The sequence below is a fragment of the Uranotaenia lowii genome, chromosome 1, assembly GCF_029784155.1.
Source record: "Uranotaenia lowii strain MFRU-FL chromosome 1, ASM2978415v1, whole genome shotgun sequence".
In the NCBI taxonomy this organism is placed as follows: Eukaryota; Metazoa; Arthropoda; class Insecta; order Diptera; family Culicidae; genus Uranotaenia; species Uranotaenia lowii.
Window position 1 is genome coordinate 18,627,676 of NC_073691.1, and position 63,602 is coordinate 18,691,277.

General features: G+C 37.9%; 2 protein-coding genes across 2 annotated transcripts; both read right to left on the bottom strand.

Annotated features, from left to right (window-relative positions):
* Window positions 1-6,872: 6,872 nt before the first annotated feature.
* Window positions 6,873-51,143, bottom strand: LOC129757344 (uncharacterized). Its single transcript, XM_055754537.1, has 2 exons — window positions 46,922-51,143; window positions 6,873-22,938 (listed from the first exon to the last, which is right to left on the bottom strand). Exons 1-2 carry the CDS (start codon window positions 49,096-49,098, stop codon window positions 22,935-22,937), a joined length of 2,181 nt encoding a protein of 726 aa, XP_055610512.1. The 5' UTR covers window positions 49,099-51,143; the 3' UTR covers window positions 6,873-22,934.
* A 7,050-nt stretch (window positions 51,144-58,193) lies between these two features.
* Window positions 58,194-62,511, bottom strand: LOC129757334 (uncharacterized). Its single transcript, XM_055754526.1, has 6 exons — window positions 62,353-62,511; window positions 61,834-62,102; window positions 59,758-61,764; window positions 59,504-59,682; window positions 59,267-59,434; window positions 58,194-59,206 (listed from the first exon to the last, which is right to left on the bottom strand). Exons 2-6 carry the CDS (start codon window positions 61,982-61,984, stop codon window positions 58,835-58,837), a joined length of 2,877 nt encoding a protein of 958 aa, XP_055610501.1. The 5' UTR covers window positions 61,985-62,102; window positions 62,353-62,511; the 3' UTR covers window positions 58,194-58,834.
* Window positions 62,512-63,602: the final 1,091 nt, after the last annotated feature.

The window sequence follows — 63,602 nt, forward strand, 5'->3', positions numbered from 1 at the left end:
GTGAACTTGCTCTTAATGCTTTTTGAAGTAAGGCAGAAGCCGCCATCTTTGATTTAAAAATTGTGTTAAAAATCTATTTTTCGACGTACTCAAAAGGTCCGGGCACCGGGCATTTCCTTAAGATTCCTCATCATATTCTCCCTCATATACACGGTCCTGGAATTCGCAAGGTCTTTCACAAAACAAAATGTTCATGATCCGTATTATGATTTCAACAAAACTAGTTTTGCACCCACGCAAACATATAAATTATGTTAACTGGACAAGAATAACGGATTTAGTCTCTGGAGCCACATTTCCGATAGAAGTGACTTAAATCAACCGATTGTCGAGAGTTTTAAATTGAAATTTTAAAATAGTTCAAAAACTTCAAAACAGGTCACGGCCGTAGGAACGGGGTGGGGGAAAGTTTTAGGGTTAAACCCTCTCTCCCCTTGAGGGTACATCAAAAGCAATCTAAGTATACTACTTTACACTCAAAATTTTTAATTCTTTCTTAATCATATTTCGATGATGGAGTAAGGTCATTCGAACTGATGTCAAAACCTCGAAAACTAAACCCAGGTTCAGAATTCAGCTACAGTTTTTCAAAATGTTCTCACTAATTGATAGTAATTCATTTCTGAATAATTAATGTTCAGAGATTTTGGTTCCATATAATAAAAATCGAAATTGTGTTTGTGTTCTCATATTTGGGATTATGTATCCAGTTTAGAATAGTTCATTTTCGGTTCAAATAATCATTAAAAATTGAAATGAAAAGCTGTGTTTGAAATCTTGTTTAAATTTGGTTTTACATTCCCTTTCATAATTTTATTCATGATTTTTGAAATTCATACGCATTTTTTACATTTAGTTAATATTTTTCCGAATATGAAAAAAAGAACTAAGAAATCATTCTGAGTTTTTGTTTCACATTCAGATTCGAAGTTCATGAACTTTATTATAATTTTTATTTCTATTTAGATTTGCAGGTCGGATTAGAAATACATAATTGAAATAAAGTATAATCATTGAAACCCAAAACATCCAAATTTTATTATGGACTCATAATTGAGGGCTCTGAAACTGATTTCAGCTCTTGGTTATTTTTTATTAATCCAGAAACCGTTTTTATTTATTTTTTTTTTAATGGGATTTTAACTCCACAGGAGGCATTCGTCCCTTAAAACAGTTTATAAGTATTGAAGTTACGAAAAATTCAAATTTTGAATTCAAGATCAGATTCAGAATTATGTACTGTTAAAAAATCGAATTCAGATTCAGCTCGTTAATGAGTTCCATAATCAAAATACAATTATCATGGTGATTATTATTTCGGTCTAAAAATTGTAAGATTACAGTTTTCTCAAGAATCAACTAGCAATTTTAAAATCCAAGACCCAAAAACTAAGTACTTTAACCGACAAAGTTGACTGATGCTTGCTGCAAAAATCGAGAAAAATTTTTCACTATCGATAGCAATTGGTTAGCTTGACTTCGGGTTGTTCATCAAATCTCGTAAATTTTCAGATAACTATCCTTATGTTTCAAAATATCTCTTTTCTCTGCCAATGTTTTTGCTATTGTAAAAATTTTGCCATACGGAAGTTCTAAATATTAACATTAAGATTCTTTTGGTGTTTCTTTACCGGGATTATTTGGTTTTATAGATGTTTGTCGTTTTTTTACTTTAACACAAAGTTTTCAAACGATGAAACATTTTTTATCAAATTCAATGTATTAACACGTTTTAGAATAATTTTTTTTTATCTGAGCCAAATATCAAGGTACAACGTGGTCGTACAACTATCATTTTCCTTGCTTTCTCGAATATTACCTGAATTTTGGTTTAAAAATTTGCAAATAGAATGTCCGAAGGTTTTAAATAAAATAGCCCAGATTTGCCCGGCCCGTATACGTTCGGAAGAACATCTGGCAATCTTGAGCTAAGTTCACCAGATTTTGATGCAAATTTTAAGATTTCAATCATAGATGAGAGTAAATTCTCTATTTTATTACTCACGGATTCTTTATACAAATCCTTATTTTCGTTTTAAAGATTTAAGGATGTATTTCCAAAAGATTCTGTTTATCACAAAAAACATTTTATTTAAAGAACTTAAAAATGTATAATCAAATATTATGAAAAAAAAAATTATATTCATACATAATTTGGGCAAAAAATGTCATAGGAAAAAAAGGTCACAAAACAAGCCCCCCTTCGCCCTGTTTTAAAACGTTTCCCGCATCCGAAAAAATGAGCAGCACACGAAAAAAAGTTGTGGTATTTAACTCACAAAATGCAACAACTAAAAACATCTTGTGGTTCTCTGAATTTTTGAAAAAAAAAACAACAGGCAATTTTCAGCTAAGGCGGAAAACAATTGATTACTCTCTGGAGCCACCATTAAAAAAAATTGATTGTAATTGATTAAGACATTCTAAGCAGTTTTCTTCTAAGCGAAATGAATCGAAATATTCCTTTATTTTTCATGTTGAAAAAATGGTGGCTCCAGAGAGTAAACGAACATTTTTATTTAAAGCCTTGTGGAGTGTAAGTGAAGGTGTAAAAATTATCATTCCACTCGATGGCTTTGTCTTTCGAAAGGTTTCAAAATACGTCTTCCATCAGGCCGAGCCATGTTGCATTCTTGGCTCTAAAGAAGACTACTGAATCAATTGATTCAGAGACTTTTTCAACCAAGTAGGCTCACATGACATATCAGTGTCTAAAGAATTTGAAGAAAAAAAATTGTAATCTGAGAACAACATTTGGACCTAATTTGAATCAGTAGGTACTAGGCATGCTCATAAAACTGTATGATAATCACGAGCAATTACACATAATATATTTCTCACAACTCATCTCGGTATCCAAATTTAAATTGTAGGGAAAAGGCTGAATCTCGAATTCTGACTTCTTTGGAAATCTTTTCTTGATTTTTTTTCCAAAAATTCTATTAAAAATTTTCTTAAGTGATAGGCAAACAGCTTAGTTCCACATTTATGTAAAACTATTTTTTAGAAATTTGTCCCAAAGCTTCAAAATGGCCAAAATTTGTTGCAAAAGAAACATAAAATTTTCTAATTTTTTTTTCAATTTCTGCCCGAAATTTCGCTAGATATAATGTCTTGAAATAGTATTGAAAGATGCTTAATATGTAAAAAAAATAGTTGAAATAGTGAAGACTTTAAATTGTTTCAAAGCAATCGAAAAATTGTTTCAGAATTACTTCAATTGTCTTGAAATTTTATTAAAAAAAAAAAGAATCCGAACAAAATGATCTCTCAATTAACCAGAATTTGTTTCAATATGTTCTGAAAATAGAAAAAATCGACTTTAAATTTAACGGAACTTGCAATGGATTTATTTTAAAAAATTGGCTCAAAATTATATGACATGGATTTTAGAGAAAGTCTCTAAATCATCTCAGAAAAATCTCTCAAAAGTGTTTTCAAAATAGACTGAATTGTTCACTCTCACGACTAGTCTTTAGATCAGATAAAATAATAAAGGTAGTATTCCTCACTACCCAATATCTTGAAAGACACATGAAACGCGCCTCCATGTGAGGAAAGTTCTAACCAACATGAATAAATGCTATCGATAAGACCTTAGTTGCCTTAGATGGAAAGTTTCTGGCGAAAACTGTCAAGCTCATTATCACCGAAAATTTGTGTTCCGATCTGACAATTATACCATATAACACCAGTACACTTTTTTTATTCCATAATATCTTTCATGATAAGTTAGTTGACTTCGTTATTCAATTTTTTACTTGAAATTTGATTTTAATTATCAGTTCAACCAAACTCTCATTGGAGTACTATGTTTTGACGTTTTCAAAAACTCAGATTTGCCTAAATAAATGTTATTGAAAAAAGCAAAGTCTACACAAAAAAATCCTTTTCCTCATTGGAGAAATGCTGGTTTCCATTTACCAAAAGTGCTCCAGAGTAATAGAGTTGTGTTTTGTGATAATCAATTAATCTAAAATCATACTGCAGAGTAGATTTTAAGATCAATCGTTTAAAATAATTTACTTAGTAAAATTGTTACCTTTTTATGATTTCTTTAAACGAAATATTCAGTATTGTCCATTTCCAGTAAAATTTCCATTAACGATTCAAAACTGAATATCTAAATAACATGTAGCATCTCAAATTGAAGATATTCGTATATTAGTATACATCGTTGATCGGGACCTTTTTTCCATTCGGCAGAAAACAACACAAATTGAGAACCATAGAAACATACTTTGCAACACGGAGAAAAGTTGAAGTAGGCTGAAATTCCTATGATGAAAATAAAGCATAAACCAAATTTTCTGCGTGGTCATAGAAATGCTTAGTTCAAACACGAACTTTTGTAGTTAAGACGCGAACCTACGGTTGCTGAAAAGAATATTCAGAGTTGCCTCAGTTATTCAATGCTTGAAATTTAATTCTAGTAAGAACCTTCCCCCAGGAAGTGGTGCTGATGTATATGTCCTTACTGAATTATATGAAGCGTGCTGAGAGTTACCAATGTAGATTATATGTAATATGTTTGGTAAAATGGTCTCAAAAAAGGTTCGAAATGGTCTTGAAATTACCTTAAATTTGTCTCGGAAATTGCGAAAAGTTTTCTGAAAATAATCTCGAAGTGGCCTCGAATCTGCTTTTTTAAGCTTAACTTTTGACATACAATTATTTAAGATTTCCACTGCAATCGGGTCGAAGACGAAACAGCCAGAGACTGAAAGTCTCTATAATAAAGAAAAAAAAAGTTAGTTTCAACATTGTACCAAATTTTTCTCGATAATGAGACAAATTTATCTAAACTAAGGTTGCCAGAATTTTTTCAGCATATATTCGGGCCGGACAAATCCGGGCTATGTTATCTAAAATTCTGGTAAAATCAGAGGATTTGATTTAAAAATTGTCGACCATAATCCGTGCAATATCCTGGCAAATTTGGTCAAAACCAAGGAATAACTCATCAAAAATCAAGAAAAAGAACCTTGAAAAAAGTTTCTTCAAAATTTATTAGCAGACTTTATATCGCATTTTAAGTTTTCAATAAATGATTCATGATTATTGTTATTTTAAACTTGCTCAAAAAATTCTTTTGGCCGCATAAATGATTAATTTTTACAACACCATTATTTTTTTCAGTTTGATTTCAGAAAGAGAATCAGAATAAACCCGGGCAAAATCCAGGGTTTTCCAATGAAATCCTGGCAACCGGGCCGAATCGGATTTTTCCCAAATTTTATATTAAATATCCGGACAAACCCGAATAAAACCGGGCAATTTTTTGAGCATTTCGTAGCTGATCTACAGTCTTTTTCCGAAGCATGTTTTTTCGTTTTTTTTCTTAGGCTTTGAATAACGCAAAACTGAAGTTTTGTAGGTGGATAATGTCTGAGAAACATATTTTAGTTACATTAAGAGGTTTTGAAAACTATAAATTTTGAATAAAAATCGGTTGAGAAATCAGAGAGATATAGCGGTTTTAAGCGAGAAGTATCAAATTGACACTCAAGGTCTGATTAGGGTTTTTTTCCTGGGCTTTCAGAGTGCGTCCATAAAAAAGCAATGATGAAAAATTAAAGATTTCATGAATTCATTGAGGGTCTCCTAGGAAATTGTATTATCCGGATGCATCCAAATATAGTTACAAGTCGCCAAAGTCCAGTCTTTAAGTTGATTGAGATTTCTGATCTTAATTTTTAGCCGAATGTTTGGTTTTTTTAGTTGTGTTGTAAAGATCATTATTAGTTCAACCATGGCTTTTTGAAATCGAAATTCCCAAACTTTTTGTTACTTTAGCTAGCCTTTTTATCATTTTGCTTTCGACCATATCATAAGATCATATCAAAATTTTATCTTAAAAATAGTTGATTTGAATAATGATTTCTCGCATTAATCGTAATTTGACGTAGAATTACGTCTTACGGCAACATTATAGGGGTGCAAATTAAAAATTCGCGAATGGATCTTGCGTCACGAAAACTTCCCTACCAAAGGACATCTTTTCTGAAGGATATTTCAGATAAGTTGTGTATTGGAATACAAATTTGTGCTTGGAAAGTTTTAAATTCAACGACCGAGAAGTGTTTCATCGATACGCCCCGACTCACGCTCATAGATGTGTTACACGCGTTGTGGTTTGTCAATTTTTGATCAGAGTAGGCATACGCGTATGTTATGCCAATTTTTATCGGGCTGGGCTTCAATTACTTTCTGGCTTTTTTTCTTCATTTGCTGAGAAAAGACAACAACTGAAAATAAACCAAATTATATATTTTAATACAATTTATACAATTCGCCTGATGTGGGACTTGCTGATTCGGAAACACATTTTTAATACTTTTGACTAAACATTTCTCACGATCCACTGGTTTATTGCCAGAAAAAAATACAGCGACAAAAGACAGTATTTTGAAATTGTATGTTAAACTTGCTGTCGTGAATTATAGACAACTCCTTAACCTTTTTGCTCTCAACGAAAATATCAAATGTTGCTTGGATTTGAATGATGCTTCATGATTTTATCCAATTTTGATATATGTAGGTAAATTTGCATAAGCCTCGAACAAAAAAATACCCACAAGATTATTTGAAACGTGTTTACCTGTTGAAGTACTAAAGATGACACCTTCAAAGGATTTCCTGTGTTTTAAAGTGCATCACTTCTTGATAGGCCTCGTACATTAAGACAGTCTTGAATAATGATTGTTTGATCCTCCGGCAATCTCAAATCGAAATGATTTTCCATCATCCACTAAGCGTCTTTCTCATTCCAAATCTCCAAATCCATATGTCCGGTTCCTTGAACGAAAGAAATATTATGATTGTCTCAGTTTTATCCAGTCTTGTCATCCAACTAACTACCAAATTCCGTCTCAATTTTAATATACTTTATTATTTATATATATTTAAGTTCATGTGTAGAATGTTACAATTGTAATAATCATACTTAATTTATTTGTTTTACACGTCATACCTGTTCGCGCTCAATATATTATTAGCAATAATAATAATAATAATTTTTATAATAATAATAATCATTACATTTAATATGATGCTATACCCTTCCGTTTTTTTTTTTGTTGTTGTTTCCTTATTTAAGTTTTTTTTTTGTGTTCTTTCAAAAACCGAACCGAGCTGCGTACTGACACTGACTGTCCACCAAAAAAATGCTGCAGCTTTGCGCCTGGCGTTGTTGTTCATCAATCGATCTCATATCCAACCTCACAAACACACACACGTTCCGAATACTTTACTTTTTTTTCTAGAAAAAGCCCTCATCCCTTCTTCCGTCTCATTTTTAAATATGTGAGTTTTTGTTTATGTGTGTGTGTATATCACACACTACCCCCAAATTACCATATTATTGTTTGTTGTTTACCCAATCCAGCTGTGTAAAATTCTGTGTGTGAATGTTTCCCACTTGGTTACTTTTTCTGTCACCTGAACATTTATATTGTATATATGCATGTGTGTGTAAGTGGGGGTGTTTTTGTTTACTCGAAACACGCTAGTTTTTATTTTCTTATTCATTTCAAATGTGTTGTTTTTGTTCTTACGCTTCATTATTGTATTGGTTGGTTTATTTTTATTTAAAATTCGCTAAAGGATTACATTTTCCCTTTTTTTTTTTGTTTTGTTTTATTGATTAGTTGTTTACCTTCACTATACACGATGTTCCTTTTTGTTTTGCTTATTGTTTTCGAACGCTTCTGCTGTTAGGTTTTGGGTGTTTAAGGTTAGGTTTTAGGTTGCCGTCGTTATACCGGTAAATGCTGCTGATGGCGACACTACAAAAAATACTTTCAGTTTTTTTGTAATTGTTTTCGTAACAAACTTTAGCTCCTCTTGTCTCTTTTTACTATTTTTTAGTTTTTTTACTTCCTTAAGTGACATTTTGTTTTGTTTTTTATTGTTCCTCCCAAAAAAATCGGAGAAAAAACATCCTAAACAGGTTCCCATCTTTTTCCCAGTCTGTTCTTCTATTGTTCTTTAGTTTAAAGTTTTCGTCGCTTTCGAGTTTCTTGTCTGAATTTTCAATGGATAGTATTGTGATTTGTTGCTCACCTATTGTTTCCGGGTTAACGCGTTACGGTTTAGAAAAAAAAACAAACCTCTAAATGCATGGACAGGATTATTGATTGATAAATTTCGCTCTTAAAAACTTGTTTTCGTCTTGTTTGTTGTTATGTTTCTTCATTTCTTATTTTTTCTTGCTTTGCTTTAGAAGGTACTGGGTAATTGGTTTCATTGTTTTACTTTTCTTGTGATTTCTAGTGATTGTTTATTTTGAGAAACTAAGGTTAAGACAGCTTGTGTATGTGTGAAAGCCATTTGGGTTGTTTCTGTTTTGCTAAGCTTTGCGCGTTTTTTTTTTCAATAGACAAAAAAGACCTTCTTCAGAAAGACGTTAGCGTTAGTCAAACTTCATCTTCACCAGTAGCTTTGAAAAGTGAAAAAGGGCTCGAGCAACAATTTTTGATTTTTCTTCCTTTTCCCTTCCGTGCAGTTTTTGTCTGCTGTTTTGCGCTTTGTCGATTTTTTTTTGTTTTCTTTTTCGTTTAATTTATACAAATATGTAGAAGAAATCGATACAACAACGAACATATGTATAGTAACTAAACTAACACTACCTTGGAGAAGTTTGCTACTCTCGTCGGAAACGTCGTCGGGGCCAATCCCTATCACGATTACGAGGGGGCGTCCACGATTTCTATACACAACTCTGAACATATCATGGGGAAGGGGAAATTACTAACTTTCTTGCTTAGTGCGTGTCACGCACGGCTTTTTTCTTATTATTTTTGTTTACGTTTCGGTTTATGACACGCATAACCTTACTTTTTTTGTTGTTGTTTTGTATAATCAATGTTTTGATTTACTGCGATCACTCTCTAACGATTTATACATTAACTAACGTCCGATAACGGAGCTCCGTTAAAGCTCTCGCGATCGATCGATCGATCGCTCATTATCGCTAAGGGGATTGTTTACAAACAATAGATTTACTCATATTTCGATCACTATAGTTCACTCTGCCGTGACGGCGGCGGCGGCACAGGATCGGATCAGGGAAAGGGGAATTGGGGGCAAATTAAGTTGGACATTTTAATCAACAACAAACGAATGGCAGCGATAAGATCCCTTTTGTGTTAGTAAACAAAGCTTACACAACTTATTTATGACTATCGAGACAATCAACACAACATTAAGGCATGACTCACGACGAACTATAGTTAGTTCTAAGGTGGAAAATCTTTGGGAACTTTGCAGAGGAGAAAATTTCAAAATAATTGAAAAATAAATTCAATTGAACCAATAACAATATTCAGAAAACTTATAAATTTAGCTAAAAATCCTGGTATCCTAGACTTATTTTTTCCTTGTCTTTTTTTGGGATTTTAAACCAATTGGTTTATTCATCACCATGATCTCCTTGGGGGCCGTTCACATACCACGTGGACAACTTAGGGGGAGGGGGGAGAGTATGGAAATGTCCACGCTTGTCCACGGAGAGGGGGGTAGGGGTTTGGGTCATGTCCACGTGGTCATACTTACTGTTTGAATCTTAAAATTACAAAGCTTTCCAGTTTAAGTCTTAACAATTAAAAACCACTTGAAAGCAAGTAATGAATATGATAACTAAGAAATTTAATTTTTTTAAATCATTTCACATCAGGTAATGCTATTTCTTTTTTTTTTTTTATCAGTAATTCCAATAACAAATAGGCAAAAAGTAATGTTTTCTAACTGTCAAATGAGTTTTTGAAAAAAAAAAACAATTTCAAGTCTGTCCACGTGGACATCCGAGGAGGGGGGTAGGGGTTTGCCAAATGTCCACGCTTGTCCACGGAGGGGGAGGGGGGTGTCAAAAAATCTCATTTTTCTGTCCACGTGGTATCTGAACGGTCCCTTGACTTATTAGAGCACTGGTATCCGTTATCTATTCTTGGGTCTAATTTATACAAGATTTCGATCAACAGAATAAGATCTAATCCAGTGACAAAACTGGCAATCTCACTCGTGTTCCATTAACTGTCAAACGGTTTAGAGCTGCGTCCACATCACGTCAGTTTTGGAGCAATCTTTATACCGATTCCAAATAAAGTTGAGTTGAAACTAATATAATGGACAACGAAGGCGGTTGTTTTGGTCGGAATTCGGGTCTAAACTGACTGTTTGGATCACGGATACACATGTTCTAAAGAAAATGTATTTTGTTATGTGACGATTATTTTTATTTCTGGGCATAAAGCCTTGTTAGCGGGCCTTATATCTGGAGAAGAAATCTGAAAAGAATTGAAAAAGAACTCAAATCAAAATTGGGAAACAAAATCCTTTTTTACATATCAATTTTTTTTTTTGAATACATATTTCTCAGAAATCACCTTTAAACTGCCAATTCAAATATAATAATATGCGACACCTAGCGCTTATTGTAGTATGCCAACTTTGTGTACACGGTAAATTTAGATTATTCAGAGACTGCCAAGTGGGACAGCACGAAGTTCTCCCGGCTGGATGCGGTCAGATGGCCCGGTGACACTGACTTTTTTTGTGATGAAAAAATAAAACCAACCGGATAAAAAGCACGCATCCATCTTCTAAATTCACCGTACAATCGTCTTTTTATTTTTGAAATCAGAAATTCCATTCAAAACCGCTTTGAATTTTCATAAATTTTTGATTTTTTTTCATTCAGTCGATCCATGAACAAGCCTAAACAACCCTGAACAAAAACAACTCAGAATTCGCGAAAACCCCTACAATTCATTTCTGAGTTTTACCGCTCTAATCAAAATTTGAGTTTTCCTAGTTTTGGCGCATTTTGAATTATTTTCCTTCAAATCTGAGTCAAGGAGAATTAGAGTGTACTGCACGTTTGTTGCAATCAAAGCAACCCGTTTGTTCTACTCGGCCAGAAAGCTGTCAGAGGGTGAAAAAAGTCGCGTCATAAAATAAGACCAGCTCATCGGTTCGGCTGTTCCGGCATTTTCAGCGCTCTAGATTTGAAGAAAAGGTGTTGTTTTCGGTGTTGTTTGTCCATTTTCGTGTCCTGGTAAGTATTTCCCATAAAATTAAACATGTAAATCATGAAAACAAACAAAAAATAAAGATTTCCTTCGTCCTGCTCTGTTTTCAGCGAAAAAGCGATGGGTCGGGCACAGCACTGCACGGAGGTCCAGCGAGCGATCATCCGGAATCTGTACAAGGCTGGCCAACGAGCCAACGCGAGATTGCCGACTACTTAGCAAGGTAGAAAACTTTCGTTTTCAACGCGCTTCACAGCACCGGCAAACGGGAACTGACTGGCCGCCCCCGCAAAACGACGCCGAAGGACGATTCGGTTATCGAGCGTGCCTCGCAAAAGGACCCTTTCAAAGCGTCCAAGCAGATCAGAGACGAGCTAAACTTATCTGTGAGTTCCCGGACGGTTCAGCGACGGTTGGCGGAGAAGGGACTAGGAGGAAAAAGTCTCCGGAAGGTGCCGATGCTGACGCCGAAGCACTTGAAGGCGCGGCTGATGTATGCGAAGGACCACTTCGATTGGGTCGGTCCGGAAAAGGAGAAACTATGGAGAAATGTGCTGTGGTCGGATGAGACCAAAGTGAACCTCATCGGCTCGGACGGAAAGAGTTGGGTCCATCGCCCACTCGGCTGTGCGTATATGCCCCAGTATACAAATAAAACATTCAAACATGGAGGAGGTAGCATCATGGTGTGGGTCCCTTGTACTGGATCGACCGGATTATGGACCAGCATCTCTACGCCCAGATACTTCGGGAAGTAATGCTGCCACACACCGAGTGGGAGATGCCCCTAAAGTGGCAGTTCCAGTAGGACAATGACCACAAACATACCGCTAAAACGGTTAGAAAGTGGTTCCAGGATAATAAGGTAGACGTTATGGATTCTCCAGCACAGTCCCCTGATCTCAATCCCATAGAGAACCTATGGGAAATAGTTAAACGTAAGGTGTACACCGAAAAATCAAAAAACAAGCAGCAGCTGTGGGAGAGAATCCAGGCGGTGTGGTACGCTATCCCGGTGAGAACGTGCCAAAAGCTGGTGGAGTCGATGCCGAACCGGATGCGAGAAGTGATGCGTAATAAGGGTTATACCACCAAGTACTAACCCTGCAAATCGATCACGGTATGAATTTCCTTTTTTTTACCATGAATTCTAAAGCGGTCCTATTTTATGTCGCGTTATTTTAGTCAGTAAGTATGCTTAAAACGCATTTTTAAATAAAGGACAATTGTTTTAACTACGGATGATTTTAATTTATTCGAAGAATGGAATTTACAATTTGTAAATGGTTTGATGCACTTAAATGGAAATTTTTTTCTCAAAGTTTTGTCACTTTCTGTTTTGGATTGAGCTGTGGTCCTATTCTATTGTCCGACACTGTGAATCAGAAGTTTGAATCAAATCTGGATCTGAACTCTGAATCTGAGTTTCGAATCAGCATTCTGAATCTGAATTCCGAACCTGAATTCTGATTCTAAATCCGAAGTCTCAAATCTGAATCGGAATCCTAAATCCCGAATCTGATTTCTAAATCTGATAAAAAAAATATGAATCCTGAGATCTGAATTCGGAATCGGAATTGCGAATCTGAATTCTGAGTCTCAATTGTGAATCTGAATTCTAAATGTGGATCTTAGTTCTAAATTCTCTTAAATTCTAAATGTGGATCTTAGAGTTCTGGATCTTGGATCTGAGTACTGAATCCTCATACTTTTGACCTAATTTTTTGGATTGAACAATCTGAATTCTGAAACTATTTCGCTACGAATCTTTATGGCTTGGAATGAAATTGAATATTACCTAGGTTAAAAATAAGTACTTTCGGCTTTGAACTGTATAGTTTACTAAAACTGGAATGATTCTATGAACTTTGTGGCAAAACACCGGAGGCTTGACTTTAAAAGTTAGTGACTGGAATGATTGAAATCGGTTTTTTTTTTGTAGATTTGTCTGAACTTCTGGCTTGGACATGAAACCTTTTTAGGTTTAACTATTAAGCCAAAGTGATACGGTCTACATTTGTTTTCTCTCTATTTAATCAAGTTTTAAAAAAAGAAAGCATTGTTTACAAAATGGGTTGACTAGTCTCGAAACTAGTTTGCTGTAGACACCCAGATAACTTTCCAGAGAGAAGTTTCCCGGAAAAACACAAATTTTCTCAACGTGGTCCACACAGACACGTAGTTTATGACCCGATTCCGGTTGATCTATTTTCATCCCTGAAAAAAAAACTTCTGGATTCGATCGTGTGCACGAGTGATTGTTGTTTAGAATCTTTTCCAACTAACCAGTCAAATGGGAGCGATTCTGAATACCTTATTGTTTGGTACTAGTTCCAGTACACACATCTGTTTCGATTACGACTTGCTTCCTCGAGAAGTAACCCGCAGGGTTTTTTCTTCTTCATTTTGGAATGGGCAAAGTGCACAACACGTGTTCCAGTGCGATTGTTTACAGTTTTCACAGAGCTCTGGTCTACATTCAATAATAATGGAGGTTTGTAAACTGTTTTTCAGTTCTGAGGGTGCAAACAAGATCGATCTCACTGGAAGTGTCTTTAAGCTTTCTTAAGCAGACATCGTAACATAATTTTTAATTACAGTTTAACTGTTATCAACCTCTTCGCCAGTTTTTGTTTTCCAATCTAGAATCCTGAACAGAGATTTCATACTGCATTCTAATTATTCAAAACTGAAGGTTACAGAGCCAACGACGAATCGCTCAAGATCGTTGAGGTGTACAAATAGCTTCTGTCCTAATTCAGATTTTTGTATGCTACAAACGAGATTGGATCTCGATTGGCCTAGTTCTTAAAAATAGAACCTCTTGATAGATTTCAAAACGACGACAACGATGAAAGTGTCTCTTCTTTTCGCTACCTTAGTAGATCAAAAGTCGGGTTGAAAAAAACTATTTCACGAATAGCTCCCTTGAGATTCATCTCTAGTTTCTATGGGTCAATTCTCGGGATCAAGCAATAATTTCATCACCTCGTCAGGCATTTCAGCATCGTCGTTTCACGGTTGAAATTTTACAACAACCTGGCTTGGCTTGGCTTGACTTGTCTTGACGTTCATTTCTACTCCAATCCAATCCAAATGTTTTTGATTTGAGTAAGAGCATTTTTGAGAAATGGAAGAGTTTTATTGCCCCAGAGGCAACACTCGTCCGCCACCTTTCATCGGATCGTTCCGATTTGGAGGGGTTTCCTAACTGCCTCTAGACCTCTTCCATTAGACGATTTACTAAAAAAATCATCTCTAGAACTGCTTGATTCAAAAATTGTTCCTTCGTTTTGAGGGTTCGCCAATTCCAATATTAATTTTCTTAACATTACTCTGGACCATCTGAAATAAAACGAAAAGCCATTAGAACACTAGCCATAAAATTACGCTCAACTCATTGGATTGAAACGAATTTTGAGTAAATTTTACCAATTCGTTCCATCATAAATTTGTGCCCCCCTCGCCCATTTTCCCTTCTCATGTGGTTTTTGTTCGATGCAATCCTGCAGGAAAATAATATACATACATAACATCGGTTAAAAGATGTTGTTTGTGGTCAAAAATAGACGGCCGAAGCCACATGTTTCCATCACCCCGTTTATAGTTTTTCGAAACAGAAAAAGGGAAAAACGAAAATCGAAATACACTTGAGAGAAATAGTTCGAAGCAAAAAAAAAAAGTCTGGATGAGCTGCATTTCTATTTCTATGGTTCTGACTGATCCCGAACGTTCGTCTCCGTCTTCTGCGTTTCGAACTCCTACCAAAGGACGAAGGTTGCGCGGGTGCGGGTGTTCTTATGACGAAATGATTCCCAAACATCAACACCAACATTTAAAACAAAACAAAATCAAAAGAAGAAAAAAACGACAACATCATTTTGAACACGTGCGCTCATCGGTAATCTTCCGAGGAAACAACCGAACACACATATGGTCGCACTTAAGGAATCCAACTGGCTGGCTGCAACAAATCCCATCATTTGTCTCGTCCGTCTTCGTCCGTCCCGATTTTCCGTCTAACTTTTTTTTTCGATTTCGGTTGTTCTCTCCTGTTTCTTCTGGGAGGTTCAACACCACAGATGGGTTTTTTTTCTTATTTTTCCTTCCTTGCGGTCGTTCTTGTGCGGGAGTTACTACTCCTTTCGTTTGTGATCAAGATGAAGGTGAACGTGTTGATTTAATAAAAAAAAAATTACGAGAGTACCAAACAATTCCTATACATTTTCACAAAGGTTTTTTTTCGAGTGCATGAACGTCAACTGTCAAAATCCGTAACTTGAAATTCCGGTTATGTAAATTAACATATATCAATCGACAGCTAATGCTTGAGGTAAAATCAGATCAACTTAGTTAGTTTGAGAGAGCTTCAATAAATACTCCATTCATATGGCGACCGTGAAAAAAATATTCAAGAATTTGATCCTATTAGATTTGTATTGATAAACCTTTGTAAAAGTTCAAAATTTTGCAAGTTTCATTTCGTGTTCCATTCTGTCGTTACCAAAAATTGAAATGTTACTCTCGACCTGTACAAATCGAACTGGAAATCGATAGAACAACGCCATTCCAGATTATGTGATCGACACGTTCCACCATTCAGATCGAAATATAACCATTAGGAAGGAAGGACGGCGAGCGAAAACTTGTGGTGCGCGCAACCCTATTGGGCCCCCCTATTGACTGTCTGGTCCGTTCGACGGACGAGGGCAAATCGGAGACGGAAATCGCGGGGGCGGAAATCGGGTTTTATGGTCCTCCGGTCTAAACTTGCTTCTTCTAATTTTCTACGCTGCTTGAAGGTGCACGTTCCTCTGTAAGAAACAGCTCGCTCGCGCGATCGCGTCTTCCTCAGTAAAATGTTTGGATGCGTTTTCATTCCCCTTTCCCTAGCTCTAAGACTGACTTCCGTTCGCCTCTCTCCAGACTGTCTGCCTACCGAATGCTAAATTTGTTTGTAAATAAACGTGTTACTCGGCCGGCGGCCCTTGGAGTAGATTTAGCTCCTAGAAGCGTTTTTTTTTTTATTTTTGCTGGAAGTGGCGTGGTGTTTTTGTTTGGATTTAACTTTTCACGTTCGCCTACTAAACACATCAAAATGCTCTGGGTTAGTTGTTGGTTATGTTTTGAACCCACAAAAACACACCTCCTACCCACGATGTTTTTTCCTTAACTTCCTAAGAACAAAAACATAAGACTTGCTTCTGAAGAGCTCACCCGTTTTTGTCACCTCTTCTTAGAAAAATGTATGCGAAGAAATCTATATCTCTGCTCACTTCAAAGGTAGTGGATGATAGAATTGTTTTGGTTTGGCTTCAGGATTTATTGCAACTAATGAAGAGACCTCCTAGAAAAAAATTAAAACCTGTCGAAAAAGTCCAACTTTACAAAGATTTCCTTGTTACTTACTGATTTTTGTTTATATCAATTATTTTCAATTTTAAGGAACTTCACAAAAATAGGGAAGATCTGATGCCACAAACTAACAACAGATGACAGTGACATTTGAACAAATTTTAGTTTGTAAATAACAATATCATATCCATCTTTTACATATTGAGAATTAAATCAATTTAAAATAAATTCTCTTAAATTCGTAAATTGATTTTTTAGGTTATCGATAGGATTTTTTGGGAAGATGTCAAATCCCCTTCCAATGCTTTTGCATACAGTTTGTTTAATTTACGAACGCCAGCATCGATAAAAAAAAATACACATCAATAGAAAGAAATCAATTTACGAACGCGCCGTTAAAAATTAGAAACTTATGTTGAAGGAGCAGTAAGCCATGAGTTTTAGGCGACGCATGCGTTTCTAAACTAAAAGTTTTGGAACCAAACCGTGGAAAATATTTGAATAAGTGGCCGACCGAAGTTCCCGGAGTGGTTTGTGCTTTGTTTCAGAATGCTGAAACCTGCTTGGAGAGTGCAGGAATTTAAACGACAGCTATCTTAAATCATGATCGCTCATTTTGATCTTAATTCTGGATCGTTATGCTGAACCTGGGACTTGATTTCCGATTCTGGTTTTGATCCTGATACCGGATTCTGAATACAGATCTTGATTCTGGACCGTTATCCCGCATCGTAATATTGAGCCTGATTTCCGAATTTGAACTTGATCGGACTCCGATCTTTGTCCGGAATCCAAGGCCCAGAGAGTATGTAATCTTGATTCCGGTTTCTGTTCCCGGATACTGATCCCGAATTCGGTTACCAGATCCAGATTTTGGATTATAATCCCGTGAACTGATGTTGATCCCGGATCCTGTCCCTTATCTATGTACATGGCGTGGCAGCCAAATGGGTCATGTCAAATTTCGAAAACCGTCCTTATACATTTTGTAGATGGGCCCAAAAAAACGGACCTTAGCGAAATTTTTCTGATTTTTCTTGAAATGAGTTTTGAATGCCTTTTCCAACTTGTCCCGTCTATTCCGTGACCATTTCTTGTAATAAGAAACAGGGCAGATTTTATTCACATTTTCAATCATTTAATCCATATCTCAACAAGGATCCCCCCTTTTTTAATAAAATTCTTATTTGAATGAACGCTGATAATAATCGCGAAAATCGTGGGCAACCACGTTACAACAGCAATGCGGGCCCTTCTCGCCCAGGATGGAGAGATGGCGGCGACCAACAACCAAGTGATAACGCCCAGGCTTCGGGCCAACCCACCCCGCATGCGCGGTCGACGAGGAGGGCGCGGCTTTCGTCCGCCAGCGCAAAATGGGGCCACTCCCACAATACCAGCCCAGCATATCTAACGAAACCGGGATCTACTGCCCTCGCTCTTCTATCCGGAGCTGAGGTTGGACCAAATCTCGGTGAATTCCGCATCTACTCAGGTGCCGGAGGCTTAAACGAAGTTACCCGTCAACTACACGCTGGTTTAGTTGCGAAAATTTCAGCATCTGCTAGACGCGTATTTCTGCCCGCTCTTCAATATTACACTAGCACGCTGGTGCCTATTACAGGATGCTGAGACAAGTTGAGTTGAACGGTGTCAACATCGCCCGTCATGAACGTGGCGATTTCGTCGCTGACCTAGGTGAGTTAGGGCTTAAACCATCTGCCATCATCAAGTACGTGTGTACTGAACTTGGCAACGTCAATCTTCCCAACGGAAGGATGTTCCGATAACATGGCTCAACGCGAGTATATAGAAGATCCAGAATCGAACACTTTGGGATGGTTTGGCCGAGTCGGTCCAGAAAGGAACTCTCTATATAGTGATAATCCATGCCTTGCTGTTGCTGTGGCTACTATTCAGAGATCAATTTTACGAGATATCCCGATCGGATATGACCCGGTCCAAGTTCTACGCTGTGACCAGCCAAATTGACTTCTTCTTCGTTAATGGATTCAATGCCGCAGCAGAGTTCGAGTCTCACCACGACGTCATACCTTATCTGCCAGACCTTCTACGTAACGTGCAAGAGGAGATAGATCAAACGAAGATTGTAGTCGGATTGTCTCGGACACAATCGATGGATCTATATTGCAGATTCCTCTAGTCGTTGAACTATAGACTGTCCAAGAAATTATAAGCATACCCAATGTTAACGGCCATTTTGAATCGAATATTTTTTTCGAATTCTACTGGCTGCGTCCTTTTGTTTACACATTTCTGTAGGTGACAACATCAAAACACATTTAGTTTGTGATTACATTTCAAAATGCGTGGTCTTACTCCGAAAAATAGAAAAAGTATCGTACACAAGTGGTGTACTGTGAAAGGAATCTTATTGAGAAAATTGCCAATAGGTGATGATGTGAGCGTCGGAGCGGAACGGAGAGCTATTAAAATATATGGTGAACATGGTACATTAGAAGATGAACCAAGGAGTGGCCGAAAATCTGGTCCTGTATCGACAAAAAGGGATGCCTACAAACAGAAACCATCGGCTTCCGTTCGGGATGTGGCGAGAAAAGTCGGAACCTCGACGTCTAGCGTGATGCGTGCTAAAGAGCGATTTGGGCTCAAGACGTACCGGAAGCAGAAAAAAATCCCTAAAAGGAACCCAAATCAACTATAAAACCCTTTCTGGGCCACAATACTTCACTATACGCAAGGACAAGCATATAACCAACGGAGAAGGCCATTTTCAACGAAAAATTTGGCAAGAAGGTGAGTTTTTGACAGGCAATTTGGGAGTTTCGCCAAATATAAAGCCCGTACGTCACAACAGAAACCATGAACACCCAGAACTATATCAAGGAATGCCTCCAGAAGCTTTTATTGTCGATGATCAAGCAGCATGATGGACCCGTCATATTTTGGCCCGATTTTTCATCATGTCATTACGCCAAAGACACACTAGGGTGGTACAAAAGCCAAAACATTTGTTTTATGCCAAAAAACATGAATCCGCCAGAGCGCGAATAAAGGGTGATACGGTCGAAATTTGGTCAATATCAACTCAATCAAAAACCTAAACACCCCTCATTTTGAAGGTGTGTGTGTGTGTGTGTGTGTGTGTGTAGAATGTTGCTTCTATTTTGATTTTGGAATTCACTCTTCAGTTGTCAAAATGCCGTCCAAGGAAGAAGAGCAGCGTATCAAAATTTTGCTCGCGCATCGCGAAAATCCGAGCTACTCTCACGCAAAGCTGGCAAAATCGCTAAAAGTTGCCAAATCAACCGTTACAAATGTAATTAAGGTGTTTGGGGAACGTTTGTCGACAGCCAGGAAGTCTGGATCGGGGGGAAATCGAAAACCGGGAGCTGCTGAGACGACGAAGAGAGTTGCTGGTAGTTTTAAGCGAAACCCTAACCTCTCTCTCCGAGATGTCGCAAATAAGCTGGGTGTATCGTCTACAATCGTGCATCGAGCCGAAAAACGAGCCGGACTATCGACTAACAAGAAGGTAGTGACTCCAAATCGCGGTGATAAACAAAATACGACGGCCAAAGCGCGATCCCGGAGGCTGTACACGACGATGCTGACGAAGTTTGACTGCGTGGTAATGGACGACGAAACCTACGTCAAAGCCGACTACAAGCAGCTTCCGGGACAGGAGTTTTATACGGCAAAAGGAAGGGGAAAGGTAGCAGATATTTTCAAGCACATGAAACTGTCAAAGTTCGCGAAGAAATATCTGGTTTGGCAAGCCATCTGTGCCTGTGGCTTGAAAAGCAGCATTTTCATAGCTTCCGGGACTGTCAACCAATAAATTTACGTGAAAGAGAGTTTGAATAAACGTCTGCTGCATTTCCTGAAGAAACACGGTTTTTCCGTACTGTTTTGGCCGGATTTGGCATCTTGCCATTACGGTAAAAAGGCCATGGAGTGGTACGCCGTTAACAACGTGCAGATGGTTCTCAAGGACAATTGAGATATACTGGGCTATTGTCAAGAGGAACCTAAAGAAGACCAAAAAAACTGCTTAGGACGAGCAGCAGTTCAAGGCAAACTGGCTTTCTGCGACGAAGAAGGTGGACAAGGTGGCTGTACAAAATCTGATGGCAGGGGTTAAGCGTAAGGCCCGGTAATTCGAATTTGGAAAAGCGGAAGCCTAACTGAATATTTATCCTGAATTTTATACTAATTAAACTTGAAAAAGAAATTTAATTTGATTTTTTAAATAAACGATTTCACCGATTTACACGCGTTTTCCCTTGACCAAATTTTTACCGTATCACCCTTTAAGAATAGCGCTATCATTTCGAAGCTCCCGCGCTCGGCCGACAGGCTGGTAATCCCATTAGATTTTTTTTCGGGATAGAAGAAATACTTTCAATTAGGATGTCCTTAAAAGTGTGACTTTCGTGACGCCATATTCGTTTGAGATTTTCAATTTGTACCCCCATCATAGTGATGCCGAAATTCTAGGAAAAAAAAAACATCTAGATGTTCAATAATAGACTGCTCGAAACGACCAAAAGGTGTGATCGATGATGATAATGAGCTCACACGCGATCTCACGAGCTGCAAAGATTTGCTCGATGCTTCCGAGCACACGCAAACTCCGTCGCTTCTCGGCGATTTTTAATTCCTAAATACTGCCTAGCTCATCCGAGCGGGCACACGCCGGCCGCGGCTTGTTTATTATTTACGACACCCTCCGCCATAAATTGGCCCGTGTTCAATGTTTGCATTCGACTGACTGACGGCACGAATCAACCGCAGCATATAGATGTATGTAGTTGATGGATAGATGGTTTATGCTCCTCGGAAACAAACGAAACCGAAAAAAACGAGCATAAGCGACCGAAAGACAAATCTCTACGGATGGGCAGAGCATGCAAAGTGGAATGACACACGGTCGTCACGAGACGAACGTCAAGCGTGGCGTCGCCCTCTCCATACTCTACACACCCCAGCGAAAGGGTCAGTGAGATGGAGGTGGAAGGTGCCATATGAGCTGGGCTGGGCGGTATTCTTTTGAAATGGAAATGCGTGATTTGTAAACATGCATATGAGTAGGTAAAGAAGAGATGCCACTGCTGGCTGCCACATCGCCCAGTCGGATGAGCTCTTGAGCAACAACTCACAAACTCGTGCGTTGTCCATCAACGGCGCGACTCAAAACAGAAATCCTCATATAGCTATTAGAGCTCTACTGCAGCAATACAATTTGTACAATGTTGCTAGCTACCTCGCATCACATTACAATCCGCGCGAGAGACAGACACATACAGTTGGTCGTCGTTGAATTTCGCACTGACGCAACCGGTTTTTTTCTGCTTTCTGTTCAGTAAATTACGAAAACGTAAACAAACGGTTTAAGGGTTCGTCGCATCCCCATCGTCGGGGGTGGCAGGTGGCATTGCCCTTTTGACAGTTTCTAGTAGCTTCTTGCTCAACCCAAATATCGGTGCTCTACTTATGTATGTTCCTAACCACCTACCTACTCTAATGTGCTCCCACAAATGAACCCCCGATTATCATCATGCTCATGATTGTTGTTGCTGTTTTGCTGCTGCAAACTTGTTAGTTGTTAGTTTGTGGAACATAATTTCATCAACCCAATTTCCTCTTTCCATAACCTCAACAACCGGCATGCTATTCGGTCTGTCTTTCCCAAACGTCCCACGTATAAGCCTCAACGACGAAAACGAAAATCCCAACAACATTCGGTTGGGGGCCGTTTTCCGCGGCGAGACAGCACAAAATCGTTTAACCTATAACTCAATTATCGGTTCAACTACCTTTCCACGAAGAAAACTCACTCGCGCTTTCTTAATGCCTTATTTTCCATTTCCGCTAGCAGCTAGCTAGCTTGCTCGTCGAGCCGGGCCGTTGTTGTTTTTCCCATAAACATCGGCGGAGGCATGTGAAAGTCGCGCTGATCTCACCCCAAATCGAGAGAATCGAAGCTATTTAGCTGCCTAGCTGACTGACTGTGTTGAGTGATGAGGAAATGGTGGCGCCGCCGCGAGCCAAAAAGGAAATCGTCTAAGTAGCGAGCGAGACGATTTTTCCTCCCGAAAGTGAGTGCCGAAATGTAACACCTCTATCTAACATTTCCTCTCCAAAACCGGGCGCCGCCGTCGCCATACACAAAAAGTACACAAACCTACTCATAAATGATACAGAATACATAGCTAGATAGTCGTAGGTAGTAGATTTCTAGTAGAATCATCCACCCGGATGCTGCTGCTGCTGCCACTAGTGTGTTGCTGCTTCCGTCCATCAACTGATGGATCCTTCCTTTTTAGTAATATTGCTCTGCTAGTTGCGCTTAAGATTTGATTCTTTGCTATCCTGGTGGCCTGCGGGTTTTGACTCACGGCCACCACCTGCTGCTCCTCCGACAAATCGATTTGTGCGACCCGCTAGCTGGTTGTTGTGAGACAAAGTCTTCACTCTGGTTGTCCGATTTTTTCCTTCATAAACCATCATCGTCATCACAGTCCAGCACCTTTTGGGTTTTTCCGGACGATCATTGGTTGGGATTTATCTGGAAATAAAAAGAATAAGAAATATTGAAATTAGTCATTGATTTTAATAATTACATTTTTGAAAGTGAAACTTGCAATACAACTTCTAGAACTTCAACAACTATGTATTGATGCGACTCAAGATCGTTTCCCCGTAAATTAGACTCACAACGGCATCATTTTTTTTTTAACCTACAGAACGCAAACAATTTTGTTGCTCACGTGAGACTTTGAGCACTATCCTAACGAGCTTTGTTGTTCAAGGAGTAAAAATTATAGAGAGAACAGAAATAATGGATTGATCTAATCAAAAACTACCAAGCTAAACGAAAACATATTTGTATCCAATATGTATTTTTGCTGTTTAATTGATGCCATCTGGAACCTTTTTCCAGCTATGACGACATTTCCTGTGGACTTCAACAAACTTCCGAATTTTATTGAATTTTGTTTGTTATTTGTCCGTCAAATCCACTTCACAATTGACGTCACTAAACTCCTCTGCCTTCCTTCTTCCTCAATTCAACTACATATCATTTTTCCAAACTTTCTCTGTAACTTCTTTAAATGTTGCTTGTTAAATTCTCGCTTCGTTTTTTAAACTTATTTTTTAATTTCAAATTTATTTTTCATTTAAAATTGATTTTTACATTTGGAATTTCCCATAGAAATTTTCGTTTTAGGCTTTTTTTTTTAATTTTCTTTTTTTTTCTTATAATTGTTTTTTTTAATTTTATTGATATTTTTATCATATTTTTTTTTGTTTAATTCTTTTTATTTATTTTCATTTTAAATTTTTTTTTCTTATTCTATTTTTATTAATTCTTATTTTTTTATTCTTATTTTATTTTTTTCATTCTTATTTTATTTTTTATTCTTATTGATTCTTATTTTTTAAATACTTAGTTTATTTTTTTTTAATTTTGATTGTATTTTTTTTATATTTTAATATTATTATTTTATATTTTAATTCAAGTAATTTTATTATTATATTTGTATTTTTTCATAATAATTTGTTTAATTTAATTTTTTTTAATTCAAATTTTTTTTATGATCTTTTATTTTTTTGTTTTAATTTATTTTTGTTCTGGTTTTATTTTTTTCTATTTTCATTTTGCTTTTGTTCATTTAAATTTTTTCTTTAATTTTTTTTAATTTTCAGATCTTTAATTTTTATATTTTTTTTATATTCCATGTTTTTATATTCATTTTTTTCTATTATAATGTTTTTTTTTTAATTTTCATTTAGTTTTTTTTTCATTTTATTTTTTTTTAATTTTCATTTCTCCTGTAATTTCTTTTTACTTTCATTTTTTATGAGATTTCATTTTATTTCATTTTAAATTTCATTTTATTTTTTTATTTTCATTTTTTTTATGATCATTTTATTTATTTTTTATATTAATTTTATTTATTTTTTATATTCATTTTATTTTTTAATTTCTTGTTTCATTTTTTTTTTGTTTCATTTCAATTGAATTTTCTGTTTTTATTTTCAATTTATTTTTTATATTTTCATTTTTTTCTATTTTAGGTTTTTTTTTATTTTAATCATATTTTTAGAATAATTTTCTTTATTCAATTTTTTTTTTAAATTCAAATTTTATTTTTTTTGCATGTTCTTTAATTTTTTTTTGTTTTTTTTTGTGTTTGTTTAATTTTTTTCTATTTTCATTTTCATTTTTTCTCAATTTTTTTTATTTTCAGTTCTTTTCATTTTTATATTTTTTTTATTTTCATTTTTTTCTATTTTAATTTTTTTCTATTTCAATTTTTTTATTAAATTTTCATTTTATTTATTTTTATATTAATTTTTACTTTAATTTTTCATGAGATTTCATTTTATGACATTTTAAATTTCATTTTTTTTTGATTTTCATTTTTTTTTTTCATTTTTTTTTTCATTTTATTTTTTTTATTTTCATTTTATTTTTTTTTTAAATTCATTTTATTTTTTTAATTTTTGGTTTCATTTTTTTTTCGTTTCATTTTTTTTTCATTTCATTTTTCTTAAATTTTTTCTTTTTTTATTTTTATTTTATTTTTTTTATTTTCATTTTATTTTTTTTATTTTCATTTTATTTTTTTTATTTTCATTTTATTTTTTTTATTTTCATTTTATTTTTTTTTATTTTCATTTTATTTTTTATATTTTCATTTTTTTGTATAATTGTTTTTTTTATATTTTTTTTCTTTATTTCTGTTTTTTAAATATTTTTTCTATTAAAAAAAATTATTTTCAATTATTCTATTTTCTCTTTTTAATTTTAATCATTTTATTATAACTTTGGTTTATTTTCATTTGTTTTTAATTTCATTCTTTCAATGTTAATTTAATTTTTTTTTTAATTTTTTATTTTCATTTTATTTATTTTTTTTTTCATTTTCCTTTTATTTTTTTTTTTATTTTCCTTTTAATATTTTTTATTTTTCTTTTATTTTTTTTTATTTTCCTTTTATTTTTTTTATTTTCCTTTTTTTTTTTTTTATTTTTATTTCATTTTTTATTTTCATTTTATTTTTTTTTATTTTCATTTTTTTTCTTTTTTCATTTTTTTCTATTTTCATTTTATTTTAATTTTTTTTTCTTTTATTATTGTTTAATTTCCTTTTAAATTTTTTTTTTAATTTATTTTCATTATTTTTTTTATTCTCATGTTTTTTTTATTATTGTTTTATTTTTTTAGATTTTCATTTTTTTTTTACTTTTTATTTGATTATTTTTTTATTTTCATTTTTTTTTATTTTCACCTTTTAACATTTCATTTTTTAATTTTTATTTAATTTTTTTTATTTTATTTTCATTTTTTTTTTTTTGTTTTATTTTCATTTTATTTTATTTATTTTATTTTCATTTAATTTTTTTCATTTTTTTTTCATTTTATTTTCATTTTTTTCATATTTTTCATTTAATTATTTCAATTTTAATTTAAATTTCATTTAATTTTTTTTTTCATTTTATTTTCATTTTCATTTTTTATTATTTTATTTTCATTTATTTGTTTTTATTTTTTTTTTTTTTCATTTAATTTTTTGTCTTTATTTTCGTTCATTTATTTTTTTTATTTTATTTTCATTTAATTTTTTTTATTTTCATGAATTTTCTTTATTTTATTTTTCTTTATTTTCATTAAATTTTTTTAAATTTTCATTAAATTTTTTTAAATTTTCATTTTTTTTCATGTAATTTTTTTGTTTTTTTTTTTTCTTTTGGTTTTCATATTTTTTTGTTTCATTTTATTTATGTTTATTTTTTTCTTGTTTTGATTTTATTTTATTTTAATTTTTTCTTATTTTCATTTTATTTTTTTTTCTTTTTTACATTTTATTTGTTTCTTATTTTCATTTTTTTTCTTAGTTGCATTTTCTTTTTTTCTTATTTTCATTTTATTTTTTTCTTATTTTCATTTTATTTTATTTTTTTTATTTTAATTTAATTTTTTTTTTTGTTATTTTCGTTTTTTTTTATTATCATTCATTTTAATTTTTTTTAAATTTTATTTATTTTTTTTTTATTTTTTTATACATACAGCCCCGTTCTATTTTGGCAACACGCCCGTACATTTTGTGTTGCCAAAATCGAACGGGCTTTCAACTCTTTCTTTCTCTTGTTTTGTTTATGTTTGCATTTTTTTTTGTCATTTTTGCTTTTTTTGACATTCATTATTATTTTTTAGTGTTCACCGACCGTGGCTTAGAGGATAGCGTTCATGTCTTCTAAGCCAGAGTTCATAAGATCGAATCTCGATCACGACACACAAAGTATTCTTTCCCTGGTCTTGGGTTTTAGCATTTGTGAGATACTAGCCATCATAAACTTGAAAGATGTACGTCTTAGAGCGAAGTAAATTAGATCTCTTCAAAGAAACATGAAGTTTCACTGAGATCCTATATGTGTGTGTTCGTTTAAAAAAAAAAATCATTTTAGTACTTTTTGTATTGATTTTTAAGTTTTATGAAATTTTCATCTTTTTTATTTTTGAGTACTTCATAATATTTTTATTTTTTTAAGCATTTTATCACTATTCAACGTTAAAAACGTTTTTACGGTGCTTGTCTAAATTTTATTGGTCTTGCTATAGCGAAATTTTTATGTTATTCCATATTTATTTTCATTACTTTTTTTCATTTTAATGTTTTTTTTTTTAATTTAGTTTATTTTAATTTTGTTTATTTGAATTTTGATTATATTAATTTATTTTATTTTTATTTTAATTATTTTAATTTTGTTTTTTTTTCTAATTTTTTACTTTATTTGTTTTCTTTTTCTTTATTCTATTTTTTTTTTTAATTTTTTTTATTTATTTATTTCTATTTTTATTTCACTTTTTTTACTTATTTTATGTTTTTTTTATCTAAATTTGTTTTTAATTTTTTTTATATATATTTTGTTTTTGAATACCTTTTTAAATTTGTTAACAATGTTTTTATTCAATTTTATTATTATTTTTTTATTCATTTTCGTTTACTTTTTTAATTTTTTTTATTAGGCTGGAAAAATATCAAATTTTGCTATTGTCAACCCCCTTTCCCCTTTCGTTTTTTCGATTTTCTGGAAATCCTGAAGGGGAACGTAAATAAAGTTAAAGATATTTTATTGAAAAACTTGATAAATTCTTTCAAATTTCAAACAGTTGAGATGCCGAAAGTCAAACTGAAGAAAATTAGAATTAGAATTAGCTTTTTTATTCAATTTTTTTTTTAAATTTTCAATCTAAAGTATTTTTTTTTTCGATTTTTTCAATATAGGTTCTATGCAAGTCTGTTGCATGCAAACTTTTCTACAATTTGTTCAAATTTATTGGAAATTTGGAAAACGATATGTATTGTTTGAGCTTTTTTCGTTTTTATTTTTTTACTTGTTTTTCTGTTTTTTCCTTATAGATACATATGATTTAAAAAATACAGCTTGATCGGACGGACGCTCAAAGTTTCAAGTTTTTGACTCTCAAAAATCACCAGGGGGACCAAAGGAAATCGGAAAAATCGAAATTTTCAGATTGATAAAAAATGAATTATAAATGTATTAAACGTTGAAATCTGGTGTTATCGCGAAAAAAATAGTCAAAAATCGATTTTAGAATTTTTAAAATCATCTAAGGGGAGGGACTAAAGAAATCGGAAAAAACTAAATTATAGTTTTGATGCCAATAGACTTAGAAATGCATGGAACGTTAAGATCTGATGCTTTCTAGGAAAAAAATCGATTTTCTGGGAATTAAAATATGACGAAATCTTTTGGTTTCCGAAAAACGGCTACGTTTCAGAGTCGATTTTTATCCCAAAATTTGTTTTCGCGATAACACAAGGTCTCGACTTTTAATGCAATTAAATAAATTAAAATTAAAATTGAGATTTTCCGGATTTCCTTCGGTCCCCCCTTTTGTAATATTTGAGAGTAAAAAAACTGTAACATTGAGCATTTTGACTTTTGAGGCATACCTAAATCAAGATCGATTAAGCTTTCTGCACAGGTCAGTTTTGGGGTCAATCTACAAAATGTATATGGTCGGTTTTCACAATTCGATCATGAAATTTTTCCCATATGACTTAAAAACATGTAGTTCTTACTCATTTTCCAGAATAACGGAACAAAATAACATGCTTGAGATTAGTAACGCCATATGAGCGGCACAAGCGAAATTATCACGTTTCTCTAACGGGGCTGAGGAAGGGTTTCGAATTCGACTAGTCCAAATCGGATCCGTGCTTATCGGGCGAAAAACGAAATCACACCCCTCTCTGCTATGTGCTCCCTCCATACAGATTTTATGAGTCATCACCCGTCGAGGAGTCAAATCACTGGCCTTGATTATGCTGACGCTAAATGTTACCCGAATGACATCATTGATAGGATTTGTTTTGAGGTTTTTATAACGGTTTTTTGAACCCATATTTACCTTTGAATGAACTCAAGTTCATATGATAACATGAACCGGAAGTAGAGACAAACTGAGTTCTTATTAGAATTTGAAACGTGCGAAACGCTTTCTAAACAGACTAAGCTTTAGAATCTGTTTCAGGTTCAAATGAAAATGGAAAGACCAACATGCTCAAAAGTTGATAAACAAATTGCTCCAGTAGGTACAACTTTGCGCGAACGTCTCATTATAGCGTTGTTACTCTGCTCCGGACAACATTCCACGAATCTATACCTAGTAGAAGTGTGCTATATGACAAACATCCGGCGCAAATGCCAACAACGACGATAACCCTTGATTTTTTGCACGCTTTCATTTAGCTTTTCTAAACCAAGGCAGGCATTCTGAGGAGAGCGTTCCGTGCTTGTTTTAAAGTTATCAACACACAGGTTTTTTTGCCATCGACTAATATCTATAGCTCACTCAACAGCCAACCACTCATCAGCATCGACGAGTGGCCGCTATATGAGTAAAACAATTTCCTTTTCCCTCGAAGCCGTTCCATACCTTCGACTTCACCGTCGTCGTATGCCAATTAGATAGACCGGAGCACAGCACCTGGGTGTGACATTCCGAAAGCTCACTCACCCAGCTAGCCCATAGCCAGCCCAGGCAGCGGAAGATGGAAATTGCTAATTAGCGGAGCCCTGTGATGACCGCAGTCAGTCAGTCAGTCAGTAAGTCATTCGACCGGTCAGTCAATTCCAGCTAGGTAGGTACACTACCAGATGAAGCTTTTCCTCCTCTTCTGTCGTTTCAGTTCATAGCAGTATGTTCAACAGCAGTAACTAACTTGGTAGTGGTAATAGTAGTAGAAGTAGTAATAGTACCGTCAAAGGGTCGATTAGCTGAGATTCTTTATCGCTGAAACGTCCTTGCTCGGTTTACGTGTGGATTATAGCTAATACACACCCTGGACGTAAGGTATATCACAAGTGTAATTGTCAGTGTTTCTCAATCTTCAAAATGATGACACGGAAATCTTCTAGGAAGTCGGGATATGAATACTGCTTTGGATCAGACATCGTATATCGAATTCACAAAAGGTTCGTGAATGCGAAATGCGGAATGCGATAGGTTTCTTCTTTCTATGGCGACCGTAAAAAATAAGATGAAATGCGTTCTCTAGGTGGTTTTCGTCGCCCAGCTGGTCTATAAAGGAGTGTCGAGGATGACGACTTGACGAAGATTTCATAACTTTTTTTTCGAAAAAATTGAAATCTTCTTACTATTAACTTGGTGAAACTTAATCCAGGAGGAATCACTTAGGAGTAAAAACAAATGGAAAGCTATTTAATTTTTTAGTTTCCTTGTCATTCCTATCAATAATCGATTTGTTCAATTATGTTAGTAATGATCGCGTTTTCAAGAGTGCAGTTTTTATAAATTTGTGTTGAAACGTAAAATTTTGTATTGATCTCTAATCAGTATGTTTTTTTTAAATTGCTATACGCTTGAAGAAGCCAGATTTTTTTAAAACAAATTTTCTTTAAAATACGTTTGATTACACTTTCAAGAAAAAAAGGAAAATAATGAGTGCGTTAATTATATCAGAAATATCATAACCCAACAAATTTCATAAATTCATTAAAAAAATGGGCCGTTTTCTGCATAGTTGATTCATTTTTCTGCGCATTTTTAAAGATCGAAAACTACAATATCAATTAAATAATTAACTATAAAATTTAACAATTGTAGTCGGCTTGTATATTTGATGCAGTTTTTATGTCCTCAATCTGAGAAATATGCGTGTAAAAAAAACAGAATGCGCAGAATTACAACCCGAAACGTTTTCACGGAATTTCAATAATATTTTTAAATAAATTTCTCATAGTAAGAGTAGTTTTCGACAGTCTCAATATACATTTTATCTCATAAACGCTTATTTTCGTTCATAAGTAAACAAACGATGTTTGAATGTATGTATGTATATCTACCACCCAGGTAGCAAGGCGCAGCCAGTAGCAGCGAGCAACTTTTGCTTTGTAATTTGTTCAAGATTCATCAACTTGATGAGTTCAAAATGCCTTTGAATGGACTGTTCCAAGGGACAAGAAATGTAAACAGAGGCATTTACATGTCTAATTGGGATAGGATATTATTGTCTCCATCGAAAGAGCATAACAAACTTATCGAGCGTCTGAGTCAAGCCATTACAACGCAGAGCGCTCAACTGGGTGTGAAGACGAGCCCGTCCTCAATCCACGATTCAGTGCTGGTGAGGTAGCCCAATGCTCTCCTCAAGAATCGCTTCAATCGGATGCCCGGATGGATCCCCCAATACCCCGAAATATAATAAGTTAAAAAAAATCAAGTTTATAGTTGAACAATAATGATGAAGAAACAAGACTACTACTACTAATATTACTATAGTATCTACTACTACTTTTACTATGAAATAATGAGTGATGACTTTGATTATGAGACTATATTCTCCTAAGTTAACTTTTTTTAAATTTCCAAATCTACTCAGATCTTTGAATGTACATTTTCATTAGCTAATCCGGGGCTAATTGGAGAACGGTTGCCATGGACCGAGTGAATTTTAGGAATTATGTTCATCAAGTTATGTCGTGAGACGGAATACTATGTAAATCATTAGCTAATAACTCGATTTGTTTAAAAGTCATTTAGAGTAAAAGAATTCTAGTATTTGCAGTTTAATATTCAAATGAACAAAACAGCTTATTAAATGTTTTTTTTTCTCAGTGTGAAATGTGTAGGTACCTTTTTACTAGAACGGAAAAACGACTATCCTAAAGAAATTATTACACAAGCACATGCTATTTTGGCATTATTGAAATAACATATCAAAGAAGCATAAGTTTTCGACCGCCATCAGCTGGTGCAAAAAAAAAAATACCCTGACGCAGCTACTGTAATGAAATATTTCACCATCATGGGAGAATCCTCTCTCTTGCTTGCTATAACATTTCTGGCCACTGGCCAGCATTCCATACAAAGAAGGTAGCTTAGCTTTGTCTCATTCTATGTCACATGAAATTCCAAAAAATACTGGTGGCATCAATGGTACAGAAAGAGGAAGAGAGACTTATTTGTATTAGCGTTACTACAAATTCTAATAATACTACATACGTTACAACAGGAACAGCCCTGTGAGTTGTTTGAAAGCAAAAGACAGAGAGAGAGATAGTAAATAGTGATAAGTTGGAAAGATCTAACCGGATTTGGTCCAATGTTTGGTGTCCTTCTCTGAATCCGGCTCGATGCGGCATTTAAAAAAAAGCACTCATTTCACTACACGTTCACTATACGTTCTTCCTCTCTCGCCTACTTCGATTGAAATCACGTCACATCCTGTTTAACCCCGTTTCTGTCGTCCGATGTTTGGTCCGATATAAAACGCTTTCTATCAATTTGCACCTTTCTTTTTAACTTCAACATTCACTTATCACATCACTTTTCACGACATTTAATTCTTAAAACTATAATATGACCCAAATTCTAAAAACCGAAATATAAAAACACGCGCAACAGCACAACGCGGTTGACTAACGCGGAGCGAAAAAAAACTCAACCGTTCGGCTTGACACTCAGAGCCCGAATGTAAACAAACGATGTTTGAATCCACTTTTAATTACTGGCGGAGCAAATATGAGATATCTCATTTTTTCGCAAATGTGCTACAATTACAAGTATAACTCAAATGATATTAATTTAATAACGAAACTATTATCGACAAAACTAAACACAAAACGTTTGGTAACTCAATGATGCCAAGTTTGAAAAATTTGATCAAACAACTGGACTTGATAGAAAAGTTGCGTTCTAAATACAGGGTCCGGCAATTGAACTGCTAGAAAACTTTAGGAGTGATTATTTCGAAGGTATACAAAACTGAGTTAGATGACACCTTGTCACCTTGTTAACATTATGTTTAAGATGTCAGAGGATATTTTTGTTAATTTTGTAATCAATTGAAACGGTAGAAAGACATATTTATTTCGTGAGTTGTCCAAAGCTAGGGGAGGAAGACTGAATAAAAAAAGAAAAAAATCTTTCAAACGTCAAATTTCTCTCATCAATCTACCGACCAGTGCGAAGGTTCAAAATTTTACTTTCTTGTTTAGTGATTTTTAATAAAACTTGTTTGATGGTGAAAAGCACTTGTTTTGCATAAAACAATGATTTAATTAGGTTTTGTTTTGCTCTGGCAAATTCTTGCATGATCAGGCGTATTGAGTCGCTCAAATTTCGTCAAAGTTTTGAAGCTGATAAATAAAAATGGTTTGATTAATGGTTGTTCTAAAAATAGCTAAATCTAAATTTAGCTCATAAACAACTGAGTTACATGACACGAAACTGATCATCTAAAGTTAAAATTTGAACGATTACAAATCTTTTCAACAATTGCTAGCTTTTTGCCGAACAGTAAAAAAAAACGATACAGAAAATTTCAGTCTTCCTCCCCCAGGTCCAAAGAGTGTATGTATTTTTTTTTTTATTTTGGCTCGCACTTGGAAGGTACCTGGAGATCAGAAGTACCCAAGTATAGTATGTTGGGGATCGTCAAGCTACAGTGGCGACACCTACCATGGTGAAGATCATCAAGATGCACCCTGAGAGAATTTCTTGACATAGTAACATTAAATTGGCGTTAAATTTTGATACACCGGATCAAACTCGCCGTCGGATCTTGGAAGATGATCTTTAGGCCCAGCCTTACAAGATCCTAAGATTTCAAGACCTCTCGTTTGAACAGAAGCAAGAGCGGGTAGAAAGGATGAAGGCGCAGCTTACGCGGTCCGCGCATGAAAAATTTGGAGAATATCGTGTTTTCTGCCGATGAGTTCATCGCCGTTCAGCGGTTCGTGAAAAAACAGAACTACAGATTTTGGTTGCCAGAAAGACCACGAACCTATACAAACTTATTAAAGGCCACAATCAGGCATGAAAATTTTCATTCATTCACCTGGACGGCGAAATTTGTTTTGGATCACTATACCCAAGAAAATATGATCAGTCATAGCCTATGACTCATAGGTCATGTCATGACAGAAATCTTTCGATAATGTGAATGAAAATACCATTCATATTCACGTGATGTAAATAAATTTCACGTATGAGAAGAGTGGGCAATGAATGAAATTTGGGAACCAAATGGAATTAAAAAAAAGGCGTCTAGAAACGCTTATCTCTATTTTCATTTTTTATACTGTTGTTAGTTAGCATTTGTCATAGTATAACATTTGAAAATCAGCTTGGCAAACAAAGTTGCAAAAAATTGCATTGGTGATATTTCTCATGACCCGTTTTAACTATCATGTCATGACCGATATATTGGAGATTTCAATGATCAATGACAGAATGGAAAAATCTTTCTTTACCAAAATAATTATTCATAGCATGCTTTCATTTCAATAAAATGTTGAACTAACGACATGTGAGAAAAAGAATGGGTCACTAGTCGCATTTTTTGGCTCATGACTATGACATTATCCCCACCCTGGCCACAATACGACAAAAACCTGTCTTATTAAAGATCTGGATCGGAATCGCCCGTACTTTCCTGGTGAAGATCAACCGAACACCCTGAAAAGGTGTAGATCAATAAATTTACGTATCGAAAATAATTCTACGGCATGTCCTCGAACTGTGGACACGTCCTAATTTTGGTTGGTGGTTTTTCAGCAGAACTTCGCATTGGCTTACGAAGGAAAGAGGTTCCAATTTTTGTGTGCGAATTTTTTCGAGGGTTAATTTCGAGTACGAAGTGGTCGGGGAGTTCGCCGGACGTTAACCCTATGGACTTGGCTGTCTAGGGTATACAGAAGCCCGAAATCTACTCTACAAAACATGACGGGTTGGAAGTTCTGAAGCGCCATCTAGTTGAATCCTGGGATAAAATACCACAAAAAACACTTGCGGATTTTGAAAATATGTTCTTTTTTAATGTAAATCGTATTAAATTTGAAAGAAAAAGTTTTTGTTTTGATCAAATTATTCGTTAGTTCCAATGTGGCACTTCAATTGCCGGACCCTGTAGAAAGAAATAGCGTGAGTCAGCGTACTCGCTCAAAATTTGACCAGTTGCCATTTCTGTCTGGGTTGATATTTTTTCATGAAATTTTAACAAAATTTAGTTGAACTATTCAACTAACACTCAATAAAATTTGAAGACTGTACTATGACTGAAAATAAAGATACAGCTTTTTCGCGCAGAAGGGAAATTTCAGATTGCTTCTCAAAATTTGCTGTATTTTTGAAAATTTTCGTGGAAAATTCTTGAAATTTAGCAAAAAGATGTAAAAATGTTTAATCTAGTACCTAGCCGAGTTTCATCAAAATCGATTCACGTGATCAAAATTTGGACCGGTTTGAAAATGAGGTTCATTGTCGCCCAAATGGCGATTTCATTCTTCATGGCCGGATGTTTGTATTGAACATATCATTATCATTTTTTTAAAGATTTTCTTCAACAAAACCAAAAATTTACACCAAAAATGTTCGTAATTGACAAAAACTTCATTCCTGATTAGTTTGAAAAAAGAAATTTTATAACAGAGCTTAAAATAAGAAGAACAGAGTTTCAGAAACGACCTGATAAAAAAATTATATACGAATTTGAAACATATAAACTAGAGTGTCCTACCCGGGATTTCCCGGTCGGGAATTCCCGGGAATTAGAAAAATTCGGGAATTCCCGAATCCCGGGAAACGCTTAAAAAATCCCGGGAATTCCCAAAGCCAGTAAAATGTGCTAAATTAATACAAATTTACACGATCTGAATTGGAAAAATTAATCTGATTTAGCAAGGAAAATGAGACCACTACCACTTCTACCACTGACCATACTGACTGGACACTCGATTTGGTTTGTTGGATAATTTTTCCAACAGTACGCAATATCGATTCCAGAGTGCGCATCGATCGATTTGAAGAAATGTTATCCCAGTTAGGAAGTCCCACTCAACCTAAAAAGAAATAGGCATTTTCTACGACAAAACCGAGATAAACAGGTACATTTTTCCTACAGGGCATTTTTTTGTCAAATTTTGCAGGTTCGCAATATTGAAACCACCTACCGTCGGTATTGCAAACCTGCAAAATTTGACAAAAAAAATCGCCAGTCGAATTTTTGTTCTAAGTGTCATGTCAGTGTGATCAGTAGTTCTACCTTGACGGCTTAATCTTATTTTTTTTCTCAAATCTGGTTAATATGTACATTGAATTTGATGAAAAAATGTTTTTCCAACTGAAAAATTAGTGTAAAAATGAAAACGACATAGAATCTATAAAAACAAAGAATTCCAACATTGAAACGCTACGGGAAGAATCTTAATGTTAACTCATCATTTAGAACTTTCGTTTCGGATACAGTCTACAGTAACAAAATCATCAAAAAAATGACATATTGTGCAACAAATGGATAGTTATCTGAAAATTTACGATATTTGACGAATAACCTGAAATCTAGCTAACTTACTTCTATCGATAGTGAGAAATGTTTCTCAATTATTTCAAGTTTTTGCAGCTAGAATCAGACCAGTTTGTCGGTTAGAGTACCCTGTTTTGGGTCTTTGGTTTGCATATTGAAATTTTGAGGTATTAAAAAAGTTTAAAATGTTCAATACTAGGTACTAACTTAAATTTAAAAATACCATATTGATAAGAATTCGTACACCGTACAGGGTTAAGATTTTCAATTTTCCCGGGATCCCGGGAATTCCCGGGAAAAGGATTGTCAGATTTCCCGATTCCCGGGAACGCTAAAATGGCCGGGAAATGGACACTCTAATATAAACTTGAAGTGAGATATTCGCTCTTTCGTTAGAATCTCGTCTTAATTGAATATTTTCTATTTCCAATCAAAGCAGGGATGCATTCTCTATCAAGTGATAAATTTTGAAATTATGAAAGAAAAATCCAATAAAAAAATGATTACGATATGACATTTTCCATACAAACAACCGTCCAAAAAAGAATTAATTCGCCTATTGGACAGCGATGAACCTCATTTTCAAACCGCCTACCATTTATGATCGCATCAATCGATGTTAATAAAATGCGGCCAGGTACTAGATCAAACATTTTTACATCTTCTGACCAAATTTCAAGAATTTTAAACAAAATATGTCAAAAATTCAGTGAACTTTGTGAAGCAAAATTTCCCTTTTTCACGAGATAGTTGAAATAGATTTTGTGAAAATGTTATGAAAAAAAAAACAAAAAAGACAGAAATGGCAGCTGGTCAAACTTGGAGGCGAGTGCGCTGTTCCAAGCGATTTCTTTTTTTTTTTCACCAGAAAAAGTTATTGTTTTTCAATGTTGTTATGTGTTTCGTTTGAATTGGCCTGAGAAACTAAGCCTTATATCGCAAGTGTTTTGTTTTTCATTCTTCCTACGTTGGACTTGTGCTCAAAGTTTCCTAAGCTGGAATATATGTCTTATATAAAAGTTGTGTCGTAAACAAGCTCCGGTCGAAATCTAAGGTCTTCACCCCGATTCAATATAATATCTTACATTCAAACGATTAAAGTTCAGCTCTGTCTTATTCACGATTTATATAATATAATTGCACTTTTCAAATGACTGAATACATTCCTGTAATCTGATGATCACAGTGGCTCAAAAGAACCACATTAAATTTTCAAGATTAAGTTAACCGAATTTGACTTTGCAATATTGTTGAAATTTCCGAAAATTTATGAAAACCTGTCCATTTGATACGAAAAGACTACTTGTTAAAAGATGTCAAAGCATTTTTGCATGATTTCTTATCGGTTAACAGTTGTTAGAAATAAGAGGGCATTACTTTGATTTAAAATTAACCTTCCATTTCATGATTTTTTATTTTTCCTTAAAAATCATTTTAAACATTAATTGTTGCAAATTTGTTACTTTATGAAACGAAGGGTAAAAAACGAGTATAATAGAGACCGGGAAAATCATACGCAAAAAAACGGAGAAAAACTTTGGAATTTCAAAACGGAAAATTGCTATCAACCTTGCAGAATGCACAGGATTACGACCGGTCACGTTACATAGCCAATAACTTTTGTGTGATATAATTCACTATAATAAATACTATACTAAAATGAAATTACTTAGCTATGAATCCGGAATCAAGACTTGATGTATCTGTGCATCTAATTTTGATGCCAAATGACTAAGAAAAAAAAAATAACAAAAATCGACTTAAAAATATTAAAAATAACCAAGTGAAACGTCGAGATCTGGTATTATTTCAAAAAAAATTTTGGCTAAAAATCGACTATTTGGGACTTTTTTCGGAAAACCAGCCGTTTTAGTTTGAGTTTTCGACAAGAAGATTTCCAGCCATATGCATTCTAAAATTGCTTGTCTACTTCAGGGCGTTTATACACCAAGGAAACATTATAAACATACCCAGGAAGTTTTTAGATGTAAACGTTCCACTGAATTTAATAGAAGATATTGATTTGGCTGTAGAAAATTTGACAACTTCAATAGTCAATGCTAAAGCCGCTTCAATACCTAAAGTTAAACATAAATTTAATCAACCTTTGAAAAAAAAAACCGGCTCTATCCGGACAAAGATTAGCAAAATTTATCCAATTTCGAACAAAATCAGGAAAAATATAGGAGAAAATCACTTGAAACTTTATTTTTTCGTCGAAGCACATTAATTTGAGTGAAATGCTTCTAAAAATTTGGCTTAATAATTTTGATGAAAATTTGTTACTTTATGAATCGAAGGGTTGAACCAAATACGGACATCCAGGCCGATACGAGCTCATTTCGATATTTTTCTTCAATATCCGTGCACGCCCGGATAAAACCTGGCAATCTGGAATACTTATTCTATACGTTCTAAGAAACAATGTTAATAAAAGTATGAAATTGATTGATAAAATGTAGAAAAAAAAGTTTAATATATATACTAATATTATTGCTATGAAGCTTAAGGTATGATTGAACACTTGTGTAAAAAAATAGAACTTTCGAATAGATTAATCTAGCTGAATGTCAGGTTGATCTAGCGTTTAAATTAATGTTGAATTTATCTTAAATCGAAATAATTTCATGTCACCCTACACAGCAAAAATTATTTCCTGTAAAATTACGCAAATGTCCTGTAACAAAAAGGAGGAGGACATTTACCGTAATTTTACAGGTCGAAAACATGATTATGTGACATTTAATTTTTAGAGTACAACTGTTTTACAGGACATTTGCTGTAATTTTTTTTTTGTTTCGATTAAAGTCGTTTTACCATCTTTATGGCATTCGCGACTTTATCAACGTTGCAGTTGGCGGATCGTTATTGAAAAACTTATCCGGTTCAACTGTGTTCGATGTTTACTCTTGGGCTCGAACTCGCGGACATCGGTTCAGGAGACAACAGACTTGCCAACTGAGCTATATCACAAGCCATTTGCTGTAATAATAAATGAATCTTCGTGAACTTTCAAGGAAAACAATTTATAATTTCAGGTTTTGTTAATTACAGATGATTGATTTTAAAGGTTGCAGTTTTCAGTGACACGTAATAGTCAAAAAAATTTTCTGTGTAACCTGATTTCGCTTCAGTACCGTCATTTGTTATTGATATAATTTCAAACATTTTGGCATTGTTAGATTTTCGCAATACGCAACACAGTTTTTGTACTGCCCATACTGACATGACACTTAGGACAAATATCCAATCATTTTCTCTCTAATTTCGCCACCTATCGTCGGTATTGCAAAATTTGTCAAAAAGAACTCTGATGGAAAAAAATACCAGGAAAAAATTACCAGATTGTGTCGTCGAAATTTGCTATTTTTTTCTTGAAAGTTTGGTGACTGTTTCCAACTGGGATAGTATTTAAAGGGTGATACGGTCAAAATTTGGTCAATATCAACTTGACGTATTTCTTTCAATTTTGCATTTAAGAAACCTGAACACCCCTTATTTTGAAGGTGTGTGTGTGTGTGTAGAATGTTGCTCCTATTTTGATTATGGAATTCACTCTTCAGTTGTCAAAATGCCGTCAAAGGAAGAAGAGCAGCGTATCAAAATTTTGCTCGCGCATCGCGAAAATCCTAGCTACTCGCACGCAAAGCTGGCAAAATCGCTAAAAGTTGCCAAATCTACCGTTACAAATGTAATTAAAGTGTTTGGGGAACGTTTGTCGACAGCCAGGAAGTCTGGATCGGGGGGAAATCGAAAACCGGAAGCCACTGAGACGACAAAGAGAGTTGCCGGTAGTTTCAAGCGAAACCCTAACCTCTCTCTCCGAGATGCCGCAAATAAGCTGGGTGTATCGTCTACAACCGTGCATCGAGCCGAAAAACGAGCCGGACTATCGACTTACAAGAAGGTAGTGACTCCAAATCGCGATAAACAAAATACGACGGCCAAAGCGCGAACCCGGAGGCTGTACACGACGACGCTGACGAAGTTTTACTGCGTGGTAATGGACGACGAATCCTACGTCAAAGCCGACTACAAGCAGCTTCCGGGACAGGAGTTTTATACGGCAAAAGGAAGGGGAAAGGTAGCAGATATTTTCGAGCACATGAAACTGTCCAAGTTCGCGAAGAAATATATGGTTTGGCAAGCCATCTGTAACTGTGGCTTGAAAAGCAGCATTTTCCTAGCTTCCGAGACTATCAACCAAGAAATTTACGTGAAAGAGTGTTTGAATAAACGTCTGCTGCCTTTCCTGAAGAAACACGGTTGTTCCGTACTATTTTGGCCAGATTTTGCATCTTGCCATTAAGGTAAAAAGGCCATGGGCCGCCAATAACGTGCAGGTGGTTCCCAAAGACAAGAATCCTCCCAACACGTCAGAGCTCCGACCAATTGAGAAATACTGAGCTATTGTCAAGCGGAACCTAAAGAAGACCAAAAAAGACTGCTAATAAGGACGAGCAGCAGTTTAAGGCAAACTAGCTTTCTGCGGCGAAGAAGGTGGACATGGTGCCTGTACAAAATCTGATGGTAGGGGATTTGGAAAAGCGGAAGCCTAACTGAATATTTTTCCTGAATTTTATACTAATTAAACTTGAAAAAGAAATTTAATTTGATTTTTAAATAAACGATTTCACCGATTTACACGCGTTTTCCCATGACCAAATTTTGACCGTATCACACTTTAATTACAATTTTCATTTTAAACCTAGCTGCTCAACTAACATCTTGATTACAGCAATCAATTGCGTCAGTTTTGTAAAACAAATCCCACACGACAAACGCCTTCTTAAGTGTATCGTTTGTATAACAAAACAGTGACAAAAATCGCAGTATTTCCCCTCTCTGTAGTAGAACAAGTCCGTTCCGCGAAACAAAAAGAAAAAAAAAATGAAACACAGAGCAATAAAATTCAATTTGTGAAACACTGCATCAATCTTCTTCCTGAATCTTCGCCAGGCACCCAATCGCCCCCAGAAGTCTCATCGCACTTCAGCGACCGACGAAGTAAATACTCAACTCACTGAAACAAGTGGCGATGATGGCAGATTGAATGTAAACTAGGTACCTCGTTCGTTCGTTTTTGTCACCAACCACCGATAATGATGATGTCCATCGTGGTGGTGACTCGAGCGAAAGTCAAGCGGGAAATTTTTACTTCTGCTTCGTTCGCTTGCTCTAAAACTTTTCGGTTTTGGTTTGGACGCGGCGGGAAGTCACGTTCGCCAAAATGAATAGTTGGAAGAAAAAAAAAACACAACAACAAAAGCATGATCCGTAAGCAAAACTCATCGTTGTTGTTATCGTATCGTATCACACACCGCCGAAGACTTTGCGACTCATGATTTCTATCTTCGTCATAAGCATGCTAATCAGTCCTACTAATATGGCAAGGTTTTTGTTTGTACTACGTAACTTTTGCCCGTCCGTTGCCAGTCGGTTTGGAGCCAATTTCGAGATTGGGGAAGATGTGCTCGTGAAATGGAGGCGGAACACAATCGAGAGAGCGATGGGGCAGCGGGAGAGGTCATCGAAATGATTGATTAGCCGACACTTATCAGCGAGCACCATTACCTAGAAAATTAAAATTAGGTACACATACAGAACCTGAGTAGCAACGATGGCAAGACGTTATCAGTAAAATTTCATGATGCTCTTCACGTAGACCATAAAGATCATTCTCACGGGGCAGGTTCATGACGTGGCCGATCTCGTGGATGGCTCGATTCGATCGGTTCAGAGAGACATCGCGGTCATCGCGCGAGGCAAACAACCCACGGCCAACCCGTGGGACGGACCAGTCCGGCGATTCTTCTCAGCTTATCAGCAGCAAACGAACGACGCCGTAGGTTAAATACTAACTTACTTAGTCCTGAATACATCAGAGTGAGTTATGGGATCGCGACCAAATCATTTGTGAAGAGCAAACTTTTCCTTTCCCCATCACCGCACTGTGGGAGATTTCGAAATCAGAAAAATATAGTTGAATTAACAATATTTATGGTTTAATGTCTGCAATCAGCCATACAATTGTACTGTGAATGGGTTATACCCAAGCAACCAAAAGTCGCGTTTTTATTTAAAGATTGAACTTTGAAGTTCACATTTGGCTGAAAAAATGTTTGACGGGAGCTTCAGGTGACTCATGTCACGTAAAAGTTACTCAGGAACTTCCATCGCCTTTTGCAAGGTTAAAATATCGATAACGGAACTTCCAAGCGCTGTTAATGCAACTTCTTTCAAGAAGGTCGAAAACGTTCGCTAAACACTTTCTAACGCGCCGTTTAAGATACCTCTAGGTGTTTAAAGAACCTATTTGGAAATTCTAAGCGAAATGTTTAAAATGTCTGTAAATTTTCTGTAATGGTATTCGTTTTGCTCATACAGTACTGATATTTACAAATGGAATTCATCATTTTTTTTTATCAACATTTGAAAACTAATTATTACAGTGGCAATGAACAATTGCTGGATTGGTCGAGAGGCTGGTGAGTTTCATTGCAACCTAGAGAGCAGCGGTTCAATTCTCTAGGCGTAAGTAGCTTTTGTAATCAAAATCATATAATTAAAATCAATGAGATAGACCATGATAGACCGGCAACCTAGCAATCTGTCATCTGGTTGTCAAAGTAATCTGTCAACGGGATTTTTTTTTCAGCGCTTAGAAGTTTTTAACATTCTTTTAGAAGCAGAATAGCATTCTCTTCAGTCACTTAAACGAACTTCAAAGTAGCTTCAACACTTAAATTTTGGGCTGATTAGCATTCTCTTCAGACAAAAACGAGAGCTGATTAAGCTTCTATGAAACCTTTTAAAGAGAATTCTGCTTGGGTATTTAAAATTGAAAAAAATTTAGCAGAACCTGTTTTAAATTGTTCAACTGCTTCACCGTGCATCAAGGTCACTAAAAAGTGATTTTTTTGGATCGATAATCAGAATAATGTTTGTTGTGATTGATATTTGATTTGGTTTTAACTGAGGGATAGTGCTACTACAAAAAAAAAACAATTTCTTCGGGAACCCTCTATAAATTTTTGAAATCTTTAATTTTGCATCAATTCTTTTTTTATGGACGCACCCTGGAAGTCCAGTAGAAAAAACTCCATAATCAGACCTTGAGTGAGTGTCAATTTGACACTCCTCGCTTATTCACCTACGACCCTCCAGTTTTCCGTTAGGGGACGGTACAGGTAAAACTTTCAGGTGTTCAGACTTATTAAAAAAAAATATTTTTGAATGATAAGCCTGTTTTCTGGATTCAAATTCAGCCAAGCATCTAAGTTTGATCATTTCACACCATGTTAATGGAGAAGTTTACCAGTTTGATAAAGTTTTATAAATTCCTTCCAAAACGCCTAAAAATGCCGTTATCTATTTAGTTTGTTGAAGCATTATTATTCATTTTTACACAGTAAATTTTATGAAATGGTCCTTATTTTTGTGGGAATACATATTTAAGTGGTACTTTTCTCATTTCGCTCGTTTTTTTTCAAATTTTTGGTCCTCAACGCCAATTGCCTCATCCAAAAAATCTCGATTTATCCGTTGAACAGTTTTCAAACAAATCGTAGAAGAAAATTAAAAGCGTTAGAAGACTCGGTTCACATAAGAATGAAAAATCATGTTGTTTTCAGAACAAAATATCAAGATTTCCCATCCAAAGAGTTCAAATTTACTCATGTAAACTCTATTTTAAAGTTTTGCAAAAATCATAAATGAGTTTTACGCCTCAAATGAAGTAGGAATTGAAATCTCAAATAAGATGTGTAGAGACCACATGAATGTAAGAAACAATAAAAACTAGTAGGCCAAGACAAAATGTTGGTTATCTATCTTGTCAGATATTTTTAAGCAGTCGGTCAATAGAAAAATTCAAAACCATCAAGTTTGGTCTTTAATTACAATCTTGCATCCTACAATCATCAGAAAAAGGATAGTAGTCCTGAAATCCGTTATGGCACAAGAAGCAGTTGAAAAGGTTTCGAGAATCTATCAAATTCGGAAGCAGCAATCCAGCGGTTCGCCTTCATTGGACTCTATGAGGTACTTCGTAGGAAGGATGGAAAACGGGTCGGATGCATCGGTTAGAACTGAAAGAGCAATTATTCCAGGCACTTCTGCTGCCGAAGGATGGCAGGAAGTGATGGAACCGATGATCGCGAGAGCGCATGAAGCGAAATTTGAACGAGAATTAGCATTGAATAGATGCTGAGTTTCCGGATGTTAGAAAGTGATAGATGATAAAGTGTAATACGGTCAAAATTTGGTCAATATCAACTTGACGTATTTCTTTCAATTTTGCATTTAAAAAACCTGAACACCCCTCATTTTGAAGGTGTGTGTGTAGAATGTCGCTCGTATTTTGATTTTGGAATTCACTCTTCAGTTGTCAAAATGCCGTCCAAGGAAGAAGAGCAGCGTATCAAAATTTTGCTCGCGCATCGGAAAATCCGAGCTTCTCGCACGCAAAGCTGGCAAAATCGCTAAAAGTTGCCAAATCAACCGTTACAAATGTAATTAAAGTGTTTGGGGAACGTTTGTCTACAGCCAGGAAGTCTGGATCGGGGGGAAATTGAAAACCGGAAGCCGCTGAGACGACAAAGAGAGTTGCCGGTAGTTTCAAGCGAAACCCTAACCACTCTCTCCGAGATGCTGCAAATAAGCTGGGTGTATCGTCTACAACCGTGCATCGAGCCAAAAAACGAGCCGGACTATCGACTAACAAGAAGGTAGTGACTCCAAATCGCGATGATAAACAAAATACAACGGCCAAAGCGCGATTCCGGAAGCTGTACACGACGATGCTGACGAAGTTTGAATGCGTGGTAATGGACGACGAAACCTACGTCAAAGCCGACTATAAGCAGCTTCCGGAACAGGAGTTTTATACGGCAAAATGAAGTGGGGTAGCAGATATTTTCAAGCACATGAAACTGTCAAAGTTTGCTAAGATATATCTGGTTTGGCAAGCCATCTGTACCTGTGGCTTGAAAAGCAGCATTTTCATAGCTTCCCGGACTGTCAACCAATAAATTTACGTGAAAGAGTGTTTGAATAAACGTCTGCTGCCTTTCCTGAAGAAACACGGTTGTTCCGTACTGTTTTGGCCGGATTTGGCATCTTGCCATTACGGTAAAAAGGCCATGGAGTGGTACGCCGCCAACAACGTGCAGGTGGTTCACAAGGACAAGAACCCTCCCAACACTCCAGGGCTCCGCCCAATTGAGAAATACTGGGCTATTGTCAAGCGGAACCTAAAGACGTCCAAGAAAACTGCTAAGGACGAGCAGCAGTTCAAGGCAAACTGGCTTTCTGCGGCGAAGAAGATGGACAAGATGGCTGTACAAAATCTGATGGCAGGGGTGAAGCGTAAGGCCCGGCCATTCGGATTTGGAAAAGCGGAAGCCTAACTGAATATTTTTCCTGAATTTTATACTAATTAAACTTGAAAAAGAAATTTTATTTGATTTTTTAAATAAACGATTTCACTGAATTACACGCGTTTTCCCTTGACCGAATTTTGACCGATCACCCTTTAGACTAATAAAATAAGACCAAGTTAATATTTCTAGAATAAGCTTTTGATTTAGATATTTAATTTTACACCTATGCATTTTATAAGGTTTTCGGCTTAGACTGAATATAAAACGTTGTACAGCGAGGACTATGTAAAGTCAGGAAGGCCGAACTGTAGGGACCACGTGAATGTTATTTATGATAAAAACTAGGAGGCCAAGACTAAATGTTGGTTATCTTGTCAGTCATTTTCAAGTAGTCGGTCAATAAAGATCCAAAATCATCAAGTCTTGTCTTTAATTACAGTCCGGCATCCTACAGATGTTTCTGCCAAATGTTTACAGACTTTTACGGATGTTTTTGAAAAAAAATGATGTATTGCTCTTGTGCTCTAATTTTTTTCTCAGGAGAATTTATTGTAATTTTCAAGCTGACAACAAGCTAAAAATAAAAAATAAATGTTCAAATGAAATAGGAAAATTTAGTTTAACACATTCCAGACCAAATATGAGATATCTCATTTTTTGTTTGCTGCGAGTGCGTTGCGCTTAGAAGAATATCTTAAATATTCTAAATTAAATAGTTTTATTATATTCTACAAAACCAAAAACGACAGTTCAAGTAACCCAAAAGTTTCAAACTTGGAGAATTCGGCAAAGAGACTGCCAAAATATTGAAATCCGAATTGCGCTTTACCTCACTCAAATTTTATCAAACTCATAGATTTTCTAGACCCAATGGACTCGGGTCGGTCTAAACACTTGTTGTATGTATTTTTCAAGAGCGTATCTGTGGATTTTCGGAAATATGCTATGAAAAGTCCACAAATCAAATCCTACCGTCCCGAAATTTTGAACATTTTTTAGTCAAACTGCCTACTACCTATAATAGAAAAAAATAGATAAATGACAGTCACTTTTCCCTTTTATTGCCCGCCTCTTCTTCCATAGTGCACCGGCCGGTAGCCATGAGCACTGGTAAATGCATTTGCGTCTCCGCAACGGCGGACTTTGATACGAAAAGATCATTGGACTAGCCGAGTTGGTTAGCAGAACTGATAAGAGCTGATTACCTTCTAGGGAATTATTCCTCGAAATCGTTCTACATTGAGAATGCATATACCTTGGAATAAAGTCCAACATAAACTAGAACAACAAAGGTACTCACTCGATATCGCTAATCCCAGCCCGGTTCTCCTCCTCCAGCATGGCATCCAGTTCGTCGGTCAGATTGGCCAGCATGTTGCCGATGTCGTTCAGCACATTGGTGCCGACCATGCCGATCTGGGCCGCGGTGGCCGTCGTCGGTGAAGTCGTGCACGAGGCCGAAGCGGAAGCAGATTTGCCGGCGGCCGCGGCGACTCCGGCCAGTCCGGGCCCACTGCTGCCGCTGCTGCTACTCTTTGAGCAATTGTTAGCCGTTGCCGCCCCCGGAGGTTGTTCCGTCCCCGGTTGCTGGGGTGGGGACAACTGCTGAATACAGCCGGCCAGGGTGGTCGTGATCGAACCCGTCGACGACGACGACGAGGTGGACGACGAGGAATGGGACAGCATGTGCATGGGATGATGATCGGTGCGGTTCATCGAGCGCTGTTTGATCGTTCCGGCATTTTCGTTAGCGAACGGAATCTGATCGATAGATTCTAGGCTCGAATTGCTCTTGTTATCGTGCTGCGTTTTGTGGATTTCGACAGTTGTTTGGTGCGTTTGGCCGGCGTAATTGGAGTAGAACTGTTGCGTTTGCTGTTGCTGCTGCAGTTGAGCCTGTTGTTGCAAGATTATCTGATTGTGATAGATTGGCTGAGGCGGCTGAGTAGCGGTGGCGGGATTGTATTTAAGCGGATGATGATTGAAAGAAGAGTAATTGGAAAAGTGCATCGCATCGAGTGCTGCTGTGGCCATTTCGACGTTTTCAATCTGGCCGATCATTGGATTAGGGTAAGGTGGTGCCGGTCCGCCATCCGAAGTCGGAGCCAGCTTAAGGTTATTCGCTACAATTTTTGCTATAGGTCGCTGCCGTTGGGTGGTGGCAGTGCTAGGAGGATTCTGGCAAAGCGTCAATCGCACGCCGTAGCTATTGCGCTGATGTTGTCGAGGAAGTGTTCCCCCACCTTGATAGTACTGTTGATGGCTGTTGATCGCTCCATGATGATCGTTGCTCATCATCGAAGACATTTCATTGGTTGGCGTGATGTCACTGTCGTCGTACGAACTTCGACGATAAATAGCTTGATTGCCATCGAAATGCACATGTGGGTAAGAGATCTGCTGCTGTTGCTGCAAATGTTGCTGACAATAGTACGGATCTGTACCGGGGGCGGGTTGCCGCATGAAAGTGGAATAGGTTAGCTGCTTGTGTTCCAGCGATTCGTCAAACTGGGCTCTTATCGGTTGACAATGCAGAGCTGCCGTCGTTGGCTGTGGCAATGGAACTCCTGGACCAACGTATGGACCACCCAGCTTTCCACTGATGATATCCTTAACGCGTTTGATCGCGAGAAGTATCTTTTTCTGATGGCCTAGTTTAACGATCCCTATATCTTCCAGGTCCTCCCACGTGAGCTGCGTGACATCGTTAACAGTAACATATCCCTGAGCCAACAAAGGGGCAACGTATTCCTCAAGCCTCAACAGACGCAGCCATTCTTCGATCGATCCTGGTACGTAGTTCGGTAAAGCATCAGGTAATTTAAGAGCATCAATGTGCCGTTTCAGTCTTTCACGATGGTTCGGCTGTTTAATGCCGATCGCAGTTAAATCCTCCGGAGTCATTCTCGCTATTGTCGGTAAATCGTATCCCGCTTCCAAAAATAGGTAAGTATATTCGTGAAAGTGTACCTCATTCAGCCATTCTGAGATAATGTCGTGATCACTGCGGTTCGAGTGATTGCTCAACCTATTGCCACTGCCAATCGAACACGAACTGACGGAGCACCGCGGGGAAGATAAAGTTCCATATCCTCCGGCACTCCGGTTGGAAGAAGTAGATGCTCCTGTCAAATAGGAAGACGCTCGTCCCGAATCCAAACTAGCTGTCGAATGACGAGAACCGGAACCAGCCGATCCCGACAAACTAATAGGGCTATCGCGTCCAGGCGATTGCGTGAGATCAATTCCCTGATCATCGGCAAAGTCGGTGTGATCGTATCGTAGCATTAGCGTTGAAGGTGTCTCCTGTTGCTGGATAATAAATCCTCCGTTCTCTTCAACGGAGCCACCGGGTTGCGTGATTGCACCTGTTCGTCCGTACACGTCCGGAACAGCCGGTGGCATCACCTTCTTCGCCTGGGGTGCTGATTTCGATTGTCTAGACATCCCTCCGGTATTCACGCTTAGCTTTCGCATTGTACCAGATACATACGGTAGAATCCTTCGTAACTAATATCAAAATAAATGGAGGAAACGGAACAGAAACTAAGGAAACGGTGACTGCTTCGTTGCCCGCCCATCCACATTCAGTGCGCACCGGTCTGCAAGTAAAATGTTCCCAATTAATGGGAAATGCTGATACGAAACACCAAAACCACTTCACTGGTCCTTTTTTTTCTTCAGAACTTTATTCTTTTCCTTTTATACACGCCTTTATCTTTCAACACTAATCCATGCATACAGAATTTTCAACATTCGAACATCCGATTAGCGCTTCTCCAGACCCATTTCTTGTTCTCCACGGATTCTTATTAGTTTTATGATGCATTCATATCTGTCTTCCCAAAGCCCTCTTTTGAGTTTTAATGAGAAATATTCAGTTTTGTTCCCTTACAAAATCGCTCACACACACGCACAACCCGCCACGAAAAACAAATCGAAAAAGCCTGTCTCTGTGCCAGCACAGGCTGTTAATCAAAACCCGAATACGGCACAATGTTATGTAAATATTTTGATTCCGGAGAAGCTTTCCGGACAATTGAACGCGGTACGCTCTTCCTCCGGCCTCGAAGGACAGTCTGTAATCCTTCGGATGGTCACTTGCAGCCTGGAACTGACCGCAATTCCCGATTTTACCGAGCAGATGGCGAACGTCGTAGGTGTTATGGCTTCATTTTGTTCCGCTTTTCCAGCCGCCCTCACGTGCACCCCCTCTCAACTTCTTCTAATACGGAGCCATTGGCTGGTGCCACGGATTCGCCGCTTTGTATGTGGTGGTTGTGCCCGCTGCGCTCGATCAGTCACCACCGTAAGTATCAATTTTCTTGGGACTTTTCAGCCGCAGCCTTCACTATCGATAAAGGCGAACTTCTCATTGACCGAGACACAACACACAATTAGCTTAGCCTGCCGTCCTCGGGTAGAAATTTAAATGTTCAGACGCAATTGTAACCAATTAAGATCGAACTCGGTGGAAGACACTGGCACTGCACTGGAGTCCGGGTCCGGTCTATCACTTTACATCTCACTTCTGTGCTCCAATTCACAATACAAAGTAGGTATATTGGAAAACTCTTCTCTTTTCAGCGCGTTCGTTTCTTGGCGATACTTTCATCGAACTGACTGACTGATGATGACTGTTTGTTAGCCTACTGTTCCTTTGCAGGGCTCTCGCTCAGCACTTCATGGAATGATTTTGTGTCGCCGTTTTCGCCCACTTTGCGTCGTGGTTGTAGTACTCGTATATTTTCTTTTCAACACTCCTTTGCTCCGTGGGTTTATTCCTCTTCTCACCCCACCCGCCGTCTGCTTTGCTTTGACAAACAAGCCACAGTAGAGTATGGCTCGGCTCGGCCCTCTGTTGGACGACTGACTGCCTTTGCCAGCCCCGTTTGCTGCTGCTACGAGAGCCTACTACGATGTGTACGTGCAAGCAGGATAGAATCAAGACTACAAAAAAATGGAGTTCCACGTCTGGCGATAAAGCGCCTACAGATTTTTTTTCCCTTCCGCACTTTGTCTTCTTCGTAATGATTTTTCTTTTCCTTTACAAACTTAATATTTTCCTTTTGGTGTCTTCCCTTTACTGGAGCTGTGTACTTCTTGCGACTGCACTTTTGACCTCAAATTAGGACGATTTGTGGAAACTGACAGCAATATTCGCCCGCTCCGTAAAAATTACTATAAGATTTTCTACGCCATTCACGTATCGTGACGGTCGCGCGTACGAAAAAATACAATTCCGAGTAGCCATAGGGTTGCACTTTTTTCTCACTGAACAATTTCTGCGTTTTTCAAGTGGGCAATTTCAAATTGGAATCACATTGGTCAAATTGGAACTAGAAAATAGACACGAGCTGCCACACGGTGCAGTTTTCTACTCCAAAATATGTATGTACGACTTTTTAACTTTTCCAATGCAGAGCTGCTGCCCACTGCTTCGACTTCTTCAGAGTCAGAGCTGCCTGTCTTCCTACTATGAACAACTGTACTGCTGTGCTCTCTTCCAGTTATGCTCGACTCGACTAACTTTCGTCGTCGTAAGGCAAACGATGATGATGATGATCGAAAATGGTGGCAGAACAAACGTAAAGCGAGAGCACACCAATACTCGGCTCGGATTTCCTGGTGATGGTGTGCTGCAGCCCAATAAGAAAGTTTGCCTCTTGACAGTTTCGCTCGTAAAGACTTCGATTTGACAGATGTTGGCACCGAGTGACCTTGCGCGTACGGTACAATTGATGTTTGAGAGCGACGATAACTCATTGATGACGAAATCGAGGAGCGAGAGAAGCGAGTTGATCGATTTGAGTTGGCGGAGCGACATCTGGGTGTTGGTTCTTGAAAAACCGGTTGGTTTGAGTCTGTGGTGTAGAGGTGCTCAGATGTTGTTTTAGGGTGTGTCGAAGATATTTCATTTAAGATACTGTTTTTACGTGTACTTGATATTCGCTTAGGGATGAAATGGTTTACAATGATCATATTTCCTTCACCCTTTGGACGCTTTACTACTGTATTCAATTGCTTCGACGACTTTACTTAAAGAAGATTCTTGTTACATGTAGCATGATTGATGCAGTCACTTAAAGGGTGTCCACGATTAAATTTCCACACACAAAATTGATTCGCAAAATTCGAGTTTTAATCCGATTGCCTTCAAATTTTCAGGGATTGAAAAATAACTATTAAGTTCATCTTCCAATTTTACTCCTGTTTCATTTACAGTCCATACGCAAATGCCAGCACCTTGGCCTTAACATCGGCCATTAGATTCTGCACAGCCTGTGAATCAACCGATTTTGCATATTAACTCATACTTTCTTCAGTTCCTCGACTGTCTTCACTACCTTAGGTCGTTTAATAAGGTGTTGCTTCATAATCGCCCAGTACTTCTCGATGGGGCGGAGCTCCAGAGTGTTGAACATTTTCGGTACGAAATTGACCTTATTGCCCGCATACCACTTCAGCACGTTCTTGGAGTAGTGGCATGAGGCCTCTTGATTCTTGATATTTGGTTAAAAATAACTTCAACAAGATTTACAGTGGAAAAGATTTATTAGCAGCTTGGTGGAGAGCTTAATGTAGACTGAGAAAATTTTCACGGTTGTTTATTAAAGAAAACTTCCGTTTCCATAGAGGTGACCGGTAACCAGCATTCTTTGATTGCCGATTATTCCAACACCCGCCCTGAATCGGTCAATCCCAGGAGGGGCCGCAGGTTGCAGAAACGTCCAGGTTCCAGTGCTTTGGTGAACGCATCTGCAAGTTGGTTTGTTGTTCCTATTGGTACGATCTGCAGCCTTCCATGTGCCACATGATCTCGCAGGAAATGGTGTTTCACATCAATATGCTTCACACGCTTGTTCTCGGTGTTTGTGGCCATCGCAATGCAGCCACGATTGTCTTCAAAAATCTTGAACGGTTTACCAGGGGGAACTTGCTGCAGATCTTCTAAGATTCCTTGTAGCCACAGTCCTTCGGAAGCAGCTACGCTTAAGGCTGCATACTCTGCCTCACAGGATGACAATGCAACGGTTTGTTGCTTCCTACTGGCCCAGGACACCGTATTGCCGAATACCTTGAAGACATAACCGCTCACGGATTTCCTATCTTCAGTATCCGACGCCCAATCCGCATCAGCGAACCCGATCAGTACTTCAGCCTTTTCGTCTCGCTTGAACTGGAGCTTGAGGTTCTTCGAGCCTTTCATGTATCGGACCACTCTTTTCAGCGCTTGCCAGTGTGCTTCGCCAGGTTGACTTTGGAAACGTCCCAAGTATGCAACAGCGAATGCAATATCGGGACGGACACATAGCATTGTGTACATGAGACTTCCAAGTAGCTCACGATAAGGATGACAGACCGGATTTCCTTCATTCGTTGGTAGAAAACAGGCCTTCTCCATTGGTGTCTTTACGTTGTTGCAATCTTTCATGCCGAATTTCGTCAACACACGATCCACAGCGACTTCTTGACTCAGAGACATCAACCCAGCAGTACGATCATATCGGATCTTGATTCCGAGAAAGTGGTTCACTTGCCCAAGGTCTGTCATCTGAAGGTTTTTGGAAAGGGATAGCTTGATCTGCTTCATCAGCTCCAGACGATCGCCAACAATGAGCAGGTCGTCAACGTAGATGACGATATACACCCGCCCTCGATCGTCGTTTCGGGTATACAAGCAATAGTCATGGCAGGAACGCTTAAAACCGAAAACCAGAAGGATGTCATTCAGTTTATTATTCCAACATCGTGGGCTTTGCTTGAGTCCATACAGTGACCGTTCCAACTTGCACACCAGATTCGGTTTTGCGGTGACTCCATCGGGTATGGATAAATAGACGTCTTCTTCTAGTTCACCGTACAGGAACGCCGTCTTGACATCGAGTTGATTGATGAACATCTTCCGGTGCACCGCTACAGCCAGAACGGTTCGTATTGTCGCCAACTTAGCAACAGGGGAATAAGTTTCGCTGAAGTCGACGCCAGCCTTCTGCAGGAAACCTTTAGCGACTAAACGAGCCTTGTATCGCACAGGTTTTCCATTTTCGTCTTGCTTGACCCGGAACACCCATTTGGATTTGAGTGGAACTACGCCAACTGGTCGTTCTACCAGCCGCCACACGTGGTTGTCAGCCAGGGACGTCAGTTCTTCATCGATTGCTTGCCTCCAGAAAACCTCATCGTCTCGCCCAGCAATGTCCTTATACGCCTCAGGAGCATCGGAAATGGAACGTTCGACCTCATCTTGTCCCACAACAGCATCAACTTTTGGAACAATATCGGGGAGCTTGCGCTCCCGTTCGCCGCGCCTCGGGGTTACCATATCGAGGTTCGAACCACGGTCTGTTGCGAAGGGAGCGCTCCGGTTTCGTCAACGTCATCGTCTTCGTCGTCAGTCATGATGCTTCTGTTCTGATCCGGCGGGGGTACCTGTTCGCTTTCAACGAGGTTTTCATGTGGCCGCACTTCTTCAACTTGGAAATCATATTGAATAGGGACCACACTCGACGGACTTTCGCAAGGAACCTTAGCAGCAAACGGAAAACTATTTTCATCAAACTTAACGTCTCTTGACAGGAACAATTCCTTCTTCTCTGGATTCCACAGACGGTAAGCATTTGGAGCATAGCCAACCATCACAGCCAGTTTGCTTTTCGGGTCCAGTTTTCTTCTCTGTTGCGCCGCCACCCAAGCATACGCTTTGCAGCCAAAACCTCGAAGTTTGCTCAGGTCAGGCTTGTGGCCTGTCCACATTTCCGCAGGGGTCTTCTGGCAAGATAGAGCACTCGTTGGACTTCTGTTGGTTAGGTACACCGCAGCCAGAACCGCTTCATTCCACAGGTACTTCGGAGTTTGAGATTCGGACAACATCGCACGAACCTTCTCGATGATTGTTCGATTGAATCGTTCTGACACACCATTTTGCTGTGGTGTATACGCTGCAGTTGGCTCAACCTGGATCCCTTTGGACACGTAAAACTCCCGCTGGTCTTTGGAGCAATATTCTCTGCCTTGATCCACAGTCAGCTTCGAAATCGAATGTCCTAGAGCGACAGTTGCCATCGCTTCGTATTCTCGGAACCGTTGGAATACCTCGGACTTCTTCTTAAGGGGATACACTACTGCGAAGTGCGTGAAATCGTCAATAAACGAGACAAAGTACCGAGAACCATCCCAAGCTGCCGGTGTGATAGGACCACACACGTCGGAGTGAACTCTTTCTAAAGGTCTTGAAGCACGGACTCTTGTACCCGAGAATGGTTCTCGGCACTGCTTTCCAAGAACACATACATCACAAAAATCCAATTTACCTGGCTCCTCGGAAATACCTGTTACCATGTCGTGCTTTACAAGTGCTTGCAAATTCTGGATGCCCAAATGGCCAAGTCGACGGTGCCATAGATTACCGCTCACAGCTCCACACAAGTTGGCCGCCACAGTATCGAGGACCAAATCAAGCTCGTAAAGGTCACCACGGGACATTTTCCGATCAGCTTGCCGTCGTACCGCACAGTTGCTTCCGTTTTCTTGAAAGTAACGTCCAAATTTGCTTTCGCCATCTTCTTCACAGAGAGAAGATTCTCTCGAAGATCAGGAACAAACAGCACATCTTTCAGGACCAGCTTGACGCCTTCCTTATTGACGCCCGTAATTGTTCCTCGATGCCAGGATATCAGCGACTGATCATTTTTCGCCACATTGATGATCACCGGTGCCTTCAGCTTCGTAAGGTCAGCGAAACAGTGTTTCACGTTCACGAGGTGGTCCGTGGCCCCAGAATCCAATTTGAAGGTCACGACACCCGTCGCTCGTTCGGAAAAACTCCTTCCAGTCATGAAGGCTATCGCTTTACCTCCACTTGCAGCATTAGCTTCAGCTCGTCCGTCCGACGCAAGCTTGACACGACAATCTTTGGCCTTATGTCCCTTCTTTTGGCAGCGTCTGCACTTTCCCGTGAATTTAACGAACGCTGTCCTCTGTTTCGATCCTTGAAAAGCAGCAGGTTTTTCTTGGTTGGAATCTGCAACTCGGTCCGTTTTCTTCAATTCCTCTGCAAGAAGGCGCTCTCGAACCACGTCCAGTTTCAGATTTTCCTCTCCCAGATTCTCCAAGGCGGTAACTAAGGGATCAAACGATTCGGGAAGAGTGGCAAAAAGCTGAGCAACAACGTCGTTTTCTTCGAGTTTCGCTCCGGCCAACTTCAGCTGACGAATAAGGTCTTCGAAGATCTTCAAATGGTCCTTCACTGACGATCCTTCAACCATTTTCAGCTTCGCAAGTTGCTTTCGGATGAAGGTCTGCGACGAAACGGATTTCTTGGCATAAACGTTCTCCAGGCTTGTCCAAATTTCCTTTGACGTCTCCTTGTCCCGTACAAGGTCCAGCAGGTCATCGTGAATGAACGAAATCAGCAAATACGTCGCCTTTCCGTCCTTCTCCAGGAACTTAGCACGTTCAGCTGGAACCGCCGGGAGATCGTTCTTGACCACGTCCAAAAGATTCACCGATTTCAAGTAAGCTTCCACCCTGAAGCGCCAATTGTCAAAGCCGGTACCCGAGAACTGCGGGATCCCGTGGACCGGATCTTTGCGTGAGTCGCCCATAACCTCTTGATTCTTGATATTTGGTTAAAAATAACTTCAACAAGATTTACAGTGGAAAAGATTTATTAGCAGCTTGGTGGAGAGCTTAATGTAGACTGAGAAAATTTTCACGGTTGTTTATTAAAGAAAACTTCCGTTTCCATAGAGGTGACCGGTAACCAGCATTCTTTGATTGCCGATTATTCCAACAAGGCCAAATCCAGCCTAAGATTGTTGGGACGTTGTGGGCCTTAAGGAGAGGAAGCAGCCGCTTCTGGAGGCCCTCCTTTCATGTACACATATCCGTTCATCGTGTCCTGGGTCACGAAAGGTGCACTCCGCTTCCCGCAAATGCAGATGGCCTGTCAAACCAGGAATTTATTCGCAAATTTGGACATCTTCTGAGTGCGGATATGCTTCAGAACGCTGAACTTATCCTTGGCCGTGAAAAACAGGTTGATCCATGATGCAGCATTCAACTTTTGTCAGCATGTTGAGGTACAACTTCCTGGCACGGGCTTTGGCGGGCTTGTTCTGTTTCTCGTCGCGATCAGGGGCCTTTTGTACCCTGAACGTTCGAAGCCCAGCCTTAGTTTTGGCCTCCTGGACAAAACTTCGGCTTAGGTGCAGCTTCTTAGCCACATCCCACATCGGTTTCGGTTGAAGACCCCACCTACGCGGTTGTGATTTTTGGTGTTGTACGGAATACTTTTTCCCTCACTTCTGGGCTTCCGATCGGTGGTCGATCGTTCCTCGAACAGCTTAATAACTCGCGACACCGTGGAATTCGCGATTCCCAACGTTTTAACGATGGAACGATGCGAGAGATCCTTGTTCTCGTGATGAATGCGCAAGATTTTATCACGCACGAGCTGTTCTTTCGTCTCCATTTTCGCGAGTTTTGATCACAGGACTTTAAAACTTGCAGGATGTTATCAATGCACTATGAACTAAATCCACCCAAATTTTCATTAAATTCTACCCAACGGTTAAAAAGTTAGATCAATTTCATAGTGTGGCATTTTCATCATGGACACCCTTTAGCAAGCCCAAGTACAATGCATTTAACCTACAACGTACATCTTGGTCGATGTAAGTAATGCTAGGGATTCACAGTAATCCCTACTCGACCTTAGCACTTTTTTAAATTATTTTTAGTATTTTCAATTATTTGTTTTCTCGGAGATGATTTATTCCGATGTGTAGGGACTTCATCGATACCTAGATACTGGAAAGGTCAATTGTGCTATCGATTGATATGATTGCTATTCTAAAGAAAGTCTCTCATTCGCTCGTTTACCCAGTTCGCGCGGCTTTTCAGAAATCGACAAGAACACTCTCAGTTCCCAGTAAAAATTAATCGTCAGAAAGGTAACACAGATGCACGTAAATAAGTGATTTCTCCTCAATACGTCAGTAGTGGGAGATGATCGATACTTCTTTTTTTTCAGGAATTTAAGCCCAATGGGTTTATTCATCCCATTACGGATCGATACTTACCGAAACGCCCAAGTTAGCTTTAGAAGTGCCTCTATTAGATGTCGGTCGCTCGTGGTCGCTGTCGATGATGCATGGGTATGGACACCTGCCGGAGGAGAAGGACCAAATACTAAATGTCAGTATACTAAATGTGACCGATGTCGATGATAAATGGATACCTGCCGATGTCGATTTTCAGCATTAGGTATAGGTACTTTTCAGAAGAATTCAGTTTTGCTAAACACGCCGCGGTCGTTCTCACTTTCAATCTGAAATAGAGCTTTCACAGAATCTATTCGAACATGTTAGATTTCAAATAATCCTATATACATACCTATACATTTTAATGGTGTTTGAATGTGCACAGAAATTTGTTAGAAATCTCGAATATAATTTTTTTATTGAGAGGACTTTTATGCTAAACATAATCAAAAGCTGAAAACGCGAAAAAAACTACCCACTTCTCAAAGGGCTTTCGGAGTGTTTTATCAGAAGCCAAAAAATGACATCGAAACAAATATTAAAGCGATCAAATTGCCGTTTGATTCGTAAGTTTGTGTGTTTGTGTTTATTTCGCGAGTTTGCCCTGTTTTGATCGGTGTTCATTCTTAATCCGAAAATTTTATCCTGATTCACTTCAATCCGAGCGTATGTAGCGATAAACTATTGGTACCGATTATTTTTTGTTGAGTTAGGATTGCATCGAAGCCGAAACGCTGAACGTAACTTTGGAAATCTTAAAAATGAAAACTCAAAGACCAAGTGTTGGCAATAAACAACTAGGAAGATGTTTTCCCGTAAAAAAAAAGAAAACCTAACAAGAGTAAGCGATAATATAAGTTTGTTAAGTTAGCGTCAAAAGTATGATCTTGAGACCAGTAAGAAAAAAATAAATCAGCGGTGCGCCGTGGTGTAAATCGTGTCCAATGTCATTAATCTTAAATAATCTTTCCCTAAAGTAGAATCACTGTGTTGTAATTTTTGTATCTTGTTTGTCTTCTTTGTCTGTTTTTTTTTCTTCTCTTTTTCTTAAAATTGTGCCGAGTTTTTCCTCGAAGCAAAAACTGTTTCGTGGTTGTTTCTGTGTATCCTGCTAGATATACATACATTTCATCTTACCTTGGTTTGTTGGTTTTTTTTTAATTAAGTTATTCCGTTACCATTGCTTCCTCATTCGGCTCGGCCGATGGCGGCGATTCACTGGTTCCGTTGAGTTGCTGCTGCTGATGTTTTTCATCTAACGATTCCGGCTGTGGAGCGCTATTGTGGTTCGCAGACTGAAGATGTTTATTGGCAGGTCCATCTCGTTTTAATACTTTTTCCAGTTCCGACAAATCCAGATCGGCGTCGACGGCGCGTAACTGCTGAACGACGGCAGACAGTCCAAACGAGAGCGATCCAAGCAGACGATCCCTGGAGTCTAACGGAATTTTGGCGATATGCTTGAGGATAGTTTTAACTAAAGCCGTCCGATCGGCTTGATTCGATTCTGCGGTCAGGAGCGGCGGAAGGAACAATTTCTAGAAGTCGATAAAAATAAAATTAGATGAGGTTTGCTCTTAACTGAACAAATAACGTACCTGCACCACGTGTAAGTAGTTCGATAGACAGCTCTTCAAACATTCGTAGTGATGTTCTTGCTTCTCCAGCAGAACCAAAATAATCATAATCGCATCACTGAAATGCGTCTGCAAAAGTTCGTTGCGTGCCAATTTTTCCGATTCTAGGGTTGTGCACTGAACTAAAGTCTGCAAAAACGATAAAATTTTAAATTTATTGTATGGGGAACAGCTAATTACAGCTAAAATAACACCTACTTTCGATAGGAACAACCGGAGCTGCTGTTTGGGGGTCTCTTCGTTCAAGTCGGGGTTCATGAATTTGGCCATTTCCTCCAGCACAACTCCCGGCTGGGAGAGATCCACGAACACACGCTGAAAGTAAAACCGGGTGATTGGAGCGAACTTTTCGGTTTGCGCGCGGAACCTCTGCTTAGCTGTAATTTAAACAAAAAAAAAGTAAGACATTAGTAAAAGAATTCAATTTTACAACTTCCACAAAAAAAACTCACGCTCTTCTTTGAACGCACGTAGCATGCGCACGGGCCCGGCAATGATCTTCAGCATCTTTTCCAGAAGTTGTATTCGCCCGATACCAGTAGAATGAACCGGTTGCAGTTTGGTAACGTCAAATCGCAATATTTCGCTGAGTTCGGCCAGCTTCAACACCGTTTGCTTGAGAGTATCCAGCCGAAACATATTGAGATTCTTATCCACCACCAGCTGCATAAGGCCGAGAATTTCCATCAGGGCAACCCATTTGTCTTTGTGGAAGGCTTCGTCCACGCCCTGAAGCAGGAAACCCTGTAGGAAATGGTTCCTTTCCAGAAGGTCCAGCTCGTACAGCTTGAGCACGAATACGGAGAGTGAATTCGATTTTATGATCTCGAACTGGTCCGATAGCAGCGCTCGAAGCTGCGCACTGATGTAGGGAATGGCGAGCGATTTGGTTTTCGCGATAACTCGGATGATCGTGTAGATGTAGTTGGCGTTGTTGAAACTGGAATCGTAAAGGGATCGGGTCAGGCGATCGTAGAACAGCGACGGACACTGGAAGATAAGTGACATTGGAAGAAAGATATCATCTTCGTCCGACATAAGGTTGACAGATGTACTGAATTTGTTTGTGTATTCTACAATTTTTTCCACCAAATCAGGCGTCCGATATCGATCGTACTCGAGGCCATAGGTTCCGGTCATATGCTTGATGAGGGACGTTGCTTCCTCTAGCAACAAATAATCAACCGATCGTAAAATTAGCTCGCGCAGTTTGACTGCCTCCTCCGAGGGTCCATCCTCTTCCATCTCATCTTCTGTCGGTCGATTGTCGTATTCGATCATCTTTCGGACATTGTCACCGGATACAAGCTGTAAGTTCTGTTCAATCAGCTCCAAACATTCGCCATTGCCCAGAACTTGCGCTCCCCGTCGGATGAATTCGTTGAAGAACAACTTCTGCTCGTAAACTTCTCGAGTCGTTTCAAGTTTCTCCATCAATTCGCGCATCGATAAATCCATTGCCTTCTCCGCCTGAGACTTTGGCCGCAACGCAATTGAAGGAAGTTGCTTGAGCACATTGTGCTGGAATATTTTCCTATCCTTTAGGACTTCTAGCAATCGAAATGCGTATTCTCCGATCACCTGTTGTAGTGACGCATTCTCTTGTTTCTCTCGAACTATATCTACTTCTGCCCAGTACATAAATCTATCAACGGTCACTTCCATCACACACGTTTGCAAAGTATTCAACAGACAGTTGTTGATCTTAATCAAATGTGTTTCCGTTCCCGCTGAGTATTCCTCTGGAATCTCCGTTCTGACCGGGTGACTTTCACCCATTATTTTGTAAATCGACAGCTTTTCGTCCAACTTGAACAAACTTTTATTAAAGTAAAGCTCGAAACAGTCCAATACAATCTTAAACATGTGCTTCAAGGCAAACCCGTAATATTTGTGCATTCTCGCACGAGACCACTTTTCAAATTTGCTCATATCTGGTGTGTTGAAGTAGCGCAACAGCTCGGCCACAAAGTCAAACAGTTTACTCAGTATTCGCTGCTGTTCAACAAACCGATTCCGATCCACCCGTTTCCAGTCGCAATCCGTTCGACAAATGCTGTAGAAAACTGCCCCTACCATGCGTTCTACCCGTTCCAGAATCTCGTACGGTTTGGCAAACTTCAAACTGGTCACCGCCTGGTCCAGGAATTGCATCGCAAACCACTGGGGACTGTAGGCTAGCAGCTCGTAGAAATACTCATCCAAGCTGGCCCCCCAGATGCAGCTCAGTAGCAGACATTTCGTCAGCTGGGGTATCGTATTCAGCACGTGACAGATGTTGGTATCCCGGGTCAGGTCAAACTTGAAGCTGACATCGGTATTCAACACCATGTACAAAGTGATCTTGCGGAGCTGGTGTTCGCACTCCTTGACCGGTTTGTTGTTTTCATCCAGATAGCGGCGGATCCGAAGATATTTGACCAGCCTGGCCACAATTTCGATGATGAATGGCTCATTTCCTAGTAAAAAATAAATCAATGCATATGTTAAAGACGATTCCAAGTTTTCAAAAATCCATGTTAGCTCACCTCCGTAGAAGACAATCTTGTCAAAATTTCGAACAAACTGGTTGGTATGATTAAATATCATCTGCAACTTGGCAAAATCCTCGCAGAATTCCATCTCGTCCCGTTCAGTGCTCTGTTTAATCTCCCGCAGTATATCGGACAATTCTTTCATCGCTGGCCTTTCCACACTTTTGCCACTTGTTCCCCGTCTACCGACTCCCGTTTTGAAGAGTACCACTTCCGCGTGGAGTCTGTTAATCCTCCCAACTCAAACCCGAAACATCCGATGTCTGAATAAAACAAAAAACAACAAAAACTTTCGTTATTCAAACAAAATAGTACCGCAGATCCGGAAAAGGCGGGCGAGGGCGGAACGCCAAATTGTGTATAAACTTTTTCTATGTATTGGTGCGTACGCTTTTTGTTTACACCAGCGGAACCGAACAAGAGAAAAGGAAAAAAAAACCAGCGTTCCACCGGGACCAGAAATTTCAACACGACTTTCCTTCTCGAAATCCATGTTTTGCTACGGAAACTCACCTGCCTTGAATTGGCCGGGCACTAAACTACAACGGGAACCGCCGGAAGCGCAACTTGGGAACCGATAACACTATTTAATCGCCAAAAAATTACCGCAGCCAAACGTTTTCACACTTGCGATTCCGATTAGCGCTCTTCGCAGCGTTTTGACGATCGTCGTTTTTCGTTCGGCTCGGCCGATTCTTTTGTGCGAAATCTTGACAGTTTCGTTCAAATTGAACGAAGAAAGTCTGGGGCGTAAGCAGGATTCATATAAAAAAAATCTTTGAACCATTTATTGAATTTAAGCTAAGTTCTTTACTTGTTGACAATCCAAAGCAGGCGTCTTCGCGTTTAATACCAGTCTCTTTACTCTAAACTAGATTAATATCGAAATTGGTGTGGTTTGATGAATATTCCTTCTTTTTTATCTATGTTCCCTTTCTATTTTGAGAAAAATTTAGCCGGCTACCGTCGGTATTGCGAACCTGCAAAATTTGTCAAAAACTATCGATGTGCACTCTGGTGCACTGCTGGAAAGCTTATAGTGAGAGCGATGCGATGCGATACGAATTGGCGAACGCGGCCATCGAGCGGCGGAACAAATTGACATCTGCTTCACCGTGTTGAATGTGTCAGGTTTATGCGTTTCACATACATTTTCATCAAATGTGATTCGCCGCATTGAATCGAATTGGCCCCATTGTCCGCATTCGTCAATTTGCATCGCATCGCACTCACTGTGTCAAAGGCCTTACTCTCTGCAGATTTTGTTCATATCTTTGAACAGCATAATATGCCCACAGCATATAATTCTTCCACCCTCAAATCTCGATTTTTATTGCCTTATTGATGACACCGGCGATAAATATGTAGTTTCACGTTTTTGATTTATTTACCATCAAGCGTGGATAATTAACCACAGCCAACTTACCAATTCTTACAGTTTATTGTTCAATCTTCGCATAATGCACCAAATTCCGTACAACAACACAGATAAGTTTTCCGAAAATTATTTTCTCTGGGACTCTGTTTTGGATGAAAAAGTACGTTCGAAAATCTTGGCAAAAATTTATACTCCATTTGTGATGAAAAAAGAGTTAAATTTTTGTGTAGTGTAGTACCCGCATGGAGCAGTATCATACAATAACGATACCCATTATCTTCTTCCCAAGACACTCTTTCTAGTTTTTGGATTATTGAAGAACGGTTATAGTAATCGTTTTTTCATGAAATGGAATCGTTTAGACACAAATAACGATACAGGGAAC

What these genes read in the sequence shown, in the direction of transcription:
- LOC129757344 (XM_055754537.1), bottom strand. Translation starts at nt 49,098, where the DNA reads ATGCGAAAGCTAAGCGTGAATACCGGAGGGATGTCTAGACAATCGAAA.
- LOC129757334 (XM_055754526.1), bottom strand. Translation starts at nt 61,984, where the DNA reads ATGAAAGAATTGTCCGATATACTGCGGGAGATTAAACAGAGCACTGAA. An exon ending in TCCGGTTGTTCCTATCGAAA is followed by an intron (nt 59,435 to 59,503) that starts GTAGGTGTTATT and finishes TCGTTTTTGCAG; the next exon opens with ACTTTAGTTCAGTGCACAAC. An exon ending in ACTACTTACACGTGGTGCAG is followed by an intron (nt 59,207 to 59,266) that starts GTACGTTATTTG and finishes ATCGACTTCTAG; the next exon opens with AAATTGTTCCTTCCGCCGCT.